The sequence below is a fragment of the Boeremia exigua genome (genome assembly GCF_020726555.1).
Source record: "Boeremia exigua strain MPI-SDFR-AT-0100 chromosome Unknown C7974scaffold_14, whole genome shotgun sequence".
Classification (NCBI taxonomy): domain Eukaryota; kingdom Fungi; phylum Ascomycota; class Dothideomycetes; order Pleosporales; family Didymellaceae; genus Boeremia; species Boeremia exigua.
This window is the reverse complement of record NW_025763531.1, coordinates 845378-913787: the sequence shown is the minus strand read 5'-3', so window position 1 is coordinate 913787 and position 68410 is coordinate 845378. Positions and strand designations below refer to the sequence as shown.

Below are 68410 nucleotides of genomic sequence, written 5' to 3'. Positions count from 1 at the left end.
CGAGCACGCAGCTTGTATCTACCAGGCGCAAGAAATGACTCATTGGCCAGCCTTCCATTGATAGGATACCAATACTCGTCTCGCGCCATCCAGTCCGAAGGGGAGTCGAAAATGTCACCGACGACGGCGCTGGAATTGCTGCCATCCATGCTGATAGCCTCCACACGCATGTAGGGACTGCCAAATTTAAAAGTGACCACGATCCGCGGACCTGTTTCTTCGTACGTTGCGTTAGAGCTGCCGTTGCTAAGCAGGGGTACAATGAACGACGTGCCGTCGGTGGTAATGGGCACTTCAGACGTGTCGTTGGCAAAGAGCTCCCAGCTACCCAGTACATCCTGGCTGTTGAGGCTGCCGACAATTCCCTGGTAGGGAAGAGATAAGCTTTCTCCGTTGGTGGCATTGAGCGTGATATAGCCGGAGTAGACAGGAAGACGGCGGGCCTCCAGAGCAGGGGGTATCACTGTCACACTAATGACAGCCTTACCAGTTGAGGGAACAGTGACCTTGGATTCGCTCAGCAGCACTTGGGCGAATGCACCATCTAATCCCATGCCGGGGAAAGGATCGACGATCGTGCTATTCGAAAAAGTATAGGCCGTGGCGGCACCGACAGTACCGATATCGTAAGTGACTGACTCACTTCCAGTGTTGAGAATGGTAAAGTTGGTAGTATCAACTAGGTAATCCGTGTCATTGAAGGCAATGTTTGAGCGACTGATGATAGTGGTGACATGTGCAGCGTCCCAGGCTTGGATCATACCTGATCCCTGTTGGGCTACGGGTGCAAGCCAAGGGAAGACCGCTGACCCGTCGTACAGGAGGTTTGGATTTGCAGTTGCGGAAAAGATCCTGTCCAAAATTTCGGGATCCAGAGTCCCCCGAACATTGGAAACTAGCGCATATACACCAGCAACGAGCGGGCACGACATTGACGTGCCAGACGCTATGCCGTAGCCGCCCTGTGAGAGTGGGAGAGTTGAAAGAATGTTCTCGCCAGGGGCACCGAACTGTGGTTTTATTCCCGCTTCCCAGGTGGGAGACCAACTCGTGAAATCGCTCACATATCCGCCCGCAATCGTGTCTTGCTGGACAATCAACTGAAGAGCTTTGGGGTCCCCTAATTCTAGGACAAGCTCAGAGCCGACGGCCAAGGCGTTGATAAGATTGATGCCTGTTTCCGCAAACAGCATGCCGACACCCAGGATGTCGTCTGTACTTAATTCCAACGAGAATGCACCAACGCTGGCGTTATTGTATATCAACACATAGCGAGCACCTTTAGCAGCGGCATTCTCGGCCTTCACAGCAAAGGTGCAGCCGCCGCGCCGAATCAGCACAATCTTTTCGGATAGGTCTGGGGTGTTGTCCGGAAATGGGTTGCAGCCTTGGTCGCTTACGGTCGTGTCAAATGATAATGCCCACAAAGGAAGCTTTACGCCGGCCCAAGCCTGAGGTTGTCCAGGAATATAGGTGATGTTTGACGAAGATGTGCCATTGGAGGTGAGTCTGGCTGAGGAGACAAAGGCAGGAAACTCTGTGTTGACATATGAGGCAATGGCAGTTGAGTCTACCGAGGAAGAGAAAAGGCCTGTATCGCCATCATTACCAGCAGAAGTTGGACATGGAACGCCAGCTTTGGTGATTCGTGATAGCAACGTTGACCAGGCGTCCTCGTCCCAGCCTCCTCTTGATCCGAGAGAAGCAGTAATGATGTTGGCGCCATCTTCGAATGCGCGCATATACGCATCAATTATAACACTTGTGTCGGCGCCTCCATCACATCCAAAAACACGGTATGCAGATAGTTTTGCTCCCTGTAGGATATTAGACGCACGGCTTTCGTCGGGGAGAGGGAGTATTACCGGAGCAGCACCAGTGAATCCGTACTCATTGGGCTGAGCAGCAACAATACCAGCAACGTGCGTGCCATGTCCCTATACGTGCAAATCATAAGCCAATGTTGTTTTGAAATTGCACTGAGATTGGAAGACCTACACTGCAGTCCATGGGGTCATCGTCCGGGACAGGCGTGTTCCTTCCAGTGTAATTATCTCCCACCAGGTCATAGCCCTCCACGACCAGGCATCCTAAACCGAGACAGCCTCCCAGAGCAGGATGAAGGTAATCAATCTACATGATCAGATTCAGTCGTCACGACATCTTGCGAAGCTACTCACACCAGAGTCGATGATAGCGATCTTTACGTCTCGTCCGGTGATCCCTTCAGCGTGCAGCCTATCGACCTGAGTTTGAACATGTGGTGAATACGTGTTGTTAGTTCTCTGTCGTTTGACCTTTCGCATGGATCCCACTGACGCAGCAGTCGAGTCGAGCTTGAAGTCGGGCCGCGCGTACAGCCTATTTGGCCAAATGTTTTTCACAGAGTCCAGTGTCTTCAACTGAACTGCCGCTTGAGCGGCCGTCTTATCGTCCCGGAATTGAATAGTAGCACCCTTAAACACACTACAGTTAAACGTTCTGACGGTGTCGGCGATCGGATCCACCTCACTGTGGTAGGACAACAGGTCCTATGGGCAGGATTTAGAAGGCGCAGTAACGGCCTCTGATGAGGAAGCATACCTGTTCAGCCTCAAATTCGACGATGAAAGAGCCCGGGATGTTCCTTCCGAGCGCAAGCGCGGCTGCCACGCTGGCAATCAGCGGCAAAAGCTGAATGCTTTTCACCATGTTACCGGCACGATCTTCGAAGACGCACGGACAGACGTCGGACTTAGTAGACACTATCGAACGAGCACGAGAACAAAAAAACTGGCTCGAAGGATGATGATAGGTATGGCGAGGGACGTTTTATAGAATAGGACTGCTCCAGCAGCTTGACCTCCTGCTGGATTGAGGCATTTCCGTTGACGGCACCTCTAGAGAGCCAATAAACCTATCAGGAATAGATTCCGTTGTTGTAAAAGGCCGTTCAACGATTCATGATTCATTAGTGTCGCTGCGCAAGTTTAGAGAGTGATTAGGTCATCTTAACACCTGCAGGCTACTGTTCTAGCAGGGGCCGCATCGGCGGCTTGGAAGGGGGAATAAATCTCAATGTCAGATTGTCTTTGATTACGACGTGTGTAGTAAGGCCGGAAGTTTGTAAGTCAATCCCTACCATACCGGTAATGCGCCAATGTCGGGGAAGTAACCAGGGTAACTGCATGTTGTAGGCACGCAGGTTGGAAAAAAAAGCCGTACTTACAAAGCAATCCCCTTAGACATTCTCGCCTCTACACCTACCCTACGACACTATTATACTGTGCAATTACTACATATCGTAAGATAAGTTAGGCCTCATCTTAATAGGCTGCTGAGATTTGTCGCCAAGATTTTGAGATTTGTCCCCAACCAAAATACCGAAATTGGTGACTTTCGCGCTGTACAACGCAATTTTACCGCAAACCCAGATGAAGATTTTTAGCTTTCAAGCTAGGAAAACCTCTCGTATATTCCAAACTACTGGACTTTTGCGCGAAGAGCATGACGCTCTGTGCTGTGCCTGACAGAGCGCAAGACAGCGACCCGGAGGCATTCCAGCCCTGCGCAACCGCTTTCTGGGATTGCCCGCGGCCGTACAGAGCGCAAACAAAGCCCCCAACTGGCTGAGCTGGGTGCGCTTAGAATCACGTTGACGGGGATCCCCCGCGCGTTCGGAAGATTCAGACCCGCCCAAACCCAAATCCAATAACCACGCCACACACCACACAGCCAGAGGCCCTGCCTACCACCCATACGATACGGTACATCCAACACAACCCTGCGCCTGCGAGGCACGGCAGATGTATGTCTTCGAAGTGACCCAAGTCCTTGCCTGGCCAGTGCTGTACCGGTATATGCAACGTTGCAGGTAGCGTGGTTGGAAGCGCTCCCATTGGAGCGTTGCCACCGACAGAAGCACTGGTTGTACCGTTGACCAAGGGGCGGGCCAAGACGGCGGCATCCTTCTCGTCTACAACAGCATGCGGCACAGTTGTCGGGGACTTTGGGCCGCCCCGCTCCTGAAGGATCTTGCTGTTGCAGAGCGTCGCTCAAGGCAGGATGAATCAACTCAGACGGACCTGTCGTCGTAAGAGACGAGTAGGATGTAAAGAGAGGTTCAACCACCTTTGACCACGTTGTCGTTCTGCCAAGGCTGTGGGTCTTTCACATATGACATGGAGAGAATGCTACGTGACAGGAAGAGAATGTTGCACGAACGAATGTGTGTGTAGACTCAACTCGAATGCTGACTTGTACGTCCACCCCACAGTCAGCTCATGGCTCGATATCGATGCAGGACCTTAAATGGTACCTCTCAGAGCGTCGATTCGCCTTCTTCTAGGGTGCTGCTCCTGATTTTCTTCTCACAGCGTGCTCCTTCACCCACAAAAGCCGGTGCCTACTTGAGTGGTAGCGCGATAGGCCTTCAGCAGACCTTGTTGGTACCTCCATGCCCCAAATAGGACGACGACGTGCATGGCGTGATGGCTGGCGTCCGGCATGCCCAGCTCTTTCCCGATGGCGTCGTCGAGAATGCTGGTCGTGTACAGCGCACCTCCTATGCTGTTGGCAACGAACAGCTCTGCGAAGGCGGCCAGTAAACTACTGATCTGACAAGCTGTCTGGGCTTGGTACTTGCACTGCAGCGCTGGCAGTGTGACCAGCGCCCCAAGAGCTGCGTCCGCCGTGGCTGACTCCTATCTTCCACAGACGCCTCAGAGACCATCCGCTCGCCAGAGTCACTAGGCTGATGTGCGCCCACTGTGGACCTGGCTGGCAGCGAAAAGCGAAGAAAGTGAACGACACCGAGGAGGCCCAGATAACTGCAACGATGCCGAGGTGATCGATGCGCTGCCACAAGTCCGCTCGAGCGTGGTTTGCAAACGTATGGTAGAGCGAAGAGATCAGGAAGCAGGAAGCTGCCGCAGCCAGGTACATGACGATCACTGCACCGTCGGCTGTCTCTGCGGCGGAGCCTGAGGCAGCGAAGACCAGGCGTGCTGCGCTTGCTGAGAACCGGAGGGCGCCCAGGCAATGGGTCCAGATGTTTACTGTCTCCGTGTGGATGCGGACGATGGAGGCCACCGAGTCAATGTAGGAGGTCGTGCCGCGTCGTCGGCGACTGAGCTTGGATGGATATTCTTCAGTACGCATGCTTAGGATATTAGCTGGCTAGCGAGCTAGCTGAAGAGCCTGCAGCTGCGAGGAGCGAGCCGGCCGGAATTAGCAGCTCGCCAGACTCTGCAGCGTGACATATGGACACAGTCAGGAAGCAATGCAAGTCGACTGCGGTTGAGATAATGCGCCGTGCGTGCATTGGAGCAAAGGCATCGCTAGCAATCACGCTGACACGCTACAGCTCACGCTAAATCCGCCAACTGGATCGTGGAGACCGAGCATGTCAGGTTTTTGCACTTGGGTGTGTGCATTTTGCAGGCAGGTTCGGCAGCAGCAGGGAATGCGCAACACATGTAGTGCCTCATTGCATAGTACATACAGCATGTAGATTTGCTGCGCCTCGCACTTTTCTGAGACTTCATAGCTTTGGCCCCACTTTACCTTCTCGACCCTATCGGACAGTACACAATAAGCGCCGGCGAAACGAGGGTGGGTTTCTTGTCGAGTATTTCCGGCCTATATGCTGTTCACGCTGGCGACAGAGCTGATGACAGATTGTTCAGATACTTTTTCGAAGCACTTCACGCAAAAAAATCCCCCCGGTTGTCGGCTCATCGTCGAGCTGCTCTGATTGTAAGGAATGCATAGCAACGAGCTCGATGCCCCCTGTAAGCAAGTGGAGGGACGCATTAAGGAGTTGAAGGAGGCTATGGGCCAGCTTGGAGCACGCTTTGGGCGACGGCCTGAGCAAACCTCTTCTTGGACTGAAAATGGCGTCAAGCGACAGGGCGAAGCTTCAAGACCAATGCGATCGCTAGCTGCGCCAACCTCTCTAAATTTAGAGTAAGTGCTTTAGCCAAACACTGAAACGCCTCTGACTGGTTACCAGTAAATTTGCAGACCAAAAGCACAAGACGAGATCACCAGCCATCGTAGAGTTCCCTTAAGAGTCGTCTTCTCTGCTTCCCTCAACAGCCCTGAACGCAGCCGATGTGGTCCATTTTAAGTCTTGCGCTTACGACAAGGTGTGGGCTGCTGTGTTCAAGAGCGACGACTGGCTACCGTGTCCGTGCACTCAACGCGCGGATTCAGTCAACGCGCCGAACCACCCTAACAAGCACCTGCAAAAATGAGGCTGTACAGCCACATACAATAGTTATTATTACAGGATAATTTAGTGGATTGTTCTATAGGCCTATGCAACGATATTCTCTTATACATGTTAATTGTATATAGTTGCTGTTCTACCGCTGCGGGTGGTGTGGGTGCGAGGTGCCGCAGGAGGCTCCGCAGGAGGCTCTGCAGCAACAACACTATGCCGCGCAGCCACTGTACTACGTTTCTGCCTCTTTCTTGGTGCTGCAGACTGTGAGGCCTTTCGCTTACCTCTTTGGGGCAATTGTACAGCTTTTTGAGCGTTGCGAGCTTGCTTCTTATGCTCTCTTTGAGCCTTGCGTTCGGCTGCTTCCTCGGCCTTCTTAGCTCTAACTCGCTCACGCTCCTCCTTCTCTCTCGCCCGTTGCTCACGCCTCTCCTGAGCAATCTTCTCATTGTATAGCTTGTTAGCGTGCCTAAGCTTTGTCATCTCTGCTTTTCTGAGTTCTTCTGCCTTCTGGTTCTGTTGCTTTGTCCTCTCATCAGTGCGTGCTTTCTCTACTCTGCTAGGAGAGTAGAACTCAGCTCCACCGTGATACTCCTTGCGAGGCTGGAACTGAAGAGCTTTACTCTTATCCTTATGCTTCTTCTGAGTCTTAAGCACCTCTTTAAGGCTCTGATTCTCGTAGTGGAGGAGCTGATTTTGAATTGAGATGTGGTGGAGCGAGCGGCTGATCTTCCTCAGCTCCTTACTAGTCTTGTCCCTAACTACTTTCCGCAATAGAGTCTCTATTTTAAGCTAATCCTTGCTAGAATAGACTGAAGAAGAGCTTGTGCTGCTGTCAGAGGCCTTAGGCGTGTCCTTGGCGAAGCGTTGGAGGATGACGTTGGGCTGAAGGGGCGATATACCCGTCGCTTCAAAGGACCTGAGTATTAACTCCTGAGTAAACGTGCTGACCTAGGCCTTCCAGAACAGGTGGAAGAAGTCGCTTTTCTTGACTACTGATAGCCCTTGGCCGCTGTGAAGGTGTATTGTGAGCTCCTTTGAGTACGCAGATGACAGAGGCTTAATCATGACTTTATTAAGCGGCTGCAGCGTATAGGTTGAATGAGAAGGAAGGATAGCTAGTAGTATCTTGTTCTGATTGCAGTGGTTGATAAAGTCTATTGTTACATGGGAGCTGTGGCTGTCAAGGATTAGGAGGCGGTACTTTCTTTGAGCTTTGGCCTTAGAGAAGCGATCAAAGACCTGTTTAAGCCAAGCAAGGCCTAACTTATTGTTAGTCCAGCCTGTAGACGATGAGGAAACAAGCACAGAATGTATTCCTAGCTTAATTTCCTCTACCCAGCGTGATTGAATGGTGTTGTTGGCGGACTCGTAGAGGAGGCCTGGCGGCAGAGCTAATCTATCGCCGCATACACACGCTATGAGCGTCACCTAGGCGCGATTGCCATCTTGAAGTAATGCTTTGACCTCCTTCTTATCCCACATACGCCTGCTAAACACGTGTTTGGTTCTTGAGGTGACGCCAATCATAAAGCCCTTCTCATCCATATTATACGTGTGCTGAGCGTCGACCTTATACTGAGCGATCTTCTGCTGTAGCAGGTTGAAGTACAGCTCGTACTTCACGTAGGAATCGGCGTTGTGGCGATTGGCGTCCATACCTGTTGAGTATTGAGAGATGAGATCAATGGCGTACTTGTTGATGAAGCGCGTGACCCAGCTCTCGCTAACTGGCTCCTGGGCGACTGCTGACGCGAAATTGGCGATCATCTCTCTTGTAGGTGGTATATGACGACTAGTAAGCTCCTTTATATACTTCACAAGCTCCTCCTCCTGTTGTGGGGTGAGCTTCTGGCGTGCAATACTCTCTGCCTCTCGCGACCACATCTCACCCCTCCACTTACGCGTCAACGTTGACCGTACAACGCCATGCTTTTCTGCTATTTTAGACTATGGGATCTTATCTTCAGATGCAAAAGTATTACACTCTGCAAGCGCTTCTTCTAAACCCATTGCGTTGTACTGTTGTAAGGGTGTAACGATTATGGTGTTTTGGTGGTTCGGCGCGTTGACTGAATCCGCGCGTTGAGTGCACGGACACGGTAGCTCCTTCGTCATCCGCGTCTCCGGCACGCATGGAGAGCGGCTGAGACTTGATTAGCTCAAAATTTGATCGAGCGATGCGTGCAGGTGATCCACGCTTATTGCAAGCCATCATCTCGTCACCTCTCCGCATTCTACTGCCTGCCCCGACACGTCTTCTGCTACTACTACGAGCACAGTAGTTTGGTCTATTAGCTGGCTGCTCTGCTCATTCATCGTGCTCACATACAAGCACAACACCAAATCTTCACTCTTGTCACCTCTGCGATACACATTTCGAGTCATACGCCATCACAAGCTCATCATGGCCGAAGTGAAGAAAGCCCTTGAACTGTTAGGGCTCTCGGAATACTTGAATCTCTTTTTCGCGGAAGGATTTCTTTCATGGCAAACACTGTTAGACATCACCGAATCCGACCTGTAAGTCGCCTAGGCTTTGCCAAGTCTGGATAAACTTACATGTACCATAGAAGTTACCTCAAAGTAAAGACACATCATAGAAAGGTATTTGCAGTAACAAACTCACTTCCAGTACTTTGTTCCAACAACAGGACCTTGAACTTGTTCAGCACGCTGATTTAGCGTGTCAACAGAGGCTTCAGCACGCCATTACAGAATCGCGCAGTCACACCAGCAGTCATTGCCGCCCAACCTCTCGTCTAAAACGGAAGTATACGAGACGGCCACAAGTCAGTACAGTTGGGCCCGCCGTTTTCATGCTCTCTCAATCGGTATTGCTTTCTAGACACAGCTAATCTAGCTCAGCCCGATAGAAATGCACCAGAGAGAGCAACGCCTGCTTATGTAATGTTTGCTCAAGGTACGTGGCTTCTCCTGCTATGCCGACTGCCATTAACTAAGAGCAGACACAAGAAATGATTTGAAGGGCGAAAAGCTATCGTTCACGGATTCCGCAAAAATAGTTGGGGCTCGATGGCAGGCTCTGCAACCAGAAGCCCGAGAAGTATATCAGTGCCAAGCCAGTGTTGAGAAAGAGAGATACAATGTCGCATTATCAGAGTACAAGAAATCTCCGGAGTATGATGCGTATAGGATGTATCTTGGGGAGTTCAAGACTGGACACACTGCGCTAAACAAAGGTTCGTTGAACAACTATCTTTCCTGAAGTTCCTAATCCAGGGTAACAGGTGCAGGAGGCAAAAGCTCGAGGTCGAGTATCCAGAGATCTACTTCATCGAGTAGTACTGACGACTACTGCGGTGACCGGATGTTTGGCAGCATGGTCAGCTCAGCCAATTTACCTTCCCCTTCAACGCAGAACGAGCGAGTCGAGTATCCCTCTCCTTTCGAACCAGCATCCGTGTCACCATTTTTGGAAACCTCTCGAATGGCCCGTCATTGCTCACTTGTGTCCTTGTCGCCACGGTCTGCAATCCTAAACCAAGAGGAAGGATATCTGGTTTCATCCAGTGATGGTCCAAAGTTCTCTCCTGGCCAGGCCATACGCGACCGGTGCAGAATTTCCAGTTTGCTTCTTCCGCCCTCGAGCAACTCATGCGTTCTTCCTCGTCCATACCACATCCTGCCAAGATTCGAGGCAGGAGGTGCTTTGGATCGCCCAGTCGCCGACGAAGAACCTAGCACAGGTGTCTGCCAGTTTGCTTCAAAACGCTTCGAGTGCAGCATCGTCGCGCTGTGTCAAATGCCAAGAATACCTACTGAGCACATACTGTCGTTTTACCGTTGCGAGAGCGGGTCTATCTCGGAGTAGAAGCGCGATGCGACATACTGCGAGCGACGACATCGATTTTTGGAGACAGGAAAACGTCAATCTGTGCTTTCAGCGTCAACTCTGGTATGCTGCAGGTGCTGACACTGATCTGCTGGATGCGATGGTGGACGTTGCCGCCAGTGCGGCAATCTTGCAGTTCCATCTGATTGTCTTATCCCACGACTTCTCCAGCAAGAGCTTAGGCTGCCTGCAAACCATGCCGTTCTTTCGCACGTTTTGACAGTCGATGGTCCACGCGTCATAGCTGCACAGTCCAGGATTGAGGGTGCCTAAAAAATAGGTCGAAACCAGGTTCTTCAGAGAATGGGAAGAGCGCTAATAGTTCGGAAAGCACCAGGAGCATTGGGCCGTTCCCAAAGAGGCTGACATCTTGGGATGTGTAGATGTTGTAAACGTGATTGGGTATAAAGAAGCTGCGATGTATAACTAGTTACGAGTAGCAAGAGGACTGCGGAAGGGGATCCATCCTGGCGATGCGCACTTAACGCTGGCGCCATGCAGCGTTTAGATCTAAGAGCGACCAGGCTAGAGCATGGTGGTACGAGCACTAACCCTGTTTTATTGGCTGAATATGCTTAGCGTGCCACACAGACCCGTAAGCCGTATGGTTGGCTGGGACCTGCTCCCGCAGCCTGCAACTGTGTTGCAATACTTTCCAGAATAACACAAATTACACGTGACGTAATCTGTCGCATGCCTCCGCGGAATGCTGAACTCGACTAGGATATCTAGCCACCCAGAAGGCTGCTTCATCATTCCAGCCAACAGGCTCTGCTTGGCGCTGGCGCTGACGTCTCCGTTCACCTGTGCCGCTCCACCTGTCCTCATCTGAGCAACTCCCAGGCATCTACACTACGCATTCATACTTGCTAGCAATAGTAAATATCGGCCGTTGCAGAAGCTGCCTCGTCCTTCTTGTTCCTCCTTTTCTTGTTAGATAATCGATCCACAATCAGCACACTGGGTCTTCTTGCTGCACTGCAGCACGCATCCTCGGTTGCGACGACGCGTTGCTCTCTACAATCGCCTTGTCAAGGAGGTTAACTCCAAATCGGCACGGATCTGTATTCTACTGACCACAGTCCTCAGCAAGTCTATACTCTCTAGAGCAACGGTCAGCTTGTTCATGGCGATTGAAGTTTATCGCATACATTGCAACACTAAGAGGACACCGGGTGTGACTTTCTTGATATGTTACACACCATGATCGCACAATATAGCGAAGATGGCAACATCTGTATTCGATCTGAGTAAAGTCGTACATCATAGATCCAGTGAGATAGGTGTGCGAGGTATGAACCGATTCTGTGTACCAGCAGTCACCAAAGACTCTTGGGTGATTTCACAGCTACTTTAATCAAATCTGCACCACTATATTGGAAGGATTCGATAAGGATCAAGGATTTCAGATTGTGTTCAGATTGTGACCTTGAGTGCCTGCTTTGATACAATGACGGCAGTTGATCATGCGTGATTGCCATGGTCTGACATCGGTGACTTGACCCGAAGCACTCAAATGAGGGTTTTTGGGCCTAATAAAGTTAGCATCGTGGTGACTGATCTGCAAACAATAGCGGCTTTCGCCTGATGTTTCCACCTGTGCTGTCAATGGCTGCTCGCCTATGCGGCACGCACTTTTCACGCGACTTCTTTGAGCTCAGGCCAGCATTCTGCACAGCATATGCTCTCCTTGCTTCCAGGTGCGGCCGTCTCTGCTGCATCTTGTTTCAAGCTTTCTCAGTATCTGGTCGAATTGTTTCTCTGTTCTCGGCAATGCATTGGTGCAATAGCCCTAGGATGCGCTCCTTTTGACATGTGATTTTCGCAACTTGCGCTGAAATCCTATCAAGCTGCTCTCCAGACAGGTCCTTTTCGTTGAGTAGTGATGCAATTTGGGTAAGCTCTAGATCCATGCGTATAACCGTGCGCATAATTGTTCCGAGGTATGTATGAGTCCTGGAGCGAGTGTTGTTTAGACTATGAACGTCATAATCATTCTGAGGCTGATACGTACATTGTGTTCTCATGACTATTCGCAACTATGCAATGCGAAGATTGAAGACATCGTAGAGGGCCTGACACTGCCTTTCTGTCACTAAGAAAGTCTGATATGCTGTCAGACTAGAAGACGGTGACGAACAACATTGACTGGAGTTGCGCTCAGAATGATGTCATTGCGCTAAAGTATTACGATCCATGACGGCGCGTTCTGGTTGTGTTCAGTTACTGTAAAGACTTTTGTATTTGTGCAGTTTTTGAGCCAACTTGGAATTGTGATGTTTCCGTGTGTGACTGTGGTGTTGAGCGGAAAAGACCTTACAGTTGAGGCAAAAGCTGTTAAAGCATCTTTAGTAGGAAGTGAGGTTACGTGTAGGGAAGACAAGGACTTGAAAGAAGAAGTATAAACCATATATACTATGGTCCTCAAAACTGGACCACGGGCAGGTGTTCGATAAGTAGAGTGCACAAGCGCAATTAGTGGATATTACCAGAAGCTATTGCGATAGAGAACAAGCTACAGTATTTGGACCGACAGTTGCGCATCAGTACAGAGTCAACCAGTGTTCAGGGAGACAACGAAGAACTATTTGTGGCCAATCCTCATGGTCTTCGTCCTGCTACAGCTGTTGTCTCTTTCATTAGGCCTCTGCGTACGGACTTTACTCTTTCGCGATGGTGGTTTTAGCCCCCTCTGGTGGTAGCGCCGTTCTAATGACGTCAAATCTAGCGTCGAGCTTACGCGACTAGCAGCGCCCAGGCTCTACTCCTCAACCTAACTTTCGATCAGCACTATCTACTGCCTTAACCCTATTATTCTCGCATACTTGCTATAGTAACTACTTTTACCTTGCAGAAGCTATTTAGATGTGTAAAATTATACGCATATATCTAGTATTATATATCTGCTTAACACATCCCTAGCTCTATCTTTTGCCCTAGGGTTAATATAACATTTAAAGAATAATAGCTAATAATAGCCTTTAGATCTATAGGTTTATCTTTAGATAGGCTAATATATAGGCTACTTCTAATTGCATTATTATAGTACCTAAAGATAACTAGGGCAACTAAATTAGTGCTGCCTTCTAGCAAACTATTTCTAGTAAGTATAGCCTTAATAACTCTAGTATTTATAATAGCACCTTAGACCTCTAGCTTAAGCGCATAAACGTCTACTTTAACAAGGTACTATGCTTAGTCTCTCCTACCTTCTATATAAGATAGATGCTAATTAATAGTAGGCTTCTAGTAATAAGTTTATTCTATGTGCTGTTCTTATTAATTTAGAGCCTAGTACTATAGACTCTGTCTGCGCTAGACTGCTTAGATAACTCTTCTATCCTAATAACTTTATTTTTAGTTAGTCTAGTGCTAGTAATAATTAGGTAAAGGGACACTATACTAAGGGTGCTAAGCTAGTTAACTAGGTCCTTAATATTGTCTAACGCAAGGCTAAGAGCTATAACTGCCTCTAAGGTTTTTAGATTACCTACTCCCTTAGTAGTAGAACTAGCGCTAGTATAGGTATACTTCTAATCTTAAAGATCTATAAGGAGTTCCTTAACTAAATAATAGCTACCTTCTCTATTATACTATCTCCTAAAGTCTTAGACACTATTATAGAGCCTTATAACGCAACTCTCTCTATCTATTAGCTTATTAAGAACTCTAACAAGACCTTCTATATTAATAATAAGGTATAAGATACTTTAAACTAGTTATAATAGAAGGAAGAAACTAACTAGATGCAGGCCTTATATAATATTTATACTAGAACTCTTAAGTTAACTAACCTATCCTATAGTAACTTAAATTACCTTATCTCTGCTATTATATCTAGTGTTACTACTTGCTTATACTTCCCTAGTTAGCTTAACTCTAACCTAAGGAAGTTAGCTATTAATATAGTTCCCTTCTCTTATCTTTACTTTTTTATAGTTAGCTTTGCCCCTCTAACTAGTTATAGTGTATACTTCTTCTATGCTATTATTATCTCTAAGCTTATATAGTAGATGTTTAATCCTAAAAATATAATAGCTACCTCTAACTTCTATAATAGCTATTACCTAACCTGCTCTACTTACTTTTATAGTAAAGTATTAATAAAAGAGGTTAAAGATTAGATATATAATATCTAGAATAAGAACTCCTTATACTTTATTAAATAGATCTCTAATAATGCTTAGACTGCTCTCTGCTTAGTCTCTCTATAAGAACTTAAGATATCTGCTACCTTTATTAGCAACTCTACTTCTATCTAGGAGCTTTTTAAATATATTAGGGACTAATTCTCTACTATATTTAGATATAAGGCTTTCTTATATTAGTATACTAGGGAGGGTATAGATAAAATAAAGTTTACTAAGGCTAAATCTAATATAAATAACCTAGTCTCTAAGTACTAGCAGTACTAGGAGGCTACTACTTTTAGTAATAAGCAAGAGTATAATAAGGAAGCTCCCCTTAAGGCTAAGAACTAGGCTATATATATAGAGGAGAGCTAATAGTAGCTTATAAATATAGTATTACTTATACTATACTATCTATACTATATATTTAGCGCTTCTAACAAATATTATTATATAGTCCTTTAAAGTCTCTTATGCGCTTTAATCCCTTAATATAGGCTGTTATAAGAGCGTAGTATAATTTATAAGAGTAAAATTAAAGCGCTTATATACTATATAAAGACCTAAATATTTAGCTTTTCTTATATATAGACTAAGAATAAGAATAATACTGCATTGTATATACTTTATGCCTTTTATTATTATATTCTACTATATAGATATTATACTATTGTATTAATATAGACCTACTAAGTAAAGTCTACTTTGATACCTCTTAAAGGCTATACTATATATATGCAATATCTATATGCTAGAAGATTAATCTAGATATAAGGACTAGCTTAGTACTACTTGCTAGCTTAAGCACTCTTTAGTTATTTCTACCTTAAGATAGGCTTAGAAAGTAAGAATATAGGATAGAGCTTCTTTTAGCTTAGTATAAAGAAGTAGCTAGTATTAAGATTTTACTCTATAGAAATTTTAAATAAATATAAGTAGGTAAAACATATCTTTCTATAGTCTAGACATATCTATATACTATAAGAAAGGCTTATTAGTTATAGTATTAATAAAGCAGTAAATAATATTAAAGACTTTTTTAGCCTAGTAATTATATTAGCCTAAAAACTAGCATAAGGTTAAATAGGAAAGGGTATATTAGCAAGTTAGATATACTACCTAAGCCTAAGACTTTAGCACTATAACGCCTAAAGCACTAGGGCGTTCTCTAGTGCTCTAAGGTCCTAGAACATGCTAATATCTATATGCTATAGTAAGTTGCAAGTTATATTTAAGAAAGATAGAAATAGAAGGGGCATAACTTATTCTAGTACTATAGATATAGCGCGTGTACTACTCTGTAGTTAGCCTCTAGCTATTAAGCTATAGACTACTATACTACTCCTTAAGGTTAAGGTTACTAACTAGCTTATAGGCAAATTAGGGTCTTAGCATATTATAAGCATGCTACTATTCTATACTATCTATTAAGAACTATAAGACTAGTTAGTGCTGCTTTAATTATATTATTATAGTAAAAGGATAGAAGTTACTTACTATACCTTATCTAAGAAGTAGAGATAGAATTCTATTCCTTCTTTTACCTAGCCTAAAGTTCTTAAATTATATAGTAAGAAGAGCCTAAATATTCTTTAGGTTAATAGTAAAGATAGTAGGCGCCTCTAGCACCTTTATCTTAAAAGTTATAAGTAACTTCTCTTCCTTAGTATAACGTAAAGCATTAGCGAGCCGGCTACACCAGCGAGCCGGCTACTTTTCCTTGGCACTGCGAACACTATATACAGGATAAGTAATTACTTACTACCCTTTGCAGAACCTGCGTACGACGCACTTTTATTAGATGCAGAATCTTCTTCTGCATCTTCCTGGCATGTACGTGCGTTGTGCCCAGTCTTCCTATAGTTGCTACAGTGCTGTTGACCTGGTTGGGCTCTTTCATGACCACTCCTAACACGCGCTCTTTTTAACACTGTACGAGCTGCAGCTGCGCTTTTAGCTATAGAAGCTGCTGCTTCACTATACTCTACTATACTACTATGCTGGATCTGCTTTCTTTTCCGGGTTTTGCGCTTAGTAAGTACTGCTAATTGCTCTTTAAGCTCACGAATGCGAGCTGCTTGTATAACATTCTCATGTAGCATAAGCTTACTACCTTTTATAAGCTGTGCAAACCCCTCTCTTGCTACTTCTGGTGATTGTACAATAGCTTGCCTTACAAGCCTTGCCTGTGACCCAAATTTATGTGAATTGCTTGGTGTTTGGGATTGCCATGGTGTTTCTGGTAGGGGTGCTGGTGGTGGCGTACGAATCTGAACATCCAGGCGATCCAAGACACGCTGCGCGTTAATAGGCACAAGCCCTGAAGCCTCAAAGGCCTTCTTGCAGTTCTCGTATGTAAACACGTCGAAAAATGCGTCTCTAAAGGCTGGAAGGAAGCCTTCTTTGTTAATGTGGTAGACGCGTTTAGATGCCAAGGCTCGTACGCGTTGAGAGTACTTTAGTTTCAACAGTGAGAAACACACCACATCAAGTGGCTGGAGGATGTGTGATGAGTGAGCAGGCATACAAAGGGTAAGGATCATGTTTTCCAGGCAGTAATCCTTAAACTCTTGGTTAAGGTGGCTCTCATGGCCGTCCAAAATAAGCAGCCTATACAAGCCCTTTTGACGCGCCTTTGTATGCTGGTTAAAGTGCTTCAACCACTCTAGGCCAAGCTGATTGTTTGTCCATCCGTTCTCAGAGACAGAGAGCTTCCAGTCGTACGGTATGTTGGTCTCCTCATACCAGGCAGAGATGTGTACACGCCCTTTGTAGATAATAAAGGGTGGGATAGCATACCCAGCAGCACAGATGCTCTGTATAGCTGTAACCCACTCCCGATCACCTGGCTGGATAAGGTTTGGTCTTGTACGTCTCTCTGAACCTGTAACAACCTTCATTGAGCCAATAATTCCCATCTGGAAGCCGGTCTCATCAAAGTTGTGGATGTCCGCATCCTGAACCCTATACTTGTCTTTTGTGTCCTGTACGAGCTTAAACCAGGCGTTAATAACTCCTGGCTCCTCCTGGAGTATTCTCTGACGATCCTTTGCTCGATTGAAGGCCATTTTAAGCTTCTCTGTTCGCCGGACGAATTGCTCTGCCTAGTTCTTGCCAACAGGTGTCCCACCACGTACAGCGAGAAGTTTATCTGCAATATCTGCCACCTCAGAGAGCCTAGGGGCAAATCCGCGCGAGTTAAGCTTGAGTATATATTGTACGATTGTTTGCTCTTTAGTTACAGAGAGCTTCTGGCTGTTTGGTAGTGCTTCTTGTCGAAATGTGATTTTGTGGAGCCGGTTAGAGAGCCGTTGATGACGTACGTTGTAGGCTGCAGCAGCGCGTCGCACGCTTTGAAACTGTCCCTTAGTGTACGCCTGAAGGGCAAGAGTAAGTCTACCTTCTTGTTAAGTTAATTTCTGCTTGTGTTGTTGTTGCATGTTGTATTGTACGGAGAAGTTGCAGTGCCAAGGAAAAGTGGCCGGCTCGCTGGTGTGGCCGGCTCGCTGATGCTTTACGTTAAGTATTATTAATATAAGCCTTAAAGTATTAAGAGATTACTAATTTCTTATCTACTATAATTATTTATAATATATTATAAATACTCTAAATATTAAAGAGCTTAAACTAATTTAGAGGCTTATAGCTAAGTTATTTAGCCTCTTTCTAGTAGTAAAGCTCTACTAAGATATAGGCTATAATCTTATATAGAATAAATAATCTACTAACCTAGAGGGCAAGGAGTATAGTACTATCTATAACGTTAGTAGGGATCTATGTGCTTAGTTTATATGCCTTAGTAGACTAGTATATCTAGTAATATTTAGGTTCTAATAATATATCTATAATTATTAAGATAGCTACCTTTAATTTTTAATAGTAGTATCTATAAGTGCTATATTAAGCTTATATATTATATGCTAAATATTATATCCTATAATACTATTACCTAGCAGTTTGCTAGGAGAATTAGACCTTCTTTCTAGCACTTTAGTAGGCCCTCTAAGTACCTATTTCCTTACTCTCTCTCTTTGCTAGTTAGTTTATTATAAGAGCATATCTATTTCCTAGCTATAATCGGCTCTTAGGTATAAGCCTTCCCTAATCCTTTGCCTTAGGTAGTTAGCTTAGTATTTTATCTGTAATTTTAAATATTCTTTAGGCTATCTACTACTAGCTAGCAGAATGCGGTTATAGCTACTATAATTAGCTAGATAAACTATATAATAGTTATATCTAAAGCTATTAATATTATTATAGGTTTAATATAGGTTAAGTAATACTATTTATGCCTATTAGCCTTAAAATATATTTTAGTATCCCTATAATATAAATTATCCCTATATAGGGCAAGTATTACTAATAATATTAATATAGTATTAAAGTTATACTTTAAGTAAAGCTTATAAGCACTAGTTATATTAGTTCTTAAGAGTAAGTACTAGTTCTAAAATAGTAAAGTAAATAGCCTAGGTAAAATACCTAATAACTATTTAGGGGTAACTATAAGTAGTATATAGTAGATTATCTAGCTTAAAGGTTAAGTTAAGATTCTAAAGATAAACTTAATTAATAAGGTTAAATATAAACTATAAGGGCTATATTCCTACTTACTATATACTGCTATAGAAACCCTTAGCTTACTTATTAAGTAGTAAGCTTTACTAGTAGCATTTACCTTGCTTAGAGTAAGCTAGGTAAGCCTAATAACTATAGTTATAAGCTTAGTTATATATTGCATAAGCTTATAAATCTACTTATAAAGTAGGTTATATAACCTATTTATAATTATTTACTAGCCTATAGCAGAGCTATACTAGGTAAAAATTAATTATATCTGATAAATAACTATAAATATATAAAATTATAATATATAGCTTAGAATTATATAGGTTAACCTATATCTAAAAGGACTGCATTTTATATACTACTCTAAAGACTCCTAACTAGGTGTTAGAGATAGCTCTCTATAGTATAAGTATCGCGACTTACTATGTAAACTTCCTTAGCCCTACTAAAGAAGCTCTATTATAAATCTATATAGAGGTACCGCTACTATTACTACTAATATCTCTATTAGATAACTTATTAGACTCTATACTTTAGATCTAGAACCAAGGTATAGATTAGTATAAGATAAAAAATAAAATTATATAGGGTCTATCTACTAGCTATTATAGGTGTGTTTAAGAGTATAAAATATAATATGCTAGCGCAGACTTAAGCAATATCTCTATTAAAGCTACTATTATATATTAATCTAGATAGTATACGCTGCATATATAAGGTAATATATAAAGCTATATAAGTTAATAGTTATAAGTTTTATTTAGTAATCTACTACCCTCTATTATTACTAATAAAAGAATAATATAGCGTCTCTAATTAAAACTATTATCCTTATTAGTTATTTACTTCTTTCTTAACCTTTTTAAATTTCTAATAAACTATAACTTTCCTTTTTACTTTATATTTCTCTTCTCTTTCTTAACTCTTACTTACTCTAATATATCTTATCTTTTTACCTGCTCTTTAACTATTCTTTTATCTAATACCTCCCCTAATAAACTATCTTCTTCTTCTACTTCCTTCTTTTCTCTTTAATTCTTTTTATTATTTAAAACTTATTTATATCTTATCTTCTAACTTTTCTCTTCTATATCTACTATCTCTTAATCTTCTTTTATACTTTTTTATTATTATTTCTTTCTTCTCCTACTTATAAACAACTCTTAACTCTATTTCTTTATGCTTAACTACTACTATACTTTTTTTCTTCTTTCTTTTCTTCTTCTTTACTACTATTACTATACTACTATCTTTTTCTCTCTCTTCTATTCTGCTCTATAGTCTTAACTACCTCCCCTTCTTTACTCTTAACTGCTCTGCTCTAGAGGCATATCTATAGGCCCCCTGCCTACCCCTCTTTCTCTCTTACTCTCTTTCTCTCTTACCTTCTTTCTCTCTTACCCTCTTTCTCCCTTACCCTATTCTCCTTAACTACCCTCTTCTCTTTAACTTCTATCTCCTTTCTCCTTCTTTTACTTTTAACTTAATACTTACTTTTTCCTATTATTAACTTTCTCTTCCCTTTTTACTACTCTCTTATAACACCTAATAGGCCTACTACCTATCCCTCTCTTATATATTATAGCCTTTTTAGTTTGCAGGCGCGTCTCTCTAATGCTTAATATGCTCTATGCACTCTTAGATAGGTTTCTATTATACTCTCTACTAGTTACTAGCCTATAAATATAGATAACCTTAACCTTAACCTTAACTTATATCTAGTTCTAAACCTAACTTTACTTATCTAATATCTTTATTATACTTACTCTCTTATAACACCTTATAGGCCCCCTATTAGTTCTTCTCCCTTAAATGCTATCTTAATTATTTCTATAGTTTAATACTATGCTCTTTTACTTTTAATAACTAATCTACTTACTCTATTAACCTTCTTATAGGTTATAGAGCCTTTTATAGGCTATTTACTATTATATCTTACTAGTTATAGGTTATGCTCTATAACTACTTACCTTTCCTCTCTTTCTACCCTTTTACCTTTCTCTAATAATCTTAACTATACTTCTATTAATACTTGCTACACTCTTAGATAGGTATCTACTATACCCTTATTATATATTACTAACGCACTAGTTATAGGGGCCTTTTTACTAGTTATAAACCTCTCTATAGGCTTAAGGGCACCTTTATAGGTTATACGCCTTACTATTAGCCTCTTCTTATTCTATGCTATTATTAACTACTTTGCTTAGCATCCTTATAATATATTATTATAGCTTACCTCTCTACTACTTTGCTATATTAACCTCTTAATAACACCTTATTATAGCTTTATTATCTACCTCTTCTCTTTTCTTAACTACTACGCTTCTTATGCCTCCCTATAGGCCTTCTACCTCCCCCTTCTACTTTACTACTGCGCTTAGCTTCTTTATAACACCTTATAGGCCTACTACCTACTCTCTTCTCCCTTCTTCTTAATAACTCTCTCTTAAAACACCTATAGGCCTACTATCTACCTCTTCTTCTACCTTCTTCTCTCCCTTATCCCTTGCTTATGATACCTTATTATAGCCCTATCTACCTCCTCTCTTTCTCCTTTACCCTCTACTATCCTGCCTAACTGCTTTATAATACCTAATAGGCCTACTACCTACCCTTCTTTTATATACTATAATATCTATAGAATTAGGAATACCTTTCTAGCTATAGCACTATAATTAGGTTTGCTAAACTTCCCCTAACTACTATTCTATCTTATAATAATACTCTCTAAATATCTAAAAACTTTTTTAAATGCCTTCTTCTCTCTATATCTTACTTTCTCTAATTTTTATTATCTTAATCCTATACTTTCTTTTTAATATAAACGGCTGCTTTAGGTTAGGGACTTACTTACTTTAGGTGCTCTTCCTAGTTTATAGGCTCTTTCTAGGCTATACGCTATTCTTAAATAATTAGCTCTTACTAATTTAGAGCTATTCCCTAGGCTTAGGTAGAGGACTACTTTTAGGCTACTTAAGTTAAGAGTCTACTTAGTACACTACTTAGGGAACTATATGCAAACTACTTAGGTTAGAGAACTACTAGAGTAGCTACTAGAGAAACTACTAGGAAACTACTTAGGTTAGGAGATCTACTTAGGTTAGACGTGCTACTTAGGTAGGGCAACTACTTAGGTTAATATACTACCTAGAGAACTACTTAGAGAACTACCTAAGAAACTACTTATAGACCTACTTAGCTAGAAAACTACTAGGAAACTACTTAGGTTAGCAGACTACTTTAGGAATTACTTAGGATACTACTTATATTAATACTTACTATATAGGTTAATACTAACTATATAGGTTAGTACTAACTATATAGGTTAGGGCTATACTTAGGTTAAGGGCTCTACTTAGGTTAGGGGCTCTACTTAGGTTAGGGGCTCTACTTAGGTTAGGGGCTCTACTTAGGTTAGAGAATCTATATAAGTTAGAGGATCTATATAGAGAACTACTTAGGTAACTATTTTAGAAACTACTTAGGTTAGTAGCTATCTCTTATAGGTGTTTATATTCTTCTATATACTATTACTTACTTAACTAAACTATATATAACTCTAACCCTTTTCTAATATGCATCTCTACTCTAGCTGCAGCTCTAATACCTCTACTTATCTCTACTACTCTCTCTACTTATACTCTTTATACTTATACGCAATTCTACTTCTTTATCTATCTTAATAATAATCTAGTTGCTATAAATACTAGTAACTCTACCTTACTTTATATCTAGACTAGAACTTAACCCTATCTTAACTTACGTCTAGGCCTAACTATAACTCTACTACCCTAACTTCTATCCTAGCCTAAACCTAACTTAGCTACACTACTATTATAAGTAGAAAATTATTTTATTTACTACTACTATATCTACTATATCTACTTAGCTAATAACTGCATAATCTAATAAAACTCCTTAACTAAATTATTACTCTCTATATTATCTAATAGCTACTTCTTCCCTAAATATTTAATTAATATCCTACCTAGTCCTATATTATCTACTCTAAGCTCCGCTAATTAGGCCTACTATTAGGCGTTTACCTCTATATAACATAATACTATACCTATTAACCCTATACTTAATACTCTAGTATACTAATAAGTTCTATTCTCTACTTATTAATATTGCCTCTCCCTATTTAGTTTCTAGCTATTATAAATCTCCTATAGCACGCTACTATATAGGAAATAGCCTAAAAATATATTAAACTAAACCTAATTATCTATCCTCTATACTATCTCTTTTACTTTTTTACTTTCTACCCTCTAATACTACTATATATTATATCTACTCTATATATTGCCTGCTCTGTTATATATCCTATATTAATTTGCCTACTATACTAACTACCTATATACCTACTCTATATTAGTAAACTTTTACTATTAATGCTCTATTAACATCTGCTATAGCCCCTAACGCGCCTACTCCTACTATTAATATACTTACTATATCTCTTCTTATTTAGCTTTAATAATATCTATCTCTTCTCTATTATTATTCTCTATTCTACTCTTTTCTTCTATTTCTTTCTCTACTACCTCTTCTAGCTGCTTGTCTATCTCTTAGCATATATTATATATCTCCTTATTATCCTCCTCTCTATACCCTGCTTAATCCTTCCTCCTATCTAAATATCTATCTAATATCTCCCTCTAATAGCTAGCTACCCTACTCTTGCTACCTTCTATATACTCTCTTACTAACTACTACTTAGCTTCTATCTTATTATTATTAGTGCGTTATTTTCTATCCTAAATAATTAAAATAGCCTTGCTTTATAGCCTATTCTAGCCTACTCTACTACTCTCTTATATATAATCTAATATAGTAAATAGCTAATTAATATAAATAATATACTATATATCTAGCATATCTATGCCTATACCTAACATGCTTATTACTATAATTATACGCTGCTTACCTACTATAAAGTCTACTAGCATGCTTACCTACTATAAAGTCTGCTAGTATGCTTACTTTACCTACTATATCTGCATAATATGTATAATAATCTAATTACTCTACTAACGCCTTTACCTTTAGTTTTAAATTACTATATATAATAAGCTTACCTATCCTATACTTCTATATCTTCTATTATACTATCTTAATAACTATTAACTTAATATCCTTCTTCTTTGCAGACTAGCTAATCTTAATAGTCTAATATACTTTCCTCTCCTTCTCTATTATCTACTCCTTTTAGAGCGCCTCTTATTCTATATGCTTCTTTTTAAGCTGCTATTTCTTATAGGTAGTAAAAGCTAAGTAGCGCAGTATTAAGTTATTTTAGAGATAGTTAAGATAGGTAATTAAGGCTAGTAAGGTAGCTAACTTGCTTATATAGCTAACTTACTTATATAGCTAACTTACTTATCTAACACGTTATTAAGAGTAACTATAGTTTTCTACTTTAAAAATAAAATAAAAAGTAATATATTCTATTAGTAAGCTAGCTATATTAGTAAGCTAGCTACTTTTCCTTAGTATAACTAACCTATATTATGCATCCTTAATTTTATTGCTATCTAATAAGGAGCCTATAACGTACCCCACGGGCGAGCGGATCAACGGGCGAGCGAATCACTTTTGCCAAGCCCCCACCAAAACTTGACCCATCATGGCCCAAAACACCACACTTTGGTCCTGCACGGTACAGTACAGGCTGGAATATCATTCAGAGACCTCTTCTACATCAATCTTGCACGTTCGCGCGTTGTGTCCTGTCTGATTGCACCTTCCACAGCGCCGTTGGGTTGGCTCGCCCTCTTGAGTGCGCACCTGCTTCTTCGCCCTCTTCCCATCACCACGCGCCCCAAACTCCTTTAGAGCTGCCAGCCGCTGCCCATCTTCAACTATTAGGGTCCCTTCCTTCTGAACTTGCTTTCTTTTATGTGATTTTCGTCGCATAGCGGCCTCGTTAGCCGCTCGAAGCTCCTTGATTTCCTGTTGAGCTAAAACCAGCTTGTGGGATAAGATTGCTCCCCCCTTTGCGTAGTGCTCAAGCGCGCTTAGAACAGAATTTGGTGAGCTGCCCTGCTGCCTCTTATACTTCTCTCGAATTAGAGTTGATTGCGACCCAAATTCCAGGGTGTTGCTGGGGGTTTGCGACTGCCAGGGTACGTTGTTGGTGGGGAGTGGTGGTGATGGAGTCCGAAGCTTCACATTAAGGGCTGATATGACCCGTTCTGGGTCAAAGGGGACCAATCCAGCACCTCGAAACCCTCCTTGGATATTGCTAGAGGTAAACACCGCATTATAGGCTGCTTTGAAGCATGGCAGGAACTCAGTCTTTGTAATGTGGCTGATTCGGTTGCGCATAAGCAATTCGGCTTGGCGCCCGTACGCTGTCTTCAAAGGGGCAAAACAGCCCACATCAAGTGGCTGCAGAAGGTGCAATGAGTGCGGAGGCATACATAGAGTAACAATCTTGTTATCCTTGCAGTATTTCTGGAATTGGAGCGATTCGTGGCTCTCGTGGCCGTCAATAACCAGCAGTCGGTGGGTACCAGCAGTACGCTCCTTTGTATGCGCGTCAAAGTGCTTCAACCACTCAAAACCAAGCTCATTAGTAGTCCAGCCGTTACCGGAGACTGCAATAACCCAATCCTGGGGCAGGTCTTCCTCCTTGTACCAGCCGGAGAGGTGGTGGCGCGCCTTGAAGATAACAAAGGGTGGAATGGCCCATCCTTTGGCATTGATACCCTGTATGACCGTTGTCCACTCCCGGTTGCCTGGCTGGACTGCCTTTGGCCTTCCTCGTCTCTCTGAAGCTGTAACAACTGCTCCCTGGGAGATCTGGCCCATCATGAAGCCTGTCTCGTCAAAGTTGTACGTGTCGTCATCTAGGATACCATACTTGGCTTTTGTGTTTCGCACCAGGGAAAACCAGCCCTGCACAACCCCAGAATCCTTGCAGAGGGCTCGCTTGTAGTCATACCTGCGATTAAACTTCACTTTGAGCTCTAGTTGACGCTTTACAAACGTACTGGGCCAGTTTGTGCCAATAGGGCCCAGATTGCGCTCTGCGCGCAGAGAATTGGCCATTGCAGCCACATCTGCCAGCCGAGGGCCAAATCCTCGCTCGTCCAGCTCAAGTATGTGATTAACAATCACCTGCTCCTCTAGATCATCCAGCCCTCGTGAGTTGGGCATAGTATCGCCTCGTGAAGGTCGTCCAGTGAGTCGATGGCTTAGTGTAGCTTGAGGAACGTTGTAGATAGCTGCAGCGCGTCGCTGTGAGAGTTTCGCGTCTTGTTTAAGAGCTTGAAGCGCAAGCTGTATTTGAGCTTCCTTTAACGCGTTAAGATTAGGTTGTTGTTGAGACATTGGTATGTAGAGGATACTTTGGTGGGGGCTTGGCAAAAGTGATTCGCTCGCCCGTTAATCCGCTCGCCCGTGGGGTACGTTATAGGCTCCTTATTAGATAGCAATAAAATTAAGGATGCATAATATAGGTTAGTTATACTAAGGAAAAGTAGCTAGCTTACTAATATAGCTAGCTTACTAATAGAATATATTACTTTTTATTTTATTTTTAAAGTAGAAAACTATAGTTACTCTTAATAACGTGTTAGATAAGTAAGTTAGCTATATAAGTAAGTTAGCTATATAAGCAAGTTAGCTACCTTACTAGCCTTAATTACCTATCTTAACTATCTCTAAAATAACTTAATACTGCGCTACTTAGCTTTTACTACCTATAAGAAATAGCAGCTTAAAAAGAAGCATATAGAATAAGAGGCGCTCTAAAAGGAGTAGATAATAGAGAAGGAGAGGAAAGTATATTAGACTATTAAGATTAGCTAGTCTGCAAAGAAGAAGGATATTAAGTTAATAGTTATTAAGATAGTATAATAGAAGATATAGAAGTATAGGATAGGTAAGCTTATTATATATAGTAATTTAAAACTAAAGGTAAAGGCGTTAGTAGAGTAATTAGATTATTATACATATTATGCAGATATAGTAGGTAAAGTAAGCATACTAGCAGACTTTATAGTAGGTAAGCATGCTAGTAGACTTTATAGTAGGTAAGCAGCGTATAATTATAGTAATAAGCATGTTAGGTATAGGCATAGATATGCTAGATATATAGTATATTATTTATATTAATTAGCTATTTACTATATTAGATTATATATAAGAGAGTAGTAGAGTAGGCTAGAATAGGCTATAAAGCAAGGCTATTTTAATTATTTAGGATAGAAAATAACGCACTAATAATAATAAGATAGAAGCTAAGTAGTAGTTAGTAAGAGAGTATATAGAAGGTAGCAAGAGTAGGGTAGCTAGCTATTAGAGGGAGATATTAGATAGATATTTAGATAGGAGGAAGGATTAAGCAGGGTATAGAGAGGAGGATAATAAGGAGATATATAATATATGCTAAGAGATAGACAAGCAGCTAGAAGAGGTAGTAGAGAAAGAAATAGAAGAAAAGAGTAGAATAGAGAATAATAATAGAGAAGAGATAGATATTATTAAAGCTAAATAAGAAGAGATATAGTAGGTATATTAATAGTAGGAGTAGGCATGTTAGGGGCTATAGTAGATATTAATAGAGTATTAATAGTAAAAGTTTACTAATATAAAGTAGGTGCGTAGGTAGTTAGTATAGTAGGCAAATTAATATAGAATATATAAGAGAGTAGGTAATATATAGAGTAGATATAATATATAGTAGTATTAGAGGGTAGAAAGTAAAAAAGTAAAAGAGATAGTATAGAGGATAGATAATTAGGTTTAGTTTAATATATTTTTAGGCTATTTCCTATATAGTAGCGTACTATAGGAGATTTATAATAGCTAGGAACTAAATAGGGAGAGGTAATATTAATAAGTAGAGGATAGAACTTATTAGTATACTAAGGTATTAAGCGCAGAGTTAATAGGTATAGTATTTAGTTATATAGAGGTAAATGCCTAATAGTAGGCCTAGCCGATATGACGCGCGCGATCGGGCCCGAACATCGCCGAAGCGGGCGTAGCGCTAGGGTTGCGCGGCCGAATCGGGCCCGCCGTAGGGGGCGAACATCGCGCCTTCGACCCCCGATCATACCCCCAAGCTGCGCTGCTCGCGCGACGTGTTCCATACAAAACCTGCCAAGAATCATCTGCTCTATCGCGCCCCAGCCTTTGTTTCTGCATTTCTCGGCTTGCGTTGCTGCACTTGGGGTCATCTTAGGGTTTCTTAGGGTTAACTCGCCAAGCATGGAGCTCTGCTGGACCGCGCAGCCACCCGCAACGCCAACCGCAGCGCAGCACCGCAAGCGACCGCGCGCGAGCAAGATCACAATCGACAACGTGCAAGAGCGCTTCTGCTACCTCCAGCGCTATCAGGTGCTAGTCTGCAGGAGCACGCTACCGGCATACAGAACGTCGATGTGCACCTGCGCGACCAGCACGGCGTGGCGAGCAAGGAGAGGGAATGCCATCGTAGGAGCACTGCCGGCAATGGCGGATCGCCGCGCCGCGAGACTGTCGAGCTGCCCGCGCCGCTGGGGCCGCCGATCGAGCAGCTGGGCGAGCCGCTTGGACGTCTATCGATGCAGGATCACCAGCGACTGCGGCTTCTGCACCGCGAGCAAGAGCAGGATGCAGAAGCACTGCAACAGCGCGCACCAGACGGCTTGGAGCAGCAGAGACGCTGCGCTCTGCGAGAAGGTCAAGGCGCAAACGTTCTTCCGAGCCTGGCGGGCTCCAGCGATACTTCGTCGTCAAGGCAGCGGAGGACGATCGCGCGCCGTCCGACCCCCACGCGACGACAGACGTCGTCAGGGAGCGGCTAGCGGAGTGGAAGCTGACCAAGCACGCACACGAAGAGGAGGCGCAGGTCATGGGCGCTAGCGTCGCAAAGACAGACAAGACCGGCTGGTTCAAGCGGACAGGCTGGCTGGAGCACTTTGCTGACCGCAATCTGATGCATCTCGCGCACCAGACCCGGCTGCCCGATCGAGGCGAGGAGAAGCTGCGGGGGGCAGCGAAGCTAACGGAGCTGCTGGTGGAGAGAAGCGTCAAGGGGCTGTCGACGCTTGCGCGAGAGACGAGGCGGTGGCTGAGAAGCGCGAAGCGACAGGAGATCGATCAGCGGCCCATGGCGCGATTGCAGAACCCGGAGAGCCAGGCCCGCTACGCTGGCTACATGGTCAAATTCGTCTGCTACGCTCTGCGCCTCGTGGCTGACGCAGAGGCAAGGTTGGCAGCGCAAGAAGGCAGCAACAAGGGCAGCGACGACGACGATGAGCGCGACGATGACGAGGGCGACGAGGATGGCCGGGAAGAGGAAGAAGAAGAAGAGGAGGAGGGGGAGGAGGAGGAGGACGATTCCGACTTCTCCGACGCTGAGGGCAGCCGACCAGGCGAACATTCCAAGCAGCGGCCGAAGAGAGAAGGACCTGATGAAGGACGCGCGAGAGCTGTTCGGCTGGACAGTTGAGCAGAAGGAGCTCGTGGTAGCACTGTGGGAGATGTTGGATTGCGATGCTGACGCCGACTACGAAGCGCAGCGCGACGCTCAGCTCGAAGCGCTGCTGAACTTGCTCACATCGTTCTTCTTCACGACAACAGGCGACAAGCCGTTCAGCAGCGGACTCATTCACTTTCTTGCTGTAATGGGTATCGACGGCGACGCGAAACCGCTTGCGCACGGCGAAGAACTACTCGTACATGCTAGCAGGCGTAGTCTACTGCATGCGCGTGCTTAGCGTGGAGAAGCTGCTCCCGTCCGCGCGCCGCGACGAGCAAACCGAGGAAGATCGCTGAGCGCTTCTTGGAGCACAGAGAGAAGTATCTGTCAGGACGGCTCGTACAGCCCGATGAGCGAGGCGCTCAGCCTGCTGGCTTACGGCAAGTACGTCGCGCTGGCGGCCGGCAATTCAGGCAGCGCGTACTGGTCAAAGGACAAGAAGATCTTCTACTTGCACGGCCGGCGGATCTACATCAGCCGCTTCTGCAAGATGGCGCAGGACATGGTTTCTGAAGCAGAGCAGATGCTGTGGGAGGAGCTGTTCTGGGTGACGAGGGCGGAAGAGCGGTTTGCCGTCAAGCTGGACGCGCTCGTCGACGACGTCACGTTCGAGCGGCGGGGCGTGTCTTTTGTGCAGCACCGCGACAACGGTCTCAAGGACAAGCTGGAGTGGATGCTGACGCGGGCCGAGCAGACAGAGCAGGGCCGCAGGCTGCAGTCGAGCGACGGGCAGTGGAACGTGAAGCAGGTCAAGCGATACTTGCGTTGCGTGGACCGCTTCTTGATGCTGCTGATGGTCTGCGTGCACGTGACGTCCGGTCAGCCAGGCCGAGGGTCGGAGATCACGACGATGCGCCACCGCAACGGGCTGCTGCAGGACCGCAACATCTTCGTCATGGACGGGCAGGTGATGACGGTCGTCCGCTACCACAAGTCGCAGTCGCAGTGGGACAAGCCGAAGGTGGTGCCGCGCTTCTTGCCGCCGCGGCTGGGGCAGGTGATGGTGCTGTACCTGGCGTACCTGCAGCCGTTCCGCGAGTATCTCGCCGTGCAGGTGCTCGGCGGCAGCTTCAGCGACTACGTGTGGGCGGACGAGCAGGGCCCGTGGGGGACCGATCGACTGACGCGAGCGCTGAGGCGAGAGACCGGCACGAGGCTGGGCGTGCCGCTGCACACGCTCGACTACCGGCACGCGGCTGTCGGCATCGGTCGAGTCGTCGTAGGCGAGCGGTTCAGCAGGGGCTATCAAGACGAAGTCGGCGAGGTGGATGAGGCCGAGGTGGACGAAGACGGGGAAGACGTGATGGAGCTCCAGAACGCAAGGACGACGGTGATGGGCGTGGGCAACTACAGCGTGCCGATTGACATCGTCAAGCACCTCAGCGTGCGCTCGATCGAAGCGTTTCGGCCGCTCAGCGCGATGTGGCACCGCTTCTTGGGGCTGGACGAGAGGCAGGCAGCGGTGCAGGGGACTCGGACGAGCGACGTCCATCCGATCAGAAGGGCGAAGAAACGAGCGCGCAGCGGCAGCAGCCGCAATAGCGACGGCGACGGCGAAGGCGACGGCGAAGACAAAGGCCGTGACAGCCAGGGCCGAGGAGCCGCGTTGATGCAGAGAGGCGGGAGGGAAAAGGCAGTCCGCAGGGCCATGCAGCAAGTGCTTGGTCAGCAGGACGTTGGGTTTCGATCTGCAGAGCAGGAGCTGGCGCTGCACGCAGTGCTCGATGGACAGACGCCGCTAGTCGTCGTGCTGCCGACCGGCGGAGGCAAGAGCCTGCTGTTCAGCGTGCCGGCTTGCATGGACGACGCTGGCGTGACGGTGGTCGTGGTGCCGTACCGAGCGCTCATCGAGGATCTAGTAGACCGGATGCAGAAGTGCGGCATCGACTGCGTGGAGTGGAAGCACGGCGAGAGCAGCCCGGCCGCTGTTGTTGTAGTCAGCGCAGACGCCGCGGGGGACACCACGAGCAACGGCAACTTCTTGGGGTACGCAAACATGCTCAGCGGGAAGGGCCTGCTGCGGCGAGTGGTGGTGGACGAGTGTCATCTCGTCATCACATCGAGCGACTGGCGGCCGAAGCTAGCGCTGCTGAAGAACCTCCGGCTGCTGCCGTGTCCGATCGTGCTGCTTACAGCGACGCTCCCGCCGGTGAGAGAGGGCGAGCTGGCAACGAGCATGCTGCTTCCGTGCGCAACGTACATCCGGGCGAGCACGGTCCGGCCAAACACGCAGTACCACGTGTCGTGGTGCGAGCGCGGCAAGGCTCAGGAGACGGCGCTCGCAATGTGTCGAAGGCAGCAGCAGCTGCTGCTCGACAGAGGAGAGAAGGGCGTAGTGTACTGTCGCAGCAAGCGGCAGTGCGAAGAGCTGGCCGAGGCGCTTGGGTGCGCGTGCTATCACGCCGGCGACGTGGAGCGAGCGGAGCGGCTGAAGCAGTGGTTGGTGGATGGAGGGTTGATCGTGGCTACGTCGGCGCTGGGCACGGGAGTCGACTTCCCGGGGATCGTGTACATCATGCACGTGGGGATGCCGTGGAGCATGATCGACTACGCGCAGGAGAGCGGGCGAGGCGGGCGAGCTGGCGAGAGGGTGGATGCAGTGGTGCTGGTGGAGAAGGGCGAGGTGGAGCGGACGATGAAGCAGAAGAGCGGCGACTTGGACGTGCAGGCCATGGGGGTGTTCCTCATCGGCAGCGGGTGTCGACGAGGGCTGATGAGCAGCTACCTGGACGGCAAGCGGGTGGAGTGCAGCGACGTCGAGGCGGCTGGATGCGACCGGTGCGGGGATGGGGCTCGCGTGTGGCTAGACGCGCAGCAGGAGACAAGCAGGGAATGGCAGCAGGTGCAGGACGTGTTTGACGAGGTCCGCGCAGGCTGCGTGGTGTGCTGGATGATTGGCGACAAGGAGGCGTGGCTGTGCCACCGGGCGATGCAGTGCACCGCATTTCCCGGCGTCAAGGGCGCGGAGCTGGATCGATTCCGACGAGGGATCGTTGACCAGGGTGGCAGCCACAGCTGCCGGCGATGCTGGGTGAGCCAGAAGTACTGTGCCACGGGCGAAGATGTTGGCAGGGCGTGCCAGTGGCCGAACGTGGTGGTGCCGCTGGCTCGCGTGGCCGCAGCAGAAGACGCGGGAGGCACCTTTCTGATCCGGCAGTGCGGCTATCGCGGCGAGCTGGGCGGCGACTGGACCGAGTACGCGCGGTGGCTTGGGAAGCGGCATCCGCGTCGCGTGTGGGGGGAGTATTTCAGCAACGCGTTTGTGGTTGCCATCCGTGTTGCGCTCTTCTGCCAGCGGTACAGGCAGTAGAGCTGCCAGTGCACGCAGAGCAGCGCACCTGGACGGCGAGGAAAGCACCAAGCTTGCTGTAGTAGACAAAGCAAGCTATGCAAGGACACAGGCAGAGAGAGCAGATAGAACAGTTGTTGATTATTACAGTAGCTGCATGTCTAGCGTACAGCCAGCGTCACCTTGACTACCTACTCTGGATCAGACACCTGCGCGCCAGCAGGCAAGCTGGTTGCGCTTCGCTCCAGATATGCTCCAACGCATTCGCCCTCCTCCATCATGCAAGCCGCAAGGAGACCAGCACACCTAGCTGCGCGGTCTCGACGACCTGTGGCGCGCCCGCTGGCTGATCTGCCGCAACCCGTGCCATCTCGTTCTGCACAAGGCGCTGAAGACCAAGCACTAGCTGAAAGTTGCGCGCTGCTGGCGACAGGTTAGCAGGCGCATTGCGCCGGACAACCGTGTCCCAGGCGCGTCCGGTGCAGTGGTAGGCGTTGAGTGCAGCCACGTTCCCGCTGACCATGGCGACAATCTGCGCGGGGGGCAAGCTGTTCAGCTGGTTCTGAGGAGGAGAGCGGCTGCCAAGAGGGAGGCCGAAGCTGTCGCCCTTGCCGATGTCGCGAGAGGCGACGACAGAGAGGCCTGCTCGCTCCGCCGCGTGAGCGGCCTGCTGCCTCGCGACCACCCAGAGTCGATCAGGGCTGAGCTGCGTGGTTGAGACGGCCGCCTTGGCTGGTCGAGGGCCTTGAGGGGTCATGGCGACGACGTGGGGCGCATTCATCATCAAGATCAAGCTGCCAGGAGCCTCGGTGTAGCGAGCGGCCGTGCGGAACTGCTCGGGGAGGGCGGCCTCTGCAGCTGGGGGCGGGGTGTCGATGAAGCGCGCGGACATGTTCGTGACGATGCGGCCGTTTGGGGCGAGGAGGCGGCGCATGCTGCGCAGCGTCTGCAGGCGCTGGTCAGGCGGAATGGTCGTGAGGACGTGGAGGGCGAAGATGCAGTTGTAGACCAGCGGCGCCCCAGGAAGCGCGCGGACGCGGTCGACGAGCGCGGCGTCGGTGATGTTGGCGCGCAGCCGGTGGACCTGCTGGGCCGCGGTGCCCTGAGGGTGCACAGTGAGGCCTTTGTCGTTGAGCGTGTGGGGAAAGTCGATGTCAAGCAGCTCCTGCACGGCGTCGACGCCAACGCAGACGCCGGCACCAACGGTCAACTTGGCTTGGGCGAGCAGGCGACCGCCAGCTGTGCCGAGCTCAAGCACGCTCTCGCCAGGCTTCAGCGCAGCCAGCTCGAGCGCAAGCACGCTGTCAGGTCGGTGCGCCAAGTCCGCAGCGTTGTAGCCGCCAGCCATGGGTCCAAAGGCCGAGCGGAGCTCGTTGGCGGTACGATAGTAGACCATGGCTACTGTTCCTTGCAGCTGCGTTAGCGGGCGCTGGAAAGCTTGTGGCTCAAGCTGGGGAAGACTTACGGTGGGTCAAGTGTGTAAGAGAGAGAGAGAACGAGAGAGAGAGGATGTAATGGTTGAGTTGCAGCTGTCGTGCTTGCGAGAAGGAGTAGGAGAGATGCAAGCTGAGCGCAGGTGAGTGGGAGGTTGATATAGAGCCTGCTGCGAGCCAGACGCGCTTTTACCAACAATGCCCGGAGACGCGCTCTCACCAACAATGCCCGCTGTTTGCTACAATGGAAGACAGCCAAAGGAATTCACAGAGAGCAAATCAGCGCTCACCGCGTGCGAGAAGCTGCGCGAGGTCACTCGGTCAGTGAAGTCGGCCTTGTGCCTGTTTGTTGCTCAGCCCGACAGCAGCACAGCACGCGCGTTGCCATGTGAAGTTCGCGCAATCACGCGCATTGCCAGGTGAAGTTCGCGCAACCACGTTGCAGCGAGTGAAGTTCACGCTGCGCTAGGCAGCAGAGTCGGTGAGTGTGCGGCGCGCTCTTACTATGCTGCCGAGCAGGCATAAGAAGAGCCCGACGCTCAACCCTCTGCGCTTCCTCTTCTCCATCGCTGCTCCACTGCTCTCGCACGCAACCTTTGCCAGCAACGCCAGCACAGCCATTGCGTCCCCCATCTACAACGCCATGTCGTCCTCTGCTGTGCGTATCCACTCCACACCGTGTTTCTCCTTTGCACTGACGCGCTCTGCAGGCTACCATCGCGATGCCGTCCGAGGCGAAGCTCCGCAACACGGGCGGCCCAGCGTTTACGCTTCGCGCGTTCGATAGCGCTGGCGGCAACTACACGATGCCTGAGCGCGGCGAAGCCTACGACATGCGCCAGTTCAGCGACAGCACCGCGTCTGTCGGCCACCTCTATCTCCACCCTGGCACGCGCCGCCCGCCCATTCCTCCCTACGCTGAGCTCCAGGCGTTCGCTGCAGCCAACCCCAGCATGCCCATCGTCGTCGACCACGACCGCAGCGACGGCAACCCGTGCGAGTATCCCCACATCGTCCTCGCCACGCTTGAGATCAACACCGACGTTGTCAAGACCAGCCGGCTGCTCCTCGACGCCAACAACGTCCCCACGATCCGGCTCTACACTGTGGCGGCAGATAACGCGTTCAGGGCGTTCGACCCCGCAACCCACCACAAGAACGGCAGGCAGTACGAGGGCATCGACATCCTTGACTGGGGCATGGTCAACTTTGACGAGGAGTACCAGGCCAACACGCTGGTGGGCACCTTCCGCAAGATCTTCACCGACCTGAACTGGTAGGCCCTAGCAGCGGACGGCAGGCAGCTCGGGTGGAAGTCAGGCAGCTTGGGCAGAAGTCGGGTTATCATCAAGTAGTTCTTCCAAATCAAAGCTTCTCCCCTGTCTTTGCCGTGCCCTTGCGATTGCGTCTTCCATCACGTGCGTTGTCTTGTTGGGGTTAGCGCGGACTTGCGTCCGGTCCCGGACTCAGCTCTCTCCTCCCCACCACCACACTGGCCGCCCGCCCTTTCCTCGTCTCGCTCTCTCGCTGCGCCTGCTGCCAGATCATGTCGTCGTTTCAGCCAACCAACACTCCGTCGCCTTCGTGGGTGGCAGCCTTGGAGGGCGCTGCCGCCGCGTTCCACGGTGGCCCTCGCAGCTTCCCACCCTCGTGCGACCGCGACATGGCCGCCAACTACGCGTACGAGCCGCCAAACAGGGACTACGAGCGCCTGTTCTCTCGCGAGGCCCGAGTCCACCAGTGCCACAGCCGCGACAGCGCGTTGCCCCGCAGCGCAGGGTGGCTGGTCCCCAGCCAAGAGAGCGTGTGCAGGCCGGTGCTGGTTGCGCACTCGATGCTTGCAGCCATCTGGCTTATCAGGGAGACTCTTCCCGACGACGCGCTGCCTGCGGGCGCGTGGCAGCAGCTGGCGGCCGCTGCGCAGGCCTGCGCTGACGACGCGCTCCCTCCGCCTTCTGCACAGAGATCGCCAACGTCCCTATCGCTGCTGCACGACAAGCGAAGCGCCACCCACAACGCCTCGCTGTCGCCCGCGCACGCAAAGCGCCTGCGTCGCAGCGCCCCTGCAGCCGCCGCTGAACCGCCGCCGTCGCGCCTGACGCCCCCTCGCGCGAGCTCGCCATCTCCGCAGCCCGACCCGAGCCAGCGCTCGGAGCTGGCAGCCACACCGCAGCTGACCGCGACGCCAACAGCCAACGGGCCTGCCGCCATCACCACCATCACCAACAACAATCGTCGCGCAGAGCGGGCGCGCGCACAGCGTCGGGAAAAGGCACAAGCAAGACTGCGACTCGAAGCAGGGCTAGCAGCGCCAACGCCAGACGCTCCGCGGAGAGAGCAGGGCGCATACCAGTCGATTGAGCTCTCAGACGAGGCGCACGTGTCGTGGCTCTTCAAGCAGCCCGTCGACGGGGACGTGGACCTGTTCAGCAGCGCGGCAACGCCCTACACTCTGGCTGCAACCATGATCAAGAACGCGCGCTCCATCGGCAACGCTTCGTCCCAGAGCTCAGCGGCTGCCTTCCTGCGAGGCTGGCGCGCGCAGGGAACGCCCTTTGCGCAGGACCTCACAGACACCCACCCCACCTCGTCCTCTATCCGCGCTTCCACCAGTTCCACCAGCAACGCGCTCGCAGCTGCCTGGACACTATGTGAGCGCTACGAGCAGGAGCTAGACGTCATCCACATCAAGTACCGCTGGGCTATGGCCTTCCTCGGCAAGACATACACCGACAAGATGGAGGAGATCCGCAGCAAGGAGCGCGTTGGACCAACAGAGGGCGCTAGGAGGGGCCGGGCCGGCAAGGGCAAGGTCAGCTCAGAGGCCATCAACGAGCTGCTCTCCTCCGTCCCTGCAGCGCCTGACCCACGGCACCGGCAGCGGTTCAAGCGGCGCCTGCACCAGGCTCTGCGTTGGTACGAGGCGGCTAGCCGCCTTGGCTGGGGCATGCTCTGCCTCCTGCCGCACGACACCATCTCAAACTCGTGGGTGGAGAACGACCTCCGCATTCCCTACTGGCACATCTGGCTAGAGCTGGTTGGTAGGGTGAACCCTGCCGCCTACGAAGCGAGCCGACAGCTCCAGACATGGCTGGGCTCAGAAGCTCTCTCTGGCGGTCCTATCAGTGAGAAGGAGACGCTGTACATTGAGGCTACGTCCAGCAGGCTGCCGCTAGCTACATCTACGCAAATCACAGAGGTAGCTGACAGCGATGTAGGCAGTGACGACGAGAGCGACAGCGCTGCTGTGCCTACGCAGAGGCAGCCTATGCGCCAGCGCACCCTGCTAGAGCTCTTTAAGCCGCAGCTACAAGGCTACACTATAGAACCCTAATAGGCTATCTAGAACAATAGATAGTAGAGTTAGATTTCTAGTAGTTCTATAGAATATCCTCTATACATATTATATTAAGATATTCCTATAAGTAATCTATAATAAGCTAGCATAACTTATATACTCTAGGTAAGAGCTATAAGTCTAGAGCCTAAATCTAACTTTATTTCTATAGTAGATACTTGATAGATTTATAATAGATTATAGATATAAGTAGCTTATTTTAAAGAGCTTACTTGGCTCTCTATATTTATATACTAATATCTAGCTAGAGTTTTTTAGTTATAGTAACCTAGAGAGAAACTTTAAACTCTTAACTATAAAAAGTAAAAGAGACTATAAATTAAATAACTAATAAATTGTAAGGTTACTGTAGGCAGGTAATTAAACACAGGTTTGATAGGTGCTAGTAAGAGTAGAATTAGGTACTGTTTGATATATTATAAGACAAATCCTTAAGGTACAAGCCTTTAGAATTCAGAGCGTATACATAGAAGGGATCTGTGCGCCCTGCTCTGGCCTAGGGTATACCTTGCTAAGCCCTACAGCGTTCTCTAGAGGAACCCTTGTAATATAAATAATATAATTATTAACTTTTAACCTTGTAAAACTATAGATTCAAAAAGAATCTATAGTTTTTTATTAAAGTTATGCTTTATACAAAGCTTATAGTTAAGTACTATTTAATTAGGCTTAAAAGATAAATATAGTTTAAGAAATTAAAAGAAAAGTTATACTAAAAAGTATAGATATAATCTATATATCTTAAGTGTAAAAGTAATAAGAGGTAGTATTAAGTGGACTATTTTGCTTAAAGATAAACTTAAAATCTAGAATTATGGACTCATACCTAGTAGAGACATAACCTTAATAGATTAAATTTAATTTAACTATTTACTTAAGTAAATAAAGTATTCTTTACTTATTCTATTATTTTACTTTTATTCTAATTCTAGAACATTTAGAATATTATAGTACTTTTTAAAATAGTATATAACTTACTCTATAGTAATATTCTAGTTAGGCTTTAGAGTATAATAGGTTATGTTATTATTAGCACTTTAATACTAACTTTTTTAAAGACTGTTAGTTATTTTTAAGTAATATTAATTTCTTTTCTTTTATTGTTTATTATATCTCTTCTAAGGTTTATAATTTTTTTAATAAATATAATACTATAAATAGAACCTAATATTTTTTAATTATAAAGAGTACTAGCTACTACTACTACTACTACTACTACTACTACTATAACCTATAGTAGTAGTACTTTTAACTATAATTATACTAAGTAATATTTAGAGCTATTTTCTAGTTCTAAAAAGATACTATATACTTATATCTAGCTAGTATATAGTAAAGATAAAATTGTAAAAAAATACTTGGTAACATATAATATCTCTATAGAACCTGGAGAGCTAAGTTTATTATACTAGCTATATAGTTAAGTATATCTACTAAATGCTATACTTTATAGCTAGTATTTTTATCTCTATACTAGCTATATAGTAAAGTAATACTTATAGTAGTAACTAACAGTAATAATTATAGATAAAAGCTATTTAGTAGAAAATATAAGTATTAGTAGCTTATAGTAGAGTAAAGAAGTTTATTTAAGAATTATAGTAAGGTATAGCTTTAAGTACTACTAATTCTACCTATTTTATATACTAAGATAATAATTAGTAATACTCTACTTAGGTATAAGCTTAAATACTACTTTACTATACTAGTAATTACTAGCTAGATAAAGTAGCTAAATATAAAAAAAACTACTTATATATACTAGTTAGTATAGTATACTATATATTAATTATATATATAGAAAAGCTACTCTTTTTTTATATTCTATAATAGGTAACTAGATAGAAATAGTAGTAGTATTACTAGCGTAGAGAGTAGCACTACTCTAATAGCTTATATAGTCTTAAAAAATAAAAATTTTAGCTTATTAAATTAAATAAAGTACAGTTAATATATAGGTAGATAGCTCTAATAGTATAAAGTAGTTAATAAATTTAATTACTTTCTATTTTTTTAAGTAACTAATCTATACTAACTACTTTTATAAAATAGAATAGAACATAGTAGTAGAAATAGAGTAGCTACTCTAAATAATAAAGATATAACTCTAGTCTACTATTTAACTAGTAAAGTATATTCTTTATATACTACTTAAGTAATAAGCTAGTAAATAAAATATAGCTAGGTAGTTAGTATAAGAATCTAGAATAGACTAGAGAGTTAAAAGTTATAATAGTCTAGTGCTATAGAGGCCTACCTTAAAGCTATAATATCTTTATAATAGAGAGATAAGTAATACTTTAGAATACTAGTATAAGTTTTAATAATAGTAGAAGAAATTTAAAAAAGTATTCTACTTTTACTACTATAGCTAGGCTAGGTAAAAGCAATATATCTAGCTTATCTAGAGTAGTAAAAAGTATATTACTATATTAGAACTTAGTAGTAGCTTTATAGACTACTATAACTAGATTAATAGAGTATATTAAAAATAAACTAGATTGTCTAGGCTCCAGCTTATAGAAAGTACTAGAAACTATTTATAATATAGTATAGCTAACTATCTATTACTTTCTACTAAAATTTAAGTTATACTTTAAAAGCTTAGTCTATAGAGACTATTTTATAAAGAATAATAATATTAAACCTATTTTAAACTAGTTTTTACTTTAATATATATCTACAAATATATACTAAAACTTTAGTTAAAGAATAAACTATAATTATAGTAGTGCTAGAAAGCTTTACAAAGTTTAAAGAGCAAGAATTTATAGAATATTATATTTAGTAGATCTATAAAGCTTTCTAGTTATAAAGTAAGAGTAAAATACTATAGTATCTAGAGTATAGTTCTAAAACTAGTAGAAATTACTTAGTAAATAGAATAATATTATTTTCTTTATAAACAGATATAGTATAATAGTATATAAATAGAACTAAGTGATAGATATTATTAATTATAGTATTAATTCTTATAGAATAATAATATAACTATAATAACTTATAGCTAGGCTATTAAATAATTTTATTAGGTTAATAAAATTAGAATAAATTAAACCTAATATCTTAGTATAGTTAGAGAGAAAGAAAGTAAATTAGCTAACGTACCTCACGGGCTAATAGATCACACGGGTCAATGGATCACTTTTGCCAAGACCACACCAAAACACCATCACTATCTAAATGCCCCCCCACCAACCTTAATTAGACGCGTTAAAAGAACGTCAGATACAGCTTGCGCTTTAGGCTATCAAACAAGCCGCGAAAATCTCACAGCGACGCGCTGCAGCTATCTACAACGTGCCCCAAAGTACCCTAAGCCAGCGATGCGCTGGACAGTCCTCACGAGCTGATTCTATGGCTAATCGACAGAATCTGAACAAGTATGAGGAGGAGGCGATTGTTGATTACGTTCTTAACCTCATTGACCGAGGAAGTCCTCCCCGCCTCTCAGATGTGGCTGCAATGGCCAATTTGCTGCGAGAAGAGCGTGGAATGCCCTATGTTGGGCAGAACTGGCCTAAAACGTTCGTTAACTGTTAACCAAGGCTCAGAGTGAGGTTTAGTCGCAAGTATGACTATAAGAGAGCCCTCTGTGAGGATTTAGAGGTTATATAGGCCTGGTTCGACCTAGTAGCTAATACTAAAGCCAAGTATGGTATACTAGACGACGACACGTACAACTTTGACGAGACTGGCTTCATGATGGGCCAGATAACCCCTGGAGCAGTTGTCATAGATGCAGAGAAGCTAGGACGAGCTAAGCAAGTCTAGCCGGGCAACCGAGAGTGGGCAACAGTCATCCAGGGCATTAATGCCACAGGGTGGGCTATTCTAGCCTTTATCATCTTCAAGGCACGCAACCACCTGTCAAGCTGGACTAAGGATTAAACTCTGCTGCTAGACTGGGTTATTGGAGTCTCTGAAAACGGCTGGACTACAAATTAGCTTAGTTCCAACTGGCTAAGGCACTTTGATGCGCATACAAAGAAGCGCACTGTAGGGACCTACTGTCTGCTTATAGTAGACGGCCACGAGAGCCACCTATCACTGGATTTCTACTAATACTGCAAGGCCAACCAGATTATATCTCTATGTATGCCTGCTCACTCATTGCACCTCCTCTAGCCTCTTGATGTGGGTTGTTTTGGCCCTTTGAAGCAGGCGTATGGGCGCCAAGCCAAAGGGCTTATGCGCAACCAGATCAACTACATTACAAAGCATGAGTTCCTGCCATGCTTCAAAGAGGCCTACAATAAAGCTATTACCTCTAGCAACATCCAAGGAGGATTCCGAGGGGCTGGACTAGTCCCTTTTGACCCACAACGGGTCATTTCAACCCTTAATGTGAAGCTGCGGACTCCATCACCCCAACTACCCACCAACAACGAGCTGTGGCAATCCCAAACCCCCAAAAACCTAATTGAATTTGAGTCGCAATCGACTCTAATTCGAGACAAGTATAAGAGGCAGCAGGGCAGCTCACCAAATTCTGTTTATAGCGCGCTTGAGCACTATGCAAAGGGGGGAGCAAAGGTAGCGCACGAGCTGGCTTTGCTTAAGAAAGAGCGCACTGAGCTTCAGGCAGCTCTAGCAGCTGCAACAGAACGCAAATCACATAAAAGAAGGCGGATTCAGCAGGAAGGGACCCTTACAATTAAGGAATCCCAGCGTGTAGCTACCCTAAAGGAGTTCGGCGCTCATGGTGATGGTAAGAAGCCAAAGAAGAGGGTGCGCGCTGAAGGAGGCGAACCATCCCAACGACGGTGTAGAACGTGCGGAGAGACAGGGCACAACGCGCGAACGTGCAAGAATAATGCAGATGTAGTCTCTGAGTAATAACACAGGTTGTTTTACCTTATACTGGCCCATAGTGGGCGGATGCGGGCCAAAGTAGGGTGTGATGGGGGAGGGTCTTGGCAAAAGTGATCCATTGACCCGTGTGATCCATTAGCCCGTGAGGTACGTTAGATTTAATTGCTTTAATTGCCAAGTTAATCCTGTCTTTATGAGAAAGTGATGCAATTTTTAGTTGTTGAAACATAGTTGTTAAAAGTTGAGATGGTTAGAAGCTTGGTGAGGGTGGCAACTCGCTTGCCCTGGCAGCTCGCTTGCCGATGACGTTAACAGGACTGCACTGCCATTTTACGCGTCACTAGCGCCGATGAAAAAGGCTCATCGAGGGGCATAGCACCGAAAGTGTCATGGAATACACCATCAAAGCCGAGGGACCTGTTCGGTATACTGTCGTCGCTATTCCTATCTTGTGAATAAGTGATGCGCTACGATGCATAGACAAATCCTAGAAGAACACGGCGAATTACTGATCAAATATCGGCTCGATTACTAGATGAAAGAGACCTTGGACTTTTCCTTTTCTTCGATCACTTGGCAAGGAGATTAGAAGCACCAGTCGAGGTAGATCCCATAAGAGATTGCAGTTGCGTGACCACATAGGCGACAATGCTGTTATTGTGTCTTTAGAATTCTCCTCATACAAGACGCTAATGCAGACAGCTGACAACTAAGCAACTCGAGAGAAAGCGCCAAGACACGAAAGCCGCTAACGCAAAGAGCTGACAGCTAAGCAATATAGCGTGTAAGAGCCTCAACGACCAATCAATCTTTGCAAAGCAAATGAATTAATTCAAGATGTACGGCAATGGTGCACACCAGACATGGACTAGGAATTCAACGAGAGTGATCTGCATTAGTAACCCTGCCGTGCAGTGCGGTGAGTGTTCGCGGGCCCACCAATATTGCTAACAGGCCCACAGCTTAGCGTGGCTGCGCCCACCCGGCTTTCCATTGGCTGATCAATTTGTTCGATCCGAGAGGGTACGCGGTGCATTGACCTCTTGTTCTCGATAAACCAGGCATTAATGTAGTAAGTTAATCCGTCGCCTTCAGGGAATCAAGTAGGCGTGGTGCATTGGTTTGCGCTTATTTCTAGCGCAGATGCCAATGACTATAGGAATCAGTTAAGAAAAGCTTTGCAATAGACTCTTTTAGACGTTGCGTCATTATTTGGTAGTATGGTAATTCCATTGTGGTACAAAACATGCCGTTAGCGGCATGAGGATTGTTATTTCCATACTTTCTTGCCTTTCCATGCTGCTTAATGACGAGACAACCAAGTTTCATGGCAGTACCTAGCCTGCGATATCACACTCGCTAATGCTCAAGCAAAGCTCTCGTTGCAACCGCAACAGGAGTTCGGGAACTAATTTGACCCTTGCTCCTGACGAGCGACCCTTGCAGCATATTCCAACCCCTCGACGACTTTGTCAGGCATACTGAGGAAAGGAGAATGAGAAGCACTACAAGTAAATTCGAATGCATCAGTCCCCAGAGATGCAGCGAATGCCTTTTGTGTCGCAATTGGTATCGTACGGTCTTGTTCGCAAAAGAAGTACAAACAAGGCATGTCTTGCCATGGCTCGTAAAGAGCCTCAGTATGGTATGCAATTGCTGATGTATGTTTGAGCTGAGATATGGCTTGTTTCAAGTCCTTTTCGCCCACGTCGTGGTAGAAGAGCTCCACAGGGTTTTGGGGAATGCAGTTATTGCCCTAGCATGCCGGTTAGCACGAAGTACCGGAAGACATGACGCTTCTAGGTGTTTACATTGATCCAAGATGGGAGTTGGCCACCAAACATGTCAGCCATACCCTTTCCTTTTGGTACCACAAAGGCGGCAAGGTAGACGAGCATGATAACACCTCCCTTCCTGCCTACTTTGGCCTGATGCTCTTTTGCAAGGCCCTCCGTAGCGTTAGCTGCTACAAGTCCGCCGTAGGAGTGAGCAACGAGCACGATCTCCCTCCCTTGATTTATCAACTGCTCCAATGTTGTCCGCACGCTTGCGACATCATCGATAAGAGTTTTGTTTGGAGGCTCGGCGCCATAGGAGGGATAGGAGACACTCTCTGTTGACCAGCCACGTGCGTGCAGTCTTTCAACAACAGGATAGAAGCATTCTGATGAATGCCATGCTCCAGGTGCAAAAACAATTGTTGGCCTTAAAGTTTCCATGTTATCAAGGATAAGGAGTTTAAATGTGTTTCACCTGTTGAGGTATGAAGTGTTGAAGAATGTGAAAAACCGGAGCAAGATGCCATCACCTATACAAGTACAGAACCTGTGAGCAGCCTCGGCCGAAGCACAATGTGAGCTTTGGTCCGTTCGATTACTGAACAAAACACTAGCGAGTGTGCAATCGTCAAGTTGACTTTCGCCTGATTGTTACCACAGCCCAATGATGCGTGGAAAGGAATATTACCGGTAGAGGCCCGAACAGGCACAGCAATGCGCCGTAAGAAAGCGGGCTGCACAACTACTTCCTTGAATGTTACGGCGCACATGATAGCCCTATAAGGGTCGAACGACCAGAGCGATGCGTCTTACGAAAGCGGGGGTGCATACGTACCTCTTGGGCCCCAGACCTTGCATGAGACGCTCCGAGGCAATGCCACATGTTGGATTATTAACCCTCTCAAGTGTTTGCAGTTTACGACCAAAGCTTGGCCTCGGTGACAAATTCCGTGTCAGATGTTACACTCGTTCTGACCGCTCTGTATTCCGTTTTCAACTGGGAAATACTCGTAGCCGCTTCTCTCTCAGGGACAAAAGTATTCGATATTGTCGCGCACACCAAATGCGTGCCTATAAACTGCATTCAACCACTCGATAACCCTGGTAGGCCAGACGCGGTATGTCCAGATTTCATTGCTTCAACGCCACATCAACGAGACTCAGAAAATTGCCCAGCTCTAGAACGCGATCACTACTGCCTTCGCAGCAGCAGTTGATCAACATGCTGAGAGCTACACGAACCCGCAAGAGGCAAAGATCGCAGAGGAGCTACAGCAAAGGGTCATCCAGGCTCTGACTGCCCCCCTCTCCCCCGGCGTCACCCCCCCAAGCTCCTGCTAGAGCAGCGACACCGCGCACAGCGACCAGAGGAGCTAAGAGTCTAGGCGCTGCTCCTGGGCGGAGGTGGCTAAAGACCCCTAAATCTCAAAGACGGGCCGCAACTAACCTATGCCCCCTGCTAGGGCTCTACACCACCCGCTAGCTAAGCTAAAAGAAGATTACTAAATTTTTATAGCGGTAACGTACCCCACGGGCGAGTCGGACAACAGGCGAGTCGGACACTTTTGCTAAGCCCCCACCAAACACCTTCTCCTACACTAATGTCTTCTCAACAACACTATTTAGACGCGTTAAAAGAAGCGCAGATACAGCTTGCGCTCTAGGCTCTTAAACAAGACGTGACTCTATCTCTGCAACGCGCTGCTGCTATCTACAAGGTCCCTCAAAGCACACTAAGCGACTAGCGCACTAGATAACCTTTATATGCTAATTCTATAGCTAACTTATAGAAGCTAGATAGTAATAAGAAGGAAGTAATTATTAAGTATGTTCTTAAGCTAGATGCGCAAGGGTTTTCCTCTTAGCTCTTAGATATAGCTACTATAGCTAATTCTTTGCACGCTAAGTATAATCTAGGTCCTATTAGCATAAACTAGCCTAGTATATTTATTAAGCAACACCTAGAACTTAAAGTTAAGTTTAATTATAAGTATAACTATAAGAGAGCTCTCTATAAGGATCCTAAGGTTCTATAGGGCTAGTTTAGCCTAGTAGCTAATACTAAAGCTAAGTATAGCATCTAGGATAAAGATATATATAACTTTAACAAGATAGGCTTTATAATAGGCTAGATCTCCCTAGAAGCAGTTATTATAGCTTTAGAATAATAAGGTTAGCTAAAAGCTATCTAGCTAGGTAACTAGGAGTAGGCTATAGCTATAGTAGGTATTAATACTAAAGGATAGGCTATTCCTGCCTTCCTTATCTTTAAGGCCTACTACTACCTCTCTGCCTAGTATAAGGAGGAAGAACTGCCTTAAGACTAGGTTATTAGAGTCTCTAATAATAGCTAGACTACTAATAAGCTTAGTATAGACTAGATAAACTACTTTAATAGGTATATAAAGGAGCGTACTATTAGCACCTACTATTTACTTATTATTAATAGTTATAAGAGCTATAACTCTCTTAAATTCTAGTAATACTATAAAGATAACAAGATTATTACTCTTTACTTGCCTTCTTACTTATTATACCTTATATAGCCTCTTAATATAGCTTGTTTTACTACTTTAAAGAAGGTATATAGGCACTAAGCTAAAATACTTATATGCAACTAGATTAACTATATTATAAAGATAGAGTTCCTACTATACTTTATACGCGCCTATAATGCTATAATTACTTCTAGCAACATTTAAGGAGGGTTCTAAGGCGCTAGACTAGTCCTATTTAATCTATAACAGGTTATAAGCAGCCTTAATATAAAGCTGCGCACGCTATTACTACTACTACCTATTAATAATAAGCTCTAGCAGTTATAAACCTTAAGTAATACCCTTAAACTTGGGTTATAATTAATGCTTATAAAGATAAGGATTTAGAGGTATATAGATAGCTTGCCTACCTCTATAGTTAAGATATTTAAGAAGGTAGTAAAGGGGGTAGTAATAATTGCATATAAGCTAGTATTAGTATAATAGGAGATTACTTAGCTTTAAGCTGCTAATAAGGTAGCTATATAATAAAAATTATATAAAAGAAAGTAGGTTAAGAAAGAAGGTACTCTAGTAGTTAAAGAGGGCTAGTAATTAATAGCTCTAAAAGAGTTTAGGGCGCGTAGTAATAGTAAGAAGGTAAAGAAGTAGGTGCGTGCTAAAGTAGGTAAGCCCTCCTAAAGGCGCTATAGACAGTATAATTAGATAGGATATGACGCGTAAATATATAAGAAAGAGATAAAAGTAGTTTCTAAATAGTATTATAGACTATACTATATATTATAGCACTAAACTAGGTTGTTTTATATTATAATAGGGTAGAGTTTAGTAGGGGCTTAGTAAAAGTATCTAACTTACCTATTATCTAACTCGCCTATAGGGTACGTTAGTAGCTTAGACTAATATATATTATAGGCAAGCGGCGTATATAGGCAAATAGTGCACTTTTACTAAGACTCTACTAAAATACTAATCTCTACTAATACCTTTATAATAATAATAGTTTAATGCATTTAAAGAATATTAGATATAGCTTATAATCTAAGCTCTTAAACAAGATCTAAAACTCTCCCTATAACACGCTGCAGCTATCTATAGCACCTTAGAAACAACACTCTATGCAAGACGCGCTAGACAACCTTTACGCGTTAATACTATAGCTAACTTATAGAATCTAACTAATACTAAGAAGTAGGTAATTATTATATATATACTTAAGCTAGCTAAGTAAGAATAACCCCCCTAGCTTATAGATATAACTAATATTGCTAATTCTCTATAGAAAGAGTATAGTTTAGCCTCTATTAGCTTAAACTAGGCTAGTATGTTCGTTTCGCGTTAGAAGGAGCTTAAAGTAGTGTTTAATTGCAAGTATAACTATAAGCAAGCCCTCTATAAGGATTCTAAGGTTATATAGGGCTAGTTTAACCTTATAGCTAATACTAAAGCTAAGTATAGCATCTAGGATAATAACATATACTACTTTAATAAGACAGGCTTTATAATAGGCTAGATAAGCTCTAGAGTAGTTATTATAGCTTTAGAGAACTGCAGATAAGCAAAGGTAGTCTAGCTAGGTAATTATAAGTAGGTAATAGTTATCTAGGGCATTAATGCTATAGGGTAGGCTATTCTGCCCTATATTATCTTTAAAGCCTGCTGCTACTAGTCTAACTAGTATAAAGATAATAACCTGCCCTAGGATTAGACTATTACTATCTCTAAGAACGGCTAGACTACTAATAAGCTTAGTTTTAACTAGTTAAGGTACTTTAATAGGTATATAAAGATATATACTATTAGTACCTACTATTTACTAATTATTAATAGCTATAAGAGCTATAACTCTATAGAATTTAAGCAATACTATAAGGATAACAAGATTATAAGTCTATACATGCCTACGTACTTATTATACCTCCTATAGCTACTTAATATAGCTTGTTTTAGCCCTCTAAAGAAGGTATATAGGGATAAGGTTAATTAGCTTATATATAACTAGATTAACTACATTATAAAGTAGAAGTTTCTCCTATGCTTTATAGCAGCTTATAATAGAGCTATTATCTCTAGTAATATTTAAGGAGGGTTCTAAGGGGCTAGATTAGCTCTATTTGCCCTAGATTGCGTTATATTAGCTCTAAATATAAAACTGCGCACCCTATTACTACTACTCCCCTAAATTAGCCTACTCTAGTAGTTGCAAACCCTAAGCAATACCCTAGAGTTTAGGTTGCAATTAATACTTATAAAGAAGAGAATTTAGAGGCATATAGACAGCTTACTAACCTCTATAGTTAAAGCTTTTAAGAAGGTCTTAAAGGGGGCAGTAATTATTACGCATAAGCTAGCTTTAATATAATAGAAGAACACTATACTTTACGCAGCTCTAGCAGCTGCTATAGAATATAAGTTGCGTAAAAGAAGGTATATCTAGATAGAAGGAAGCCTTATAGTTAAAGAGGGCTAGTAGTAGACTACTCTATTAGAGTTTAGCGCGCGTAGTAATAGAAAGAAGAGGAAGACGCAGGTGCGTGCTAAAGGATATAAACTATCCTAATAACGCTATAGATAGTGCAGAGAGGGTAGGCATAATATGCAAACGTGCAAGAATAGAGTAGAAGAGGTCCCTAAGTAATATTATAGCTTATTTTACCTTATATAGCGCTAAATTATAGTATTTTAGGCTATAATAGGGGTAGTTTTAGTAGAGTCTTAGTAAAAGTGCGCTATTTGCCTATATATGCTGCTTGCCTATAATATATATTATAAGATAATAGTAACTTCTATTCCTATCTCTATACTAGGTACTTAGCACCTAGAGCAGTACTACTATAGAGTTCTAGAGGTAAACTTACCTAAGTTTACTAGGCTAGTAGAGATAGAAGTTTATAATATCCTAGACCTACTAGCTATATAGGAGGCATTATAGCTTAATAAGTATATTAGGCTACTTATAGAGACTATAAAGCACGCGATATAGATAGTAAGTAGAGGCACCTACAAGAAAAGCTATACTATACTATAGTAGATAGAAGAGTATAAAATAGCCTATTAAGCTTATAAATAAGCGCAATAGCTCTACTCTAGCTATCTACTAGAAGAGAGATAGACCTTTAAGACTATAGTCTAATAGGCAAAGAGATAGTACTAAAGGTATATAATTAATAACGCTAAGAATAATAAAGACATATTTAAGATTATTACCTAGCATAAGCTCTTATTAGAGAAGAAAGACGCTCTGCTTATAATAAATAATATAGCTATATTAGACCCCCTAAAGAAGGTAGAGGCTCTTAAAGAGAAGGTTCTTAACTAGTTTAGAGTAGAGGACAACCTTGGCTACTTTCTAGAAGAAACTATAACTTTGCTCCTATAAAGTATATATATCTTACTAGAAGAAACTAAGTAAAATATAATAAGAGTCTTAAGCACCTTGCTAGGCACTAATTACTCTCCTATATAACTACTCTATACCTACTAGGCCTATATAGTAGAGCTTATATAAAGGATCTACTAGCAATACTTATAGATTAGTTACTTCCTAGCATAATAGAAGCTTATAGAGGTAATAATAATACTAAAGGTAGAGAAATTAGATTAGACGTTGCCCTACTTCTAGAGACCTATAGCGCTCCTCTCCTATATTAGAAAAGGACTTAAGTAGATAGTAGCTAGATAAATAACTTAGACTACTATAATATATAAGATCCTTAGCCTCTAGTATAGTAGCGCTCTCCTAAAGCGCTCTATAGCTAACTTAATAGTAGCATTTACCTATAACACTAAAGTAGCATAGATACTAAAGTAGCACGTTATAATAGTTACTCTAGACGTGTAGGGCACCTTTAATACCCTCCTTAAGAACTGCCTGCTATACTAGATAGCCTAGCAGGGCTAGCTATAAGGGACGCTGCTTTTTATAGACTTATTTCTTACTAATTATAGAGTCTAGGTCCGCCTTAGCTAGGTTACTACTCCTAGCTACTCTATTACCTGCAGTACACCTTAAGGCTTGCTTCTCTTACCTATCCTATATATACTATACCTAGCAGAGCTACTCTCTATAGACACTAAATAAAGGTTTAGGTATACTAATAATATATGCCTATACTAGGCCTTATACTCTATAGATACTAATATTAAGCTTCTAGTAGTAGACTTAAAGCAGATCTAAGTATAAGAAGACGCTAATAAGGTTATCTTTGCCCTAGAAAAGTAAGAAATAATTTACCTACCTAGATAGCAAAGTACCTACGCCCCTTCTTATATAGTAGATAATTAGCTTATAATCTACCCTATCCTTCTAGGTAGAAAGTATAGCTAGCCTACTCTATAGTAGCTAGGAGTCTAGTTTAACTATAGACTTATCTTCTAATAATATATTGCTACACGCACTATAAAAGCTGCTAAGATAGCCTACTAAATATATAGCCTAGCTAGAACTACCTATAGACTACTAGCTAGCTTACTCTATAAGACTACTATTACCTATATATACCTATTACTTCTTTATAGAACTAAATACTAGTATAGAAAAAGTACTAAATAGGTATAAGATCTTAAAATAAATAAGCTATAAGTAGTTAGTGCCTATGTTAGGTAGTATATAGCTACTATAGATAAAATGCTAGCTATAGTAGCAAGAGGCATCCTGCTAGTATAGAGAATAACTCCTATAGCTATGCTCTTCTAAGATGCTAGACTGCTACTAGTAGCAGTAGCACTAGAAGAAGCTAAACTTAGATTTATAGTATACCTGCGCACTATAGATATATACTACCCTCTTACTAAGTGTATAGAAGTATATATAATAACTAGAGGTATAAAGACTAGATAGGTCTAGTAAGTTTAGACTAAAGTATAATAAATAGCGTCTCTTCTACTAGAGATCCCTAAGGCTATACTTATAGCGCCTTACTACTTAGCTAGCTACTAAGTAGACTTAATACTTAGTATAAATAAGAAGACTACTATAAAGGCCTTCTATAAATAGTAGGCCTAGCTCCTGCTATTAGATATTACTATCTTCTTAGATAGCTTAGAATAGTATATAAAGAAAGGTATAAAACAAGTTATCTATAGCTTTATAGTATATTAGAATAGATAGTAACTATATAGTAGTTAAAGATTGCTTAGTTCTACCTCCTATATCTTTAATGCAGAGGTAGTAGAAGTATAGAGAGGTCTATAGTATACTATAAGATAACTAGAGCTTAATATATACTAAATCTACCTATATATTAATAGCACCTTAGTTATATAGTGCCTTAGGAGCGTTGTATCCTCTACCTCCTAGTAGGCCTTCCTTAAGTGCTATAGTGCTATAGAAACGCATAATATCTCTATTAAGTAGGCCCCTAGACACCTTAGTATTAAAGGAAGCAAAGCAGCAGATAGGCTAGCTAACCTAGAAGCCTAGCATCTATTATCTATAACTAGCAAAGTAGCTATACTAACACTCTTAGGCATTAAGATAATAGTATATAAGAGATTGCGCTAGATATAATAAGCCTAGTAGTCTAATAGGAAAAATAAACTCTCTAGATAGTATAAAGGCTAGAGTCTTAGCTATATACTAGCTAGCATGCTAAAGAAGCTTAATCTACTAAGAGTTACCTTAGCTAAGCTTCTCTTTATCTAAACTAGGCATAGAGACTTTATATAGTATTACTAAAAGTATAAATATAGAGATATAAACTCTATCTATATAAGTAGGTAGAATAAAATACCTAAATACCTTGCACTCTACTATAAGACTCTAGGGACTTTTAGTAGATAGCTACTTTAACTATCTTTACTACTATCTAGCTAAGTTAAAGGTCTAGCCTATACTATAGTGCTAGTAGGGGACCTAGATACCTTTGCAGCCTTTATTATACTTACGCAATACTATACTAAGATTTGCCCCTACTAGCTCTTACAGCCCTGCAATAGCAGCACCTAGTAAAAACAGGCCTAGCATAATAGCTATAGCGCCCTCTGTCCCCTACTTCCTCCCCTTACCTCTATTCTCTACTCTCTCCTCTTCTCTCTCTTAGCTTATAGATGCCTTAGAAATATAAGGAAATTACTCTAGTATATATATACCTAGGTACTAGCAGAACAGAGCTTATATATATAGAACGCTTATCCTAAGACTAGTGCTATTGCTATAATAATATAGCATATAATAATAATATATATACCTAGTAGTAATATCTCTATAAGGTTTTATTATAAATAGATAGTTTATTTTAGTTAGTATATCTAAGATCCTACCCTAAGTTAGTATTAACTTTATAAGGTAAGTGTCTAGCATAGTATACTAAGAAGAAATAATAGTATTATAGTAAAAAGTAATAATAGTATAATAAAGATAGTTCGATCTATTACTAGTATACTAGTTATAATATATATATTCTTATTTTCCCTTGCCTAGAGTTTCCTATCTCTTTGCAAGGCTGTAACCTATATAGCTAAACCTAATGTAACTAGAAACTATATAACTAAATATAACGTAAAGCATTAGCGAGCCGGCCACACCAGCGAGCCGGCCACTTTTCCTTGGCACTGCAACTTCTCCATACAATACAACATGCAACAACAACACAAGCAGAAATTAACTCAACAAGAAGGTAGACTTACTCTTGCCCTTCAGGCGTACACTAAGGGACAGTTTCAAAGCGTGCGACGCGCTGCTGCAGCCTACAACGTACGTCATCAACGGCTCTCTGACCGGCTCCACAAAATTACATTTCGACAAGAAGCACTACCAAACAGCCAGAAGCTCTCTGTAACTGAAGAGCAAACAATCGTACAATATATACTTAAGCTTGACTCGCGCGGATTTGCCCCTAGGCTCTCTAAGGTGGCAGATATTGCAGATAAACTTCTCGCTGTACGTGGTGGGACACCTGTTGGCAAGAACTGGGCAGAGCGATTCGTCCGGCGAACAGAGAAGCTTAAAATGGCCTTCAATCGAGCAAAGGATCGTCAGAGAATACTCCAGGAGGAGCCAGGAGTTATCAACGCCTGGTTTAAGCTCGTACAGGACACAAAAGACAAGTATGGGGTTCAGGATGCGGACATCCACAACTTTGATGAGACCGGCTTCTAGATAGGAATTATTGGCTCAATGAAGGTTGTTACAGGTTCAGAGAGACGTACAAGACCAAACCTTATCCAGCCAGGTGATCGGGAGTGGGTTACAGCTATACAGAGCATCTGTGCTGCTGGGTATGCTATCCCACCCTTTATTATCTACAAAGGGCGTGTACACATCTCTGCCTGGTATGAGGAGACCAACATACCGTACGACTGGAAGCTCTCTGTCTCTGAGAACGGATGGACAAACAATCAGCTTGGCCTAGAGTGGTTGAAGCACTTTAACCAGCATACAAAGGCGCGTCAAAAGGGCTTGTATAGGCTGCTTATTTTGGACGGCCATGAGAGCCACCTTAACCAAGAGTTTAAGGATTACTGCCTGGAAAACATGATCCTTACCCTTTGTATGCCTGCTCACTCATCACACATCCTCCAGCCACTTGATGTGGTGTGTTTCTCACTGTTGAAACTAAAGTACTCTCAACGCGTACGAGCCTTGGCATCTAAACGCGTCTACCACATTAACAAAGAAGGCTTCCTTCCAGCCTTTAGAGACGCATTTTTCGACGTGTTTACATACGAGAACTGCAAGAAGGCCTTTGAGGCTTCAGGGCTTGTGCCTATTAACGCGCAGCGTGTCTTGGATCGCCTGGATGTTCAGATTCGTACGCCACCACCAGCACCCCTACTAGAAACACCATGGCAATCCCAAACACCAAGCAATTCACATGAATTTAGGTCACAGGCAAGGCTTGTAAGGCAAGCTATTGTACAATCACTAGAAGTAGCAAGAGAGGGGTTTGCACAGCTTGTAAAAGGTGGTAAGCTTATGCTACATGAGAATGTTGTATAAGCAGCTTGCATTCGTGAGCTTGAAGAGCAATTAGCAGTACTTACTAAGCGCAAAACCTGGAAAAGAAAGCAGATCCAGCATGGTGGTACAGTAGAGTATGGTGAAGCAGCAGCTTCTATAGCTGAAAGCGCAGCTGCAGCTCGTACAGTGTTAAAAAGAGCGCGTGTTAGGAGTGGTCATGAAAGAGCCCAACCAGGTCAACGGCACTGTGGCAACTGTGGGAAGACTGGGCATAACGCGCATACGTGCTAGGAAGATGCAGAAGAAGATTCTGCATCTAATAAAAGTGCGTCGTACGCAGGTTCTGCAAAGGGTAGTAAGTAATTGCTCATCCTGTATGTAGTGTTCGCAGTGCCAAGGAAAAGTAGCCGGCTCGCTAGTGTGGCCGGCTCGCTAATGCTTTACGTTATACTATTTAAATTTTACTAGTAATTTAACATTACAGCTATATATTATAGTTTTAGGTAGAGGAGATAGGGGCAGCACTAGTAGACTACCCCTATCTATATTACTATTTTAACTATGTTTTTAACGTTTTTTTAGCTAGGTTGCTTATAAAGCTTTTCTCTTACCCTTCTAAGGTAATTATATAGCTTTTATAGCGTTATGCTTCTATTATTAATGCTGCTTTTTAGCCTCTTATTTAGCCTTCTAAATTGCTATATTAGCCTTCTCCTTCTTATATACCTTCTTAGCTATCTCTCTTACTATACGCTTCTCTTCCTTCTCCTTCTTCTTAACTAGCTTCTTAGCGGCTGCTACTTCCTTGTTAGTTGCTTTTCTAAGCGTCTCCTTCTTCTCCTCTTGCTTTCTTATCCTTTTATAGAAGCGTACTTTATTAATCTTACTAGGTAACTATAAAACAGCACTACTATAGTACTCTTGCTATTACTGCAAATCTAAGGCTTTTTTCTTCTTTTTATACTTCTTCTACTCCTTTAAGATCTTTTTAAGGCTATCTATCTTATATTAGAGGAGTAAGGCTTTAACTAAGATATAGTAGATTAATTATCTTATCTTTTTAGCGTCGCAACTACTCTTATCTCTAGCAACCCTCTACAACAACGTCTCTATTTTAAGCTAATCTTCGTTGCTAAAAACAGACAATAAGGTAGTATCTAAGTCTAAACTCTCTAGTATTTTAGCAAAGTAATTAAGGATAATATTAGGTTTAAGTAGATAGATACCTATTGCCTTAAAGAACTTAAGTATTAACATTTTAGTAAAGCTAGATATCTACGCCCCTTAAAACAAGCAGAAGAAGTCTACTCTAGTAATAGGTAAGTAGTTTTAAGCCTTATAGATATATATTATAACTACTTTTAAGTACGCTGTTAATAGAGGCTTAAACAGCACTATATTAAGCAGCTAGAGCGTCTAGGTTAAGTAAGGGGGAAGTATAGCTAGGAGTATCTTATTCTTATTATAATAGTTAATAAAATCTATTATTATATATAATCTATAGCTATCTAGTATTAATAGCTACTACTTCTTTTATGCCTTATCCTTTATATAGCAATTAAACACCTGCTTAAGCTACGCAAGCCTAATATTATTATTTAACTATCCTAAGGGAGATAACATAACTATTATAGAGTATACCCCTAGCTTAATTTTAGCTACCTAGTCTAATTTAATGCTAGCGTTAGAGAACTTATAGATAAGCCTAGGCAGCAGTACTATTCTATTAGCGCACACACATACTATAAGAGTCTGCTAATCTTAATTACTATCTAAGGTTAATACTTTAACCTTACCCTTTATCTATATACACTTACTAAACACATATTTTATTCTACCTATCTTCCTAATTATAAAGCCCTTCTTATCTATATTATATATATAGTAACTCTTAATAGAGTATTTAAAGATTTTCTGCTATAGCAGGTTAAAGTAGAGCTTATATTTATTATAGGAATTAGCGTTATAACGCTAGCAATCTATCCTAGTAGAGTAACGCAAGATAAGATAGATAGAGTAACAGTTAATAAAGCGCATAACCTAGCTCTTAGAGACTAGATTTTAGGCTATAGGCAACGCGAAATTTTAGATTATCTCTCTTATAGGTAGTAAGTAATAGGCAGTAAGCTCTTCTATATGCTTTATAAGCTCTATCTCTTGTTATAGGGTAAGTTATTATTAATTAATGTTCTTAATCTCCTAAGCTTGCTATGCATGCTTATATCTCTAGGCTAGAGTTATATAATTAATGCTAAACCTAGTAGCAAAAGTCTAATATATAAGTTTTTTACCTAGTTCTAGCGCATTAATTGCTATAAGCGCTTTGTCAATAGCTGCTATAGTTGTTAAGATACAACGCGTTAAAATATAGTATAGTTATAATAATTCGGTCGTTGCGCGAATCTAGTCGTTGCGCGCACAGACACGGTATTGCTAGCACGACTTGCTAGTGCTGCACACCGCGCACTAATTAACATCGCGTTAGCACTGCAATAGCGCTCTTTTCCTACAATCCAATCGCAGGTAGAGGTAGCAACACGTAAACTAAGCTAGGGCCTTAGAAGTCTCTATATCACGTTAGCAGATCTATTTCCTATAGTAATTATATTTGTTTATAAATGTGCTTATAGGCTACTTCCTCTAATCTAGAAAATAGAGAGACTTTAACTCTTAGTCCTAGATGTTGCACTATTTATAATAATACCTAAATATTACTTAAAGATAGCAAACGCTTTATTTAGTGCACTAGCGTTTTAACAATTGCATAACTTATATGCCTATTGCTGCAGAAAACAAGAGTGGCCTAGCTACTAATATTGTGCTGTTCTCCTGCATCTAGTCTAAAGAATAGGCCTACGCCTCCCTCTGCTATCCTTTGTCCTACATAGGCAACATTTAGCTCTTAAGGTAGTAATTCTAAGTAAAGTTATAGGTGCCTGCTAAGTTCTACCTTTACACTATATTAATTATACTAACAGTCCTTTTAGGGGACGTACTATAAAGTAAAAGTTAAGAAGTATATTACTGCTAGCAAGACTTCGTTTGTTATAAACTTATAATGCGACGTATAGGTTGTTAAGCAAACTAAGCTTTAGACTAACTATACTATGCGGCATAGATAATAGTAAAAGCAAAATGCACTTTTATAGTTTATAATGCATCTATGCTATCCAGTTAATAGGGTTGCATTCAAGACAGCAGGGTTTGCACATGTGCTAGATCCCAGGTAAAGCTAACTATATAGTGAATTACAAAAGCCCCTGCAGTATCTCATTATCTCGACTGATTGTAGGTGACATGACACCTGCAACTTCGATAATAGGTTGACGGGTGCGCTCCGCGATAGCCCAATCATCGGGCAGGGCAAATGCAGCAGCCTAACTCCTAGAAACCATCGATACCTATACAGCTATGGCAAAGAATTTAAATGTCATTAGTACAAGTCTGTGTTAAAGACACGGAATTTGATGTATAGATACCTTCTCTAGGTGTTGATCGGATGGAACAGCATATGTAGTGGTTCGTGGAGCAGACCGCTGTGTAGACAGTGCACAAAAGCCGCGCTGACGGCAGTGCGAGCTCCAGCTTTGTCGCTGTCTGATAGCAGCAGAGGCCATGGGGCGTGCAAAGCGCGGAAGATGAATAGGCGGTATATAGTTGGTTTCGCGGTGCAGTAACGCGTTATCAGAAAGCCGCGCAGTCTCTACTTCGTAGTGCGAGATTAAGGTAGTGGAGAAGGTATCCGCTTAACACACGACGAGTGCTGAGGAAATCGGATTTCGTGTGGAAGGCAGGCTCGCCACTCTTCGAGTTGGCGGTCTAATTCATTGATGATCGAGTGAGAAGCTGACAGGAACATGGATAGTGTATCAGCCGGTGGCAAAGAAGCAGATTGTGTTTCGTCGTCTGTCTAATCTGTCGCTATATTAGTGAATGAGTTTGTCTAATGTCCTAGTAACTCTAATATCGTACCCAGCATATACAAACACAACATTATTCTATTCAGGAGCTTTCTAATAGTAATTAAAGCCAAGAAGAAAAGCTGATCAAGTGTGAGCCGCGAACTTGTAGGGGCATCAGAGACTGTCGGAAGAGGCACAAAGTTAGCAAGATTCCCAAGTCCGCTGTAGGGTAGGTCGAATTCGGCAAGGATTTGGCCGCTAAGAATGAGCAAATAGATCCTTCTTGGTCGCTCTAGCATGGCGTACTGCTGGTGGTCAACTCTGCATTTGCTAGCGATACAGTCTAATCTTAGTGTGGGACATAATATACTCCATGAGTAAAAGAAACTGCACGCACGACCAGTCTACTCTCTCGAGCCTGGAGAATAGCTCCCGAGCAGTGTTGAAGAACCCGATTCCAACATCAGCTTCGCATTCTTGCGCCCATTCGCCATAACCATCATAGTAAGCAGCGTTAGAGCCTAGTGTGCACACGACGAGCATAATATATAAGCTTACAGTCTTGCTAAAGTTACTTCTTATAGCTTTAGTAATATAAGTACTATAGAACACTTGCTTGTCTAAGACTAGGTAGCTAGAGTAATAGTGTGTAAAGTAATACTAAGTGAACAGGTTTTATTGCGACATTGACAGGTAGGATAATTACTTGTGTTGTTCTTAGGAGGATATTTGTCTTCGCATTCGACCTGAACTTTGTCGACAGTCCTGGGTCCCGCGAGTCCTTGGCAGCAAACACGGTAAACTCAGCATCGCCGTCGATGACCCATGCTCTCTCAGCGTCATCATAGTACGACACGTTGATTTTGTCCATCATCACTCTGGCAGTGACTGTCTCTCCAGCTCGGACAAATACCGTGTCATAGCCCTTGAGCTCGCGTGGTGGCCTGGCTAGATAAGGTGACTGCTATGAAACGTAGAACTGCACAATCTCCTTACTATCCCTCAGCTCTGTGTTGGTCACATTAATCTCGATCTTAAGTGTTCCGTTGGCGGCGAGGACGTCGCCGCTAATTCGAATGTTACCTTACTCGAATGTTGTGTAGGAGAGGCCAGCGTTGAAAGGGACAGACAGTGGCTCAATCTTGCGGTGATCGTACCAGCGGTAACCGAGGTAGATGCCCTCGCCGTAGTAAGTGACGTTGTTCTCACCGGGGCAGTTGTTCAATGTAGGTGTGTCTTCCATGCGTTTGGGAAATGTGACAGGAAGTCGAGCACATATATTGACGGCGCCGAGCAGGACATCAGCAAGACTGTTGCCCTGCTCCTGTCCCTGATACCACGCTTGCATGATGAGCGGAACATTTTCCCTCCAGGGCATTGCGATGGGACTACCGGTTTGATTCACGACAATGGTGTTAGGATTCGCGCTTGCAACTGCGGCGATGAGCTCATCTGAACGGGCCGGGAGATGCAGGGACACCATATCACTAGCCTCGCTCTCTCACTCATGGTCCCTGCCGACGAAGATGATAACAATGTCGCTGTTCCTCGCCAGCTCGACAGACTCGTTTATTATGCGATAGCAACGTCCTGTAATCTCGCTCTAGGGCCTTCTATGTTCTACAACAAACTCTATTCTACATTATTCGCAGTAGGAAACTCTTCCTTCTTAGGCCTCATGTACCAGACCTCGTCGTCCCAATTTAAAGGATCAGACAGGACCTAATACCACGCCTCATAGCTATAAGCATACGTGTACATCCACCCAACATCCTCCTAAGGGTCGTCTATCTTGCTGTCTTCCTATCCTGCTACAATGCTCTCGCACCTGCCTCCAGGAAACCGCAGATTTACTATCTTGACCACTAGACAGAGACCATCTGCGCGATTCAGCAAGCGCAGACAGATCTTATCTACAAGGACACAGAAACTCTACTAAGGAGGCGCTACATGCTAGGGAGGTATAGGCTCCCTGTGCCTATATTTATGCGCTTCGCCAATTGCAGTGCTCCCAATTATAGCCCTAATATTATTAATCCTGCCCTCTATAGTAGGGTCTCACACGCAAGATAGCAAGTTACTAGCAACCTATTCCTAAAATGCTTCTTAGATTGTGTGCAAGTCTGCGCCTACAAATCTCTGCTTATCCTCTATAACTATTAGTTTAAATTAAGGGTCTGATTATATAGGCCTAAGCTATAGAAACAGTTGCTAAGTTATTTTTAGGACAGTAACTATATCTTAGAGCAGACCTAATATCTACTTCTAAGGCTCCTTACTCTCCTTTCTATATATAGCTTAGTAAACTATAAACCTCTAGGGCGCGTTAGGCTTTATATAAGACTAGGGAGTAGAGAATATAGAGTAGTTATTAAGACTATAATATAAGGACGTTAATACTTCCTCTATGTTAGCTAGGGTCTATTTATAACTTAGCAGATTAGAGAGTAGCTTGCAGCTATTAGTTATACTAGAATTTCTTCCTATAGTCTATAGTTTATTCTAGCTAGCTTTAGTTAATAGCTTGTGCTTTAGAGCTTAGGTAATAGGTGCAGGTGTATTTAAGTCCTATTTTAAAGAGTATAGTCTTATGCTTTAGCTATAGCTTAGAACTGCATAGTAAAATACTAGACTGCTAAGCTATAGAGAATAGTGCTAAGAGAGAACTAGCTAGACTTAGATTAGTTAAGATAAGAGATGTAATTATATTTTATATTAAAATATTAAGCAGAATAGATTATAAAATTATTAGTAGGTAGCTAATAGAAGCAAAAGTGTGCATTATATAGGATTTTATATTAGCTCCTAACTCTTAAACGCCTAGTAGATCCTTAGCGTCCTAGTTAAATATATTGCATAGTATGCACACTTTTTAGGCTAGATATATAGGGGCAAGTTAAACTTAGTATATAATGTTTTCTTCTACTCTCTATATATTACCGTAATATTAGTGTATCTCCTAGCTAGTAAGAATTAATAACTAAATTAAAGACATTTTAGAACTGCAAGGCTATTATATAGTCCTAGTACTACTTAACTGCTATAATTTAGTCCTAGATATACTTTGCAGCTGTTCCTAGGTCTATACGTGTAGCCTCTAACTACTCCTAAATTAGACTTATAGCAAATCTTATAATAGTTTAAGAGTTCTAGCTTGCATAGGAGTAGCAGTTCTTATCCTATTCCTTAAGATATATAGAAAGATTTTCTAACATATCTTACAAGTATATAACTAGCCTAGGTATATAACTAGCCTAGGTATATAACCGGCCTAGGTATATAACCGGCCTAAGTATATAACTAGGTTTTGCTAAGACTATACTAAATTTTACTCTACCTATAATATCTTAACGTAATAATATAAGAAAGCTCTTAAACAAAGCAAATATATAGCTTATACTCTAGGCTATTTAATAAGACGCAATACTTATAATACTATAAGCAGTAATTATCTATAAGGTGTTAGAAAGTATGCTAAGATAATAACGTGCAGGAACGCTCTCTTAACGCGATTAGAAGCCTAAATTAATAAAGCTAACAAGCACTAAAGAGGAGGTAATTATCTAGTATTTATTAAAGCTAGACAAGCGAGGATACTTACCCTAACTTACTAATATAGAGGATATAGCTAATTCTCTCCTTACTAAGCGCTACTAGTCCCCTGTTAGCAAAAACTAGGCTAGCACCTTTATTAAGTATTAGCTAGAGCTTAGAGTTAAGTTTAATTAAAAGTATAACTATAAGAGAGCCCTATATAAGGATCCTAAGGTAATTAGAGACTAGTTCTAGTTAGTAGAGAATACTAAAGCTAAGTATAGTATATAAGATAAAGACACCTATAACTTTAATAAGTCTAGCTTTATAATAGGTGTTATATTAACAGGAGCTATTATTATAGGCTCTAAGTCTTAAGGGAGACTAAAGACAGTGCAGTAGGGCAACTAAGAGTAGACTAGTATTATCTAGGGCATCAATGCAAAGGGCTAGTCTATCCTACCCTTTATTATCTTCTCTAGCAAGCACTACCTCTCTGCCTAGTACAAGGAGCCTAGTATACCTAATAACTAGGTTCTTAATATCTCTAATAATAGCTAGACTAATAATAAGCTTAGAGTTAAGTAGTTAAAGCACTTTAATAAGCATATAAAGGCGCGCACTATTAGCAGCTATTAGCTGCTTATTCTAGATAGCTATAAGAGCTATAACTTAGTTAAATTCTACTAGTACTATAAGGAACATAAGATTATTACCCTGTATATACCTCTACACTTGTCGCACCTACTACAGCTACTTAATATAGGCTGTTTTTCTCTATTAAAGAAGGCCTATAGCTGCTAAGCTAAGCAGCTAATGCATAGCAAGATTATGCATATTACTAAACTTAAGTTCTTGCTATGCTTTAAAGCAGCTTTTAATGCCTTAATTATAGAGAGTAACATCTAGGGATGATTTAGAGGTGCTAGCCTAGTCCTACTTAACCTAGAGGCTGTAATATCTAAGCTTAAAGTGCGGCTGCGCACGCTAACGCTACCTACTATAGACAACAGCACGTAGGAGTCTAAGACACTAAGCAACACTCTAGAATTTAGGTCCTAATTAAAGCTAATTTAAGAGAGGATTTAGAAACATGCTAATAGCTTGCTAACGTCTATAGTTAATGCTCTTAATTAGCTTACTAGAGGCGCAGAGCTAATAGCGCATTTACTAGTTTTAGTGCATAACTAGGTTGCTAACCTATAGGTAGCTAATAAGGCTGCTACACGTTATAAATTACATAAAAGGAAGCGATTATAGCAAGAGGGGACTCTAGCCTTTGCTAAGGGAGTGCAGCTAACTACTCTAAAGGAGTTTAAGGCCTATAGTAATAGGAAGAAGGCAAAGAAGAGGTCGCGCGTTAATAGGAGCACTTAGTCTTTAAGGCGCTGTGGCACATGTAGCAAGACAGGGCATAACGCGCGAATATATAGTAAAGATGCGCAGAGTACTATAGACTAGTTCTATATACTATATAGTATAATATATTGTTGTTGTGTGCTATAATGTTGCAAAGTAAGTATAGTGTTAGTGTAGTCTTGGCAAAACCCGGTTACTCGCTTGTGCTGGTCACTCGCTTGTGGAGTACGTTATAGTAGTAACTTTACTTAATAGTATTATCTAGTAGTTAGTGTACTATACTGCACTTTGCACGTAGAGGTAGTTTTGGCTCTAGCGCTGATCGGCCAAAAAAAACGGGATCCTTCGTACATATACCACGCAAATGACGTTAGCGGGCCCTTCCGCACGCCAGCGGTATGTTATCCGCTAGCTTTTCTTGATGACGATTGTGCCTCGTCCTCTGTGCAATTCTTTCGGAGATGTACAATATGGCACAGTCAAGTCATTGGGATCATTGACGGTCGCAACAAGCAATTAGAGGCGGCGTAGCTTGGCTAGGAGAAGGTGCTGACTATCGACATCCATGTCAGAGCTCTGGTCGACCGTCCGTGGAGGAGGTCTGCTGACGTTCTGCACTTTTGTCAGCACATCAAATGGTAATGGTCAGCATTAATGCCAAGAACGGTGCAAAGCTGATCGGCAAGAGAGTGCTTACCTATCGCCGGCATTTGGTGCCAAGAGCCGACAAGGATTGTCGTCGAGAGCGCTGACAGCCATTGGAAGTGTCAGCATCACCGAAGCCCCGGCAGCCTGTTCGTCCTTCCGCGAAGAAACAATGGTGATGGATGGCTTTCATTGCTTAACATCGCCGGCTGGCAACTGTCATCCTTGCAATGGTTAATTCTCTGACTAGTACGGATCTGGGAGCTCGGTATGGGTTAATCTCTGCTTCCCCCCTGATTGCAATGTTGTCAAAGGAAACAGTTTGAAACCTGCCTCATAGTCGAACAATGGGATCACTTACAGTTACTACGAACAAGACGACGTCCCTCAGCTCACCCACAGACCTAGTGTAACTACCGAAGAGACGAGAGTGGTCAGCCCTCTGGCCTGCTGACGGCGAGTGTGTCCTCAAGATCCTTGAGAACTACAATCTGAGGACCGACCTGCTGGGCATCGCCTGCATCTTGGTCGTCATGAGCGGAAATGTGTTCACTATGTCACAACATTGAGGTCTCTGGGACTGAGAAGTTCATTTCCTCTAGCAGTCGCAGAGACAACATTAGTATCGCAACACTCATTAGATTTTTGCAGCAACTTTTCGCCGGACCAACCTGAGGAAACCACCAAGAGACATTTGATACACATGTCAGTGCCCTCTACTTTCTGAACAACCACTTCTCAAACTGCACAACATCAAGACCTTTCGGCACTGTTTGCTTTTTCGTTCTCCATTTCATAGAACAAAGTCCGTAGCTCGCATGAGCTGCTGGCTTCAGCGCAAGGGCTTTCACTCTCTGCGTCTCTGGGCTATCCTCACCCTCGCACACGACCCTAGCCTGATACGCTTTGTCCGCAAAAATGCTGGCTCGAGCCTGATCTCCGTGCGCAATACTAACTTGGAAAGCATCGTAATAGAGTCTGGCATTGAGTGGTTCAGCGCCGTCGTCGTATTCGGCCTTGAGAATTTGCAGAAGTAAGAGGCAGTTACTCAGACTCTCCGTCGGCCTTCCCATCATGTTCGTTGGATCACCGATGGCATCGTCGAGGCTACTGATCAATCGGCGGCGGGCGTCACTGTCTTGGAGCTCGGATGAGGAACTAGAGCATCTGCTGCAGCTGCAGTCGAAGTCAAAGGATTCCCTAAGGAAGTCATGGCGTTCAGCGGATGGACCTCCATGATCATACGGGATTGTAATTTCTTCTCCGGCTTTGATAGGTCGGATCGCATGAATTGTTTCGTGTTTCTCATTTTTATTCCAGTTGTTGTGAGAGTTTGGGATGCAGCTGTGATTGATAAGGCAGATTGTAGGGTAAACTCCACCCACTACACTGTTCGATCCACATAGTAGGGCGTTCGTCTTGAAGACGGTACTAAAAGGGTAACTTCTAGGGGATTTATTGTGCAGAGATAGGAACTGACGTTGTAATGCTTTAGGTAGTGCTCTTAGCCTTGTTGCAAGTGTCAGCTCCAACTCTTTGCGTGGCATGGGCACAGCTGTAAGAAGTGGCTTTTCATAGAGGATTTGAGTGCCTTTGGATATATTGAAGCGGGCGATAAGGCCCCTTCCTTTTCTAGGAATGTCCTTGACATTGAAGAGGGGGATGCCGAGCTCTTTCACGGGATTGACTACGTTGATGGACAATGCGATGCTAGTAGGGACCTCGCGGTTATCTCTCTATGAAGTAGAAATTAAATAATATAAAGGAATAAGCATATAGGGTTATGTCTGACCTGTTTATAAGATTAAATAGACTCGTTGACTTTATCCTAGTCGTAGTAACTATATCCACCAAAACCTTCGTGCTAGTATTGAACGCGGGAGCTGAAGTGGACTTTTGCAATTCGTGTCACCGTGTTGATGTAGGTTTCTACTCCGGAGTCCGCTGCGATGCTTCCTGAAACCTTTGCGCTAAAACGTAGGAGCTTGTGACCCTTAAAGGGGAGACTTAGGTATTTACTAGCTTTAAACAGGATGTAATTTTGTTTTATCTTAACCCCTATGTTGTCTCTGTAACGACTTTTGATCAGTTTTATAAACTGTTCCTAGTTATGTGTATTAATAGCTCCTTTGGTAAGGCGAGGGACTATATTGAAACTAGCGTCTATGCCTATAGCTACACCCTGTGAATCCAATCGAAAAATCAGGTTAGTGCCAGGTGATCAAGGAGGTCGAGAGTGAAAGATTATTAAATTAACTTTGAACCTGTACAATATGCTACTCTAGTGAGCCAAGAATTTATTGCAGTTACGAGACCCATTACATGCAAGGCTCGCGGAGTGGGTCGGTTCCCTGATCTCTAGCAACCTCATAACCTCACAACTGGGACTCGATCCCGTGAGCGTACTATCGATTATTGGATAAAAACTTGCTGGTGGTAGGACAGGAAACATTATATCCACTGTCGTGGAACATATACTCACTGCAGACGTCGAGCGGGCACTAGTAGGAAGAAAAGAACGACTTGACGCGTGAAGCCCTTGCTTTTCTGCTTGCTGCGCATGATGACTTTGTTGAACGTGGTATTACAACTAGCGATCCACGCTTAAACTCACCTACCCGTGAATAAGGTTCCTCCGTAGTGTCTGCTGCTTGACCTCTTCTGCTCACCGACCTTGAACTTGATCTAATCAGAATCTGCCGTTTTCCGCTTGCGTACACAAACGTGTAATTATTGTTATCGTAGCACGTTAGTTAAAATGCGGTTCGTGTCGGTACATGGCTACGGATCTGTACGTACACCCTCAGCCACACTACTTGTGGTTATAAGGTTAGTTGCTTGAGGTGCATCAAGTTCATGACTTCTATTGATATACTGTGTCGCTAACCACATGCAGAGGCTTGATAAGGATGTATTACCATGTGAGTCTACAGTCAATGCATTTCTATACTAGAATTATGTACGATACGGATCGACTTCCTTATCTTGGCTCAGAGTGATAGAAATAATATGCGTATTTTCAAAATTGATTGTTTTCGGTGCCAGAAAAGAGGCTGCAGAACGGCAATTGCCTGATGATTGACGCCGAAAGCGGGGTATGCATATTTCAACAGTTCTTGAATTGGAGTGATGCGCATCGACGTGCGTCCATGTGCGATCTAAACTGTGTGAATCACGGTGGCGGCTGTCGTGCCAACAACATGGTACACGGTTGCGTCTTTTCTGTTCGGGGAAGCGACTTTGCAGGCTCTATCGGCCTTTTCGATGATTCAAACCATCAATTACGGTAGACAACACGACTTTTACAGCCAAGGCATGGCGATCCGACAGGCGAGAAGGCTCTTAGTATGTCTCATAACTCGCTACATTCCAGACGATAAGGATAGTGACCCACAGAAAATGAATGCAGGACCATTCTACACTCTCCACCCTAGTTAGCATGCTCAGGAACGCAATCTGACAATTGTTTCGTCAATGTCCTGCTTCATGCAAGGAGCACGATCTTCTAAGAAGCTGGCTTGCCAGAATTTTCTGATAGCAATTCTAAACACTCAGCTAGCAGCAGTAACTGTTGAAGGTGTAATCTTCATTTATGAGGCCACCAGCCGTTGTTGTACAATGACGTGGTCAAAGGCGATTAGGTTCTATTAGCGGGGTAAGTCGCACGGAATCAGACATGTTGAGGTCAACATATGCCACTTCATAAATCCCTCACGAAAACCCCTCAAGATCAGTCTCAACTGTCTTTGCTCTATCGGCCTTGAATCACTCCAACTTGACCATGGCAAACAGAAATCTCAAAAGCAGGAAGACCGGTTGTAAGGAAAGACCCAGTGAGCCCCAACCTGCATTGGAAGAGACGTACATAGCAGAACCCACGCCCCAGTTGGTGGAAACACGCCTACCCGAGCAGTCAACAACAGAAATACTTTCGAGCTGTGAGCCTACCACACAGAGACCGCGCAGTTCGTAAGACACTCAACAACGTACCTCATATCCAAATCATGCGAGCTAACTGTTACATACAGCCCTTACGCTAAAGTCCCTGTCAAACTTCTTATCGGCGCAGACGAAACAGTCCACTATGTTCCGAGACACCTTTTGCCTCCCGGATGGAGCAAGACTGGTCTGGAGAAGAAGTTTTCCCTCTTAGACCTGGAGGAAGCGACTGGTCACACGCTCATTCACTAACGTGTTTTACAAGCGAGTGCGCACCCCACCAACTTTCTGCGACGCGTGAACTCCTAGCTGTCATGGCACCCCCAACTCAAGCCCAGCCAGCTTCTTGTAAGGCTAATATACACCTTGCTATCTTAGCTCTTTAGCAAAACTAATTTTAGAGTAAGGTAGTTGCTGCACAGACGTTTAATGTCTCTTAAGATACACTCCACTGCTAACGCGCTGGCAAGCCTGCCTGACGCGATTGCCAGCCTAACTTAAAGAAACTTACCTAGCTAGAAGAGGAGGTAATTATTAGATATATACTTAACCTAGATTAACGTGGATTTGCGCCTATATATGCAGCTGTACGTGATATAGCAAATAAGCTGCTTACTGCGCGCGGCGTAGGTTATATTAGCGTCTAATAGCTACGCAACTTTGTTAAGCATATAGACAGTCTTGCAATGCGTTTTAATTAAGCGTATAATAGGCAGAGAG

At 43.6% G+C, this 68410-nt stretch overlaps 12 protein-coding genes across 12 annotated transcripts in view; 4 read left to right on the top strand and 8 right to left on the bottom strand.

The window, feature by feature from the left end:
- The window catches only part of C7974DRAFT_345790 (subtilase), a 3025-nt gene extending 231 nt beyond the window's left edge, over positions 1 to 2794 (bottom strand). Inside the window, exons 1-5 of the mRNA XM_046139361.1 lie at positions 2584 to 2794; positions 2181 to 2531; positions 1999 to 2133; positions 1866 to 1937; positions 1 to 1817 (exon numbers count right to left, since the gene is read on the bottom strand). The exon at positions 1 to 1817 is cut by the window's left edge and continues 231 nt beyond it. Coding sequence (XP_045991849.1) covers positions 1 to 1817; positions 1866 to 1937; positions 1999 to 2133; positions 2181 to 2531; positions 2584 to 2691 — 2483 coding nt within the window. The 5' untranslated portion in view covers positions 2692 to 2794. The remainder of the gene's footprint in view (positions 1818 to 1865; positions 1938 to 1998; positions 2134 to 2180; positions 2532 to 2583) is intronic.
- Positions 2795 to 4364: 1570 nt separating this feature from the next.
- C7974DRAFT_476228 (hemolysin-III related-domain-containing protein) lies at positions 4365 to 5405 on the bottom strand (the record flags this gene model as incomplete). Its single annotated transcript, XM_046146675.1, has 2 exons — positions 4681 to 5405; positions 4365 to 4625 (listed from the first exon to the last, which is right to left on the bottom strand). Exons 1-2 carry the CDS (start codon positions 5137 to 5139, stop codon positions 4365 to 4367), a joined length of 720 nt encoding a protein of 239 aa, XP_045991848.1. The 5' UTR covers positions 5140 to 5405.
- Positions 5406 to 8420: 3015 nt separating this feature from the next.
- Positions 8421 to 10447, top strand: C7974DRAFT_405285 (uncharacterized protein). The gene is made up of 6 exons (XM_046143030.1): positions 8421 to 8728; positions 8779 to 8812; positions 8902 to 8997; positions 9074 to 9128; positions 9175 to 9408; positions 9457 to 10447. The coding sequence occupies exons 1-6, from the start codon at positions 8613 to 8615 to the stop codon at positions 10038 to 10040; spliced, it is 1119 nt and encodes a 372-aa protein (XP_045991847.1). The 5' UTR covers positions 8421 to 8612; the 3' UTR covers positions 10041 to 10447.
- Positions 10448 to 11130: 683 nt separating this feature from the next.
- On the bottom strand, positions 11131 to 11325 carry C7974DRAFT_322261 (uncharacterized protein; the record flags this gene model as incomplete). Its single annotated transcript, XM_046138851.1, has 1 exon — positions 11131 to 11325. The coding sequence occupies one exon, from the start codon at positions 11323 to 11325 to the stop codon at positions 11131 to 11133; it is 195 nt and encodes a 64-aa protein (XP_045991846.1).
- Positions 11326 to 32715: 21390 nt separating this feature from the next.
- C7974DRAFT_76442 (uncharacterized protein) lies at positions 32716 to 34196 on the bottom strand. Its single transcript, XM_046147230.1, has one exon. The coding sequence runs from the start codon at positions 33923 to 33925 to the stop codon at positions 32807 to 32809; it is 1119 nt and encodes a 372-aa protein (XP_045991845.1). The 5' UTR covers positions 33926 to 34196; the 3' UTR covers positions 32716 to 32806.
- Positions 34197 to 35341, top strand: C7974DRAFT_76443 (uncharacterized protein). The gene is made up of 2 exons (XM_046147231.1): positions 34197 to 34620; positions 34673 to 35341. Exons 1-2 carry the CDS (start codon positions 34468 to 34470, stop codon positions 35240 to 35242), a joined length of 723 nt encoding a protein of 240 aa, XP_045991844.1. The 5' UTR covers positions 34197 to 34467; the 3' UTR covers positions 35243 to 35341.
- A 142-nt stretch (positions 35342 to 35483) lies between these two features.
- Positions 35484 to 37407, top strand: C7974DRAFT_444811 (uncharacterized protein). The gene is made up of 2 exons (XM_046145526.1): positions 35484 to 36013; positions 36155 to 37407. Exons 1-2 carry the CDS (start codon positions 35509 to 35511, stop codon positions 37294 to 37296), a joined length of 1647 nt encoding a protein of 548 aa, XP_045991843.1. The 5' UTR covers positions 35484 to 35508; the 3' UTR covers positions 37297 to 37407.
- A 5698-nt stretch (positions 37408 to 43105) lies between these two features.
- C7974DRAFT_405262 (Alpha/beta hydrolase fold-1) lies at positions 43106 to 44666 on the bottom strand. Its single transcript, XM_046143029.1, has 2 exons — positions 43947 to 44666; positions 43106 to 43891 (listed from the first exon to the last, which is right to left on the bottom strand). The coding sequence occupies exons 1-2, from the start codon at positions 44352 to 44354 to the stop codon at positions 43544 to 43546; spliced, it is 756 nt and encodes a 251-aa protein (XP_045991842.1). The 5' UTR covers positions 44355 to 44666; the 3' UTR covers positions 43106 to 43543.
- A 13129-nt stretch (positions 44667 to 57795) lies between these two features.
- On the bottom strand, positions 57796 to 58870 carry C7974DRAFT_322245 (uncharacterized protein; the record flags this gene model as incomplete). The annotated part of the gene is made up of 4 exons (XM_046138848.1): positions 57796 to 58014; positions 58063 to 58217; positions 58284 to 58492; positions 58554 to 58870. Coding segments are annotated over 4 exons (900 nt in total), but the record flags the coding sequence as incomplete, so codon positions are not given.
- Positions 58871 to 59297: 427 nt separating this feature from the next.
- C7974DRAFT_418246 (glycosyl hydrolase family 3 C-terminal domain-containing protein) lies at positions 59298 to 59696 on the bottom strand (the record flags this gene model as incomplete). Its single annotated transcript, XM_046144147.1, has 1 exon — positions 59298 to 59696. The coding sequence occupies one exon, from the start codon at positions 59694 to 59696 to the stop codon at positions 59298 to 59300; it is 399 nt and encodes a 132-aa protein (XP_045991840.1).
- Positions 59697 to 64467: 4771 nt separating this feature from the next.
- C7974DRAFT_380879 (uncharacterized protein) lies at positions 64468 to 66313 on the bottom strand (the record flags this gene model as incomplete). The annotated part of the gene is made up of 3 exons (XM_046140557.1): positions 64468 to 65487; positions 65664 to 65829; positions 66234 to 66313. 3 exons carry the CDS (start codon positions 66311 to 66313, stop codon positions 64468 to 64470), a joined length of 1266 nt encoding a protein of 421 aa, XP_045991839.1.
- A 1136-nt stretch (positions 66314 to 67449) lies between these two features.
- Positions 67450 to 67973, top strand: C7974DRAFT_405259 (uncharacterized protein). The gene is made up of 2 exons (XM_046143028.1): positions 67450 to 67720; positions 67780 to 67973. The coding sequence occupies exons 1-2, from the start codon at positions 67533 to 67535 to the stop codon at positions 67940 to 67942; spliced, it is 351 nt and encodes a 116-aa protein (XP_045991838.1). The 5' UTR covers positions 67450 to 67532; the 3' UTR covers positions 67943 to 67973.
- The last annotated feature ends 437 nt before the right edge of the window (positions 67974 to 68410 follow it).

Coding starts and splice junctions, on each gene's coding strand:
- C7974DRAFT_405285 (XM_046143030.1), top strand. CDS start 8,613: ATGGCCGAAGTGAAGAAAGCCCTTGAACTGTTAGGGCTCTCGGAATAC. Junction 8,729..8,778: donor GACATCACCGAATCCGACCT/GTAAGTCGCCTA, acceptor CATGTACCATAG/AAGTTACCTCAAAGTAAAGA. Junction 9,409..9,456: donor ACACACTGCGCTAAACAAAG/GTTCGTTGAACA, acceptor CCAGGGTAACAG/GTGCAGGAGGCAAAAGCTCG.
- C7974DRAFT_76442 (XM_046147230.1), bottom strand. CDS start 33,925: ATGGTCTACTATCGTACCGCCAACGAGCTCCGCTCGGCCTTTGGACCC.
- C7974DRAFT_76443 (XM_046147231.1), top strand. CDS start 34,468: ATGCTGCCGAGCAGGCATAAGAAGAGCCCGACGCTCAACCCTCTGCGC. Junction 34,621..34,672: donor ACGCCATGTCGTCCTCTGCT/GTGCGTATCCAC, acceptor CGCGCTCTGCAG/GCTACCATCGCGATGCCGTC.
- C7974DRAFT_444811 (XM_046145526.1), top strand. CDS start 35,509: ATGTCGTCGTTTCAGCCAACCAACACTCCGTCGCCTTCGTGGGTGGCA. Junction 36,014..36,154: donor CGCGCACGCAAAGCGCCTGC/GTCGCAGCGCCC, acceptor CGACGCCAACAG/CCAACGGGCCTGCCGCCATC.
- C7974DRAFT_405262 (XM_046143029.1), bottom strand. CDS start 44,354: ATGGAAACTTTAAGGCCAACAATTGTTTTTGCACCTGGAGCATGGCAT. Junction 43,892..43,946: donor AACTCCCATCTTGGATCAAT/GTAAACACCTAG, acceptor CCGGCATGCTAG/GGCAATAACTGCATTCCCCA.
- C7974DRAFT_405259 (XM_046143028.1), top strand. CDS start 67,533: ATGGCAAACAGAAATCTCAAAAGCAGGAAGACCGGTTGTAAGGAAAGA. Junction 67,721..67,779: donor ACACAGAGACCGCGCAGTTC/GTAAGACACTCA, acceptor TGTTACATACAG/CCCTTACGCTAAAGTCCCTG.